Source organism: Nuphar pumila, chromosome 11 (assembly GCF_984573655.1).
Source record: "Nuphar pumila chromosome 11, dmNupPumi1.hap1.1, whole genome shotgun sequence".
NCBI classification, from domain to species: domain Eukaryota; kingdom Viridiplantae; phylum Streptophyta; class Magnoliopsida; order Nymphaeales; family Nymphaeaceae; genus Nuphar; species Nuphar pumila.
In genome coordinates, this window is record NC_143259.1 from 117,401,832 (window position 1) to 117,473,920 (window position 72,089).

The 72,089-nt window shown below is 37.1% G+C and overlaps 4 protein-coding genes and 2 pseudogenes across 5 annotated transcripts; all 6 read right to left on the reverse strand.

The window, feature by feature from the left end:
- Nucleotides 1–818: 818 nt before the first annotated feature.
- Nucleotides 819–5,300, reverse strand: LOC149823062 (cysteine-rich receptor-like protein kinase 10). The gene is made up of 6 exons (XM_089981399.1): nucleotides 5,198–5,300; nucleotides 4,256–4,425; nucleotides 3,893–4,103; nucleotides 3,491–3,728; nucleotides 2,826–2,976; nucleotides 819–1,343 (listed from the first exon to the last, which is right to left on the reverse strand). Exons 1-6 carry the CDS (start codon nucleotides 5,199–5,201, stop codon nucleotides 1,050–1,052), a joined length of 1,068 nt encoding a protein of 355 aa, XP_089837525.1. The 5' UTR covers nucleotides 5,202–5,300; the 3' UTR covers nucleotides 819–1,049.
- A 476-nt stretch (nucleotides 5,301–5,776) lies between these two features.
- On the reverse strand, nucleotides 5,777–7,974 carry LOC149823063 (uncharacterized). The gene is made up of 2 exons (XM_089980431.1): nucleotides 6,273–7,974; nucleotides 5,777–5,796 (listed from the first exon to the last, which is right to left on the reverse strand). Exons 1-2 carry the CDS (start codon nucleotides 7,972–7,974, stop codon nucleotides 5,777–5,779), a joined length of 1,722 nt encoding a protein of 573 aa, XP_089836557.1.
- Nucleotides 7,975–16,583: 8,609 nt separating this feature from the next.
- On the reverse strand, nucleotides 16,584–18,973 carry LOC149823064 (cysteine-rich receptor-like protein kinase 10). The gene is made up of 5 exons (XM_089981401.1): nucleotides 18,856–18,973; nucleotides 18,552–18,762; nucleotides 17,583–17,823; nucleotides 17,310–17,454; nucleotides 16,584–17,185 (listed from the first exon to the last, which is right to left on the reverse strand). Exons 1-5 carry the CDS (start codon nucleotides 18,964–18,966, stop codon nucleotides 16,847–16,849), a joined length of 1,047 nt encoding a protein of 348 aa, XP_089837527.1. The 5' UTR covers nucleotides 18,967–18,973; the 3' UTR covers nucleotides 16,584–16,846.
- Nucleotides 18,974–20,619: 1,646 nt separating this feature from the next.
- On the reverse strand, nucleotides 20,620–21,987 carry LOC149823065 (cysteine-rich repeat secretory protein 38 pseudogene; annotated as a pseudogene).
- Nucleotides 21,988–24,697: 2,710 nt separating this feature from the next.
- LOC149823066 (cysteine-rich repeat secretory protein 38 pseudogene) lies at nucleotides 24,698–26,208 on the reverse strand (annotated as a pseudogene).
- Nucleotides 26,209–29,057: 2,849 nt separating this feature from the next.
- LOC149823067 (uncharacterized) lies at nucleotides 29,058–54,318 on the reverse strand. Of its 2 annotated transcripts, none has more exons than XM_089980529.1 (4): nucleotides 53,469–54,318; nucleotides 46,143–46,682; nucleotides 45,800–45,987; nucleotides 29,058–29,269 (listed from the first exon to the last, which is right to left on the reverse strand). In XM_089980529.1, exons 1-3 carry the CDS (start codon nucleotides 54,255–54,257, stop codon nucleotides 45,880–45,882), a joined length of 1,437 nt encoding a protein of 478 aa, XP_089836655.1. In that variant the 5' UTR covers nucleotides 54,258–54,318; the 3' UTR covers nucleotides 29,058–29,269; nucleotides 45,800–45,879. The 2 variants fall into 2 exon arrangements, with proteins under 2 accessions (XP_089836655.1, XP_089836654.1); XM_089980528.1 differs by lacking the exon at nucleotides 29,058–29,269 and adding an exon at nucleotides 45,130–45,327.
- Between the last annotated feature and the right edge of the window lie 17,771 nt (nucleotides 54,319–72,089).

Genomic DNA, 72,089 nt, shown 5'->3' on the forward strand with positions numbered 1-72,089 from the left:
TCTTCAGGGAGAACACTTTGTCTCCCTTGATTTCTTCTCTAAAGAGATAGAGGGTTTTACAGTGTTTTACGGAGAAGGAAAAAGAAGAAAATGACGATGAAAAGTTCAAACGGATATTTTTGATGGCTCAGGTTTGTTTCGTCGGATGATCATCGGATCGCCGGCTCACCATCGTTTTGTCGGATCACCATCGGCGAAACGATTAAGGTTCGTTTCACTGTGTAGACTTTGAAGAGTCAACATCATCATCGACTTTCTGGATGGAGGACATATTTGTCCTTTTTTTGAACTGTTTGTTTTTTCTTTTTTGAATGAAGGGCATTTTTGTCATTTTTCTAAACAATCGCTTTATGAGAAGAATAGCAAGAAAGTGTACTTAAGTCTTTGCAACCACACCAGACTCCAATTCTAAGTGATGTGAGCATACACGGGAATACGAGCTTCATGTGCTTGTATACGTGGTGCTCATTCAGACCCCCGAACACAGACGTGGGATGCAGTGAATCATCGGGGGAGAACATACACCACCCCCAGTATTTCCCACCACCTAGCTAATTATATTTCATATGAGTATCCCTTTTATTTAGACCTCACACCATGTGAAAGGGCCTTAAAGGGAAAGCTGAGCTAGCAAGGAGATTTTTCAAAAATGGTTCCCTTTCCGAAGAAAAGGCCCTTATGTTCCATGAGAATGAAACCGACACGCCTTCTTCTTTCAAAAAAATAAACGAGCGGGCATTCCTTCTTTCACTTGTATCTTTATTACATCTTTTTTTTTTCTAGGAAAATGTAAAACCACTTGGCTGTTTGATCCAAATACAAGGTACTACATGACTTCTCCTCTTGTTGGGGCTACACCATATAGCCCTGCCCGCTTTGATTATCAAAGGCTTAGAAAATCAAAATGCTTCTTACAAATGATCATTACAAACACATAGTTTACTTCAATTAATCCATGTATAACATGACTAAATTTCCTATGTGGGTTCGATTAAATATGGGTAGAAATTCTTCAAAAATAATAGGCAGAGTCATGTCGAATGGCACCTCTACCTCGGTACAATTTCAGTGTTGGTAACCCCATTTACTGAAGATTGTGCCTTGCTTGATCCCAGGGCTCTTCTTCTGATAGTATATGCAGGTTCCGCGGGTACAGGAAGAGCCAAAGATTCACTCCCAAGCATGAGAACAACTGAGGACATGGTTGGTCTGTTTTCCGCATCTTCTTGAACACAGAGTAAACCAATATGTATGCATCTTAATATTTCACGAGTTGGGCTTGTCTCCCTCAGCAATGGGTCGATGAACTCCAATCCTTCCCCTTGACTCCACAAGCTCCATGCCTGTTTGTCAGTTTCATTTGATGTAATGAAAAGGTTTCTGTTAGTTGTAGTTTGAATAGGAGTGAATGTCGAAGCAAACAGCTAAAGTACTATATATGCAAAAAAACAAAAACTACCAGTGCAATATAGTTGTATTGCTGGAAGCCTAGAATGACATTTTCTGGCAAAATCATGATCACATTCATGGCAGCTGTGTGAGACCTCTCTCAAAGCATTGCTGGCATGTTTGTGCAGCACCATTGATTGGCCAAAATTTATTTTATTTCTGGCCCCCTGTGGTGATCTACGGCCAGAATACCGTAGCTGAAGACCTTATGAAACCAGTGTAATTTTTTCTAGTTTAGCATCTCAGGTGTTTCATATGAAAATTTGTCATAGTAAAATTCCATTTCTTTCTCAGGTAATTTTCATGTAGGCATCTAATCTATAGAAAAGTTTTGTTTAGCAGCTTCACGTTCCAAATGTTTTTAGATAAACGACCCACTTTCTCAAAAACAGATGACGACCACTTAATCACTTTTTAGTCAATCAACTCCAATTAACTTAGCCCTTTTTTTTTCTTAAATGATCCTACTCTAGTTTTTCTTTTCACGAAGAATGGGATACCACCCTCAGGATCAGAGACCCAGTTGTGCGGGCTAAGCTTACCGTACTTGTGGTTGCTTTCCCAACGGTGTAAACCCATGACACACCCTTGCCTCCTACGAGTTGCCGGGCTTTGGCTGAGCATAAGCAAATTTTTATTTCTTGCTCTCATTAATGCAAGGAGTTTGACACACATGGGAATGGAACCCTGTGGCCAAGGCCCCTTCTACTACATTATACCCATTTGGGCTATCCAATTTTACAGTTAAAATGAGACTGAGAGAGAGAGAGAATTTTACATAGGGATGTCAACAGGCCGCCCGATATCATACCTGAATCGGAATTGGATTGGTCGGATTCAGTAGCCAAATCCGGATCCGATTAAAAATGGTATTCAGATTCTGTATTATTTTTTTATTGATATTCGAATTCAAATCCAATTAAAACCCTAATCCGACTAGGATCCCAATCAGATTAAGTGTAAATATCAGGATTTAGATTAGTCCGATCTGGATTAGGTCCTATCTTTTTTCCATCGGACTCCTTCGAGTCTGAATCTGATTAGGTTAGATCCGATTAAATCGGATTCAATAATGCCTAGATGTCACCCGTTGACATCCCTGATTTTTTCATCTCAAATGGCTACTCGGATACTTGCACAGTAACCTTAACACCTAGGTGGCTAACCAATCAATTCCTGAAAAAGTGAGGCACTTTATGTAAATCGTTGGAACGTATCCAAGAAGGTTACACATTGAGTACATTGTTTTAATTATTTGCTACCCACTTCCAGGCCATGTCACATGGATAACACCCAAAAGGAGTTTATGTAAATTAACCAATGATTTGTTATTTATGGCTTAAAGTGATTGATAGCTAGGAAGTAATACAACTTACATATCCAACCAGACTCTGAGCTTGATGGGATAGATGAAATCCTTTGTTGAGTTGGCCGCTGATGATCTCCAGGAGTAAAATGCCAAAGCTATAGACATCTGATTTGATGGAAAATAACCCATCCATGGCATATTCTGGAGCCATATATCCACTGTGAAAACACACAAAAAAGACTAGTGTTGAACGATGAATTTCAAGTACTTCAGCAATGATGTAACTTCAAAGAAGTTGGCTTACAACTCATAGGTCAAAGGAAATAATACAGGGAGGGCAAAATGGTTGTTATTTATTTACACCACTTCGGTCCCAAATGAACCAATATTGGCTTGAACCAAAACAAGTACTTCATCCAATTAGGAAAAACTGTGATTTTCAAAGTTTTCTGTATGTCTATTTATAAAAACTTAAAATAAAGAATAAAAAAAGTGGACTTCGTTCAAACTTAAAATGATAGAGAAGAAGCGATGCATTTTAAAAAAAAAAAAAAAAAAAAAATTATTGTGCTATGGTCCTCTGTATTTAGTTTTGTCCGTCAAAAATAGGCTGACATAACACAAATAGATTATACTTGCCCGAGTTAAGAGGAGAGATTTCAATCAAAAAAAAAGAAGAAGAGAGAGATCAAAGGGACTGGCCCGAATTGCAAAGTAATACGGGAAGCTTACTATGTCCCAACAATGATTTTTGTATTTGCTTGACTCTGATTACCGCAGAAAATCCTTGCCATTCCAAAATCCGAAATTTTGGGGTTCATCTGCGCATCCAACAGAACGTTGGCAGCCTTGAGATCCCGGTGAATAATGCTGAGTCGGGAATCGTGATGAAGATAAAGCATCCCCCTTGCAGTTCCCATGATGATGTTGAATCTCTTTTCCCAGTCTAGCAGATCTCGCTTTTCTCTATCTGAATGTCATCATAATTATTTTACTCTCTCTCTCTCTCTCTCTCTCTCTCTCTCTCTCTCTCTCTCTCTCTCTCTCTCTCTCACACACACACTCACACACACACACATGCATGCAAATATATAAACAAATGTTGTACAAAAGAAAAAGAGAATGTAATAATACCATTAAGAAAGGCATCGAGGCTTTTGTTCTGCAAGTATTCATATATAAGCAGCATTTCCTCTTTCTCCAAGCAGCAACCCAAGAGCCTAACCAAGTTTTTGTGTTGAAGGTTTGCTATCAATTTTACTTCATTCTTGAACTCCCTTAAACCTTGTCCAGAACTTCGTGAAAGCCTTTTGACAGCTATTTCCTGTCCGTTGGGAAGCATACCCTAAAGAGAAGAAAATTTAAACCTTCGTAAAAATGTGTAAAACTCGTTGGCATATCATCAACAAATTAACTGGTAGAGACCTGTGTAAACTCATTTTGATGTTCGATAAAAAAACAAAAAAGTAAAAAGAGGAAACCATAGAGTTACTATACCTTGTAAACAGGGCCAAATCCACCTTGCCCGAGCTTGTTTGCTTCTGAAAAATTATGTGTTGCAGTTTGTACAGTCCTTAGGCCTATCTGTGGTAACTCGTGGTTTGTCTCGGGCTTGTTCGGGCTACCGATATTAAGTAAGGATATCTCAGTTATGTATCTTAGCTTTTCTGTCACATCATGGGGAAAATAAATTGGGTTTTTAAATATAAATTATATATATATATATATACACGTGTGTGCATGTGTATGTGAGTGCATATATATGTGCGTATTTGCTGGGGAGAGGGAAGGAGGAGGAGGGTTGTTGGAGAGGGAGCTCATGTGTGTGTGCGCGCGCGCGTGTGAACGTGTATAAGCCACGGTTGTATGCATAATCTAATTAGAAAAACATATCCACAAGTTGTAGTGGCGTGAGTACATAGTAAGTATTCGTCCCACTGGCCTGAGCCTTGCATTCAGAGGCCTGCCATCTTTGTGGGCCCCACGATGGGAGGCGTGGCGCACCACCATGGTACCAAGTACTGGATCTTCTCCCCAGGATGCACTGGGGATTAGGTTCTAGGGACCTTAGACGGAAAACTGTCCAAGGTATTTTGGATGCCGTCCATCATCAAGATGAACGGCACTCAAAAGCTGTTAAAAAGGATGGTCCCCACCTAGATTGGTCGCACAAAAAATTTGGATGCGGTTCATTTCTTAAGTGGACGGCTTCAATGGTTGAAGAAGGAATGAACGAAATTCAAGGTGGTGAACGGTTTGGATGCTGAGTTGTTTAAACCCTTCAAAAATCTGCTTTCTACTATTAAAAACATTATACGTCACGTTTACCTAAAAAAAATAAAGAAAATGTAAACAGGATGGCATATGGAGTGCGTGTGCGGGAAGCATATGGAGAGAGAGGGAGAGAGAGAGAGAGAGAGATTGTGGACCAGTGTATACCCATGTGTCTTCTTCTTGTTCGGAAGAGGCATAGAGCACAAGCGACCAGGAGCACACACCCAATTGAGCTGATAATTATAGCAATTCTCTGAGAATTTCTTCCATTGCCTTCTGGATTAGGAAATAATAGATCATGTTAGCTGGTCCACACCTATATAGTTTTTTGGATAAATCCCAGGAACCACCCTCCCTCCCCCGATCATTGACTGCACTTTGGTTGGTCTTCAGTTGGTAAAACCCATGAGCTCCCCATGCCCACCAAATAGTTCACTCATCTTCGACCTGGGTTTCGAACTTGTGACGTCTGACATTTTGAAGTCAGCTCTTGTGGGGTTTTTTTAATTGATGCCCCTGTCGCACTCTATGTCATCCCCCCATCTTCAATCTTATGATACAAGTTGATTTGATCAAATCTGTAGAGCTCTTGGGTCTTATTTTTTTATTGAAAAAATATGATTTTTTAAATCATAAAATTGTGTGTCCTGTCCAATGTTGATTTTTGAAATACCAAAAAAATCCTCCGCACAAGTTGGTTTTTGGCGATTTAAACGTGGATCTTCACTAAATGAATAACGTAGATCACATCGGTGGAGTTGGATCTGACCAAAACAACTTGCATCAGTGAAATTACAAGGAGGGGTTTGAAGATAGGGATGATGACATAGGGGATGAGTGGAAAAGTTAAAAAAAGTAAGCCACCAGTGAGTCATCTCCATCTACAAAGTAGAAATGGTTAATGGGGTCTAACAAAATAAGGTAAGTATTACAGTAATCCCTCGTTTTCAGGATATAAAGTAACTTTGAAAGAAAATGTCAAAAAATAAAAAACCCAAGAATAGGGAAGCAGATCAGGTCATGCTGAACATGAGCGTTTTTGCTCATGCAGAGATCGTGGCCATCTGTTTGCATGTTGGATGAATGCCACGTGGTTTTGTTGACTTTTGAGCTTTTTAAAATGCAAATCGGATGGCCACGATGTCAGCATGAGCAAAAACGCTCATGTACAGCGTGACCTGATCTGCTTCCCAAGAATAGAACAGGAGGGAAAGATGTGAAAGGGATGGGTTGGACTCACCGTTACCGTCACCGCTGAAAGTTGACGGTTTGGGTGATGGCGGAAGATCATCCAGAGGAATCTGGGGACGCAACGCAACTTGTTTGTCGAAGAGGAAGGGTTTCATTCCGTACCTCACGCTGCAGCTTCCCTTGAAAATTAGGGCGCCCTGAATCCGACTGCAGCAGTCAGGGATGTCATCCGTGGAATTCTTCAAGCAACTCCGGCAGTCGGCACCGGAGATGTCTCTCGTGCACTGAACCATCCCATAAAGCGTCTGAGATCTGTTGAATATGTCAGACCCGGAGGCAAACATGATGGGCGAGTCAGTACCGGTGGCGTTCATAGAAAGATTCTCGATGAATTTTCCCAAGCTAAAGGAAAACGTTTCGGGGTTTGGTGGAACCTCACGGTCGGTTTTATAGTAGACCTTGTCCACGGTATCCAACTTTCCGGTGAAATTCTTATTGGAGTAGCGTAGCTGACAGTAGTCGAACCAAACGATTGCCCATGCGCTACTGGGGCAGAGTTGAAGGATTTTATTGGACGCATCCGAGGTGCACCGACTGCACACATCTTTGGGCACGTCGCCTCGACAGAGGACTTGGCCGTAGACTAGTTCCGAACCGCTACCGGCGGCGTCCGAATGGAAACCATTGACGGACGCGTTGGCTTTTAGGGACTGAAGCAGGGACTTCAGGTTCTGTTGGAAGACAGCGTTGGTCGCTTGGATTGATGATACGGAGCAACTCTTATTAAAAAAACTGGCATTAGCCGGTGGTGTCGGCGTCCTCCGCAGAGCTGCCGTTAAGTTTCCGAAGAAAGGGTAGATCTCATACCTTATCACACAGCTCCCAGACAGAATTCTGGCGCCCTGTTTATCTGAACAACATTGGGAGACGGCATTTATGGAATTCTTTAAGCACGAATTGCAGAATGTCGTTGACAAGTCCCTTGTGCACTCCACCAAGCCATATAGAGTCACGTTATCTGTATACGGGACGTCATTAGTGGCGTACATGAGGCTAGACTCGGTGGTGGTAGCTGATACAGTAAGATCGTTGAGCAAGGATTGCATTACCGGTTTGAACTGTGAGGGGTTAGAGATGTCCATGGTGTTCACCAGAGCAAGTTTGGACTCATCTACGACTCCAAAGAAATTGAAGTTATTGTAGCGTAAGAGGCAGGTGTCGAACCATACGACAGCCGCTTTCTTGTTGGGGCACGCTTGGAGGATCTGTGAAGCAGCAGAGGCTGCACAGCTGCTGCAGTCTTCATTAGAGATGTCTCTGTGGCACTGCACCAGGCCGTGCACTTGGTCCGGGCTCCCGCCTACTGTGGTGTTGTAGAAACGGGTGGCGGAAGGGTTGGCTGTCAGAGAGGTTAACAGTCGGTTCAAGTTATTTTCGAAGGTGCTGTTGGTGGTGTAGTTGAGAGCAGAGCTGGGGCAGTTGTAGTAGGGACTCTGGGCATTGGTAACATGGAACAAAGGGAGGAGGAGGAGGAACATGAGGTTTGTCATCACGACGGCTTCACTCTTTCTAATGCTATAAACCAAAAGGTGAGGGGAGGTAACATGGAACAAAGGGAGGAGGAGGAGGAACATGAGGTTTGTCATCACGACGGCTTCACTCTTTCTAATGCTATAAACCAAAAGGTGAGGGGAGGTAACAGGAGGGAGTAGAGTTGGTTTCTCATCTCTGTTAGGACAAAGGACCTCCATTTTCATTGAAATTATCGGTAATTGTGTGGCACCAGTTTTCAAGGCTCCACTGGATTATTGAAGAACTCCCATTTTGCGGATTTTGTTTCGTATATTATGTGAAATAGTCTTTGTTTTGACCTTGACCCAACGTCCCATCAAGCTTTTCCTAATATTGAAGTTGCTGCCTTGTTTTCCACGTTCAAAGGTGAATGCTTTGAACGAACGGCTCATTAATTAGACAAGGGCCCTACTTAATGGCGACAGGACCTTCACAAAACAGGATGTTTTTTTTTTAACAACTACACCATTGGGTTTTGAACCTGCAACGTCCAAAGTGACGTGCACTAGCTCCTCCTACCAGACAAGCAGAGCCTCGGTTTGTAAAACAGGATGGGTTTTACAGAGCATGGTTGGGCTTCATGCTGACGTTTTTTTTTTAATGTTTACTCGTGTTCTTGTTGAGGTTGGGTGGGCTCTTCGTCGCCCACAATCCTACTTGTTTGTTCTTTCCTATATTCAATGTAATTATTTCTTTTTCCTTAAAAAACAAAATAAAAAGAAGGTTCTTGCATTCTGGTCATGTCATTTTCAATCCTTGAACGAAGCCCACGGATGTGACAGGCAAAGTCTTTTGGCTTAGAAGTTGTTACCCATGATAGTGTGTTTTACTGGGAAACAGAATATTCGACATGTGGGAGGGCCATAATTAGGGGTGTCAACGGGTTCAATTTGGTTCGGACTCAGGTGAAATCAAATTTGAACCAGATATTCGAGTATCGTATCGAGTTTAATAGCGTTTACTATAAGAAAAACCATATCTTGACCCAATAAAAACTACATGAGCTAAACTTGGATCATACTCGATAAAATAATATTTTATTTTATTTTTACATTGAAAATTTGTGGGTCTTAATTGGAACTCGGGTCGTGCCTCAGTCAAGTATAAAATTTCACAAACAATACCCAAGTGCATATATTAATCGTACACTCGAGTCCATACCCAGGTCTTAATCGGGTCTTCTTATTTGTCACCATACCCGGAGCATATAGGGTTTGGTAGGAGTAAACCCTTTCCCTTGACACCCCTAGCCCAAATGTCAAAAATCTCAGTTTCAAGAATGCCGTGGTGAGAGAAAAAATTTGTATCTATAAAAATGAAAAATAAAAATATTAAGAATATCAAATTATGTTTTATTATTTTTATGTAATTAAAAAAAAAGGGCATTGCTCAGTTTATTGGCACAGAATTCCTGATCCCCTTGACAACTAGGGAGTATACCTGTCTTGGGCCTTTCACGAAGGAATGTGCATCCATGGATTCCGAATTTGTGACGTTCTGGCAACTTACAGACCTACACGAGTTGCATCTATCACGAGTCAAAAAAACGTTTATTAAGTTATTATCATAATACTATAAAAATATCATCATTTGTTTCCAGATTGTGGAAAAATGTTGTGATTCGCCCAATATTGGTCGATGATTGATGAATACGTCCAAAAGTGAGGACATGCCCTTAGTGTCTAAGGCGGTAGTACCCAGCTATTAGGGTATACCGAACCCTCCAAATAACAAATTGTCAGGTTTGAGTTTTGTCAGATCAGGAAAACAGAATTACAACCTACATAATTTTAAACATTTATTTTTATTAAAATACTTGAGTCATGTCAGGTACCTGGTAAAAATCATGACCCAAATATTAGGGTCAGGTTGGGTAGAGCCAGCATATTGCTTGGTTCGACTTCAATTTGACCCGAATATTATTCGGGTAGCCACATTCCATGCCTAGGTGTGGACAACGAGTATTATTCCGGTCAATGAGTCATGTAAAACTATGCCCATGAATCCATCCTCAACCACGATGCACGGATGGTTTTAAATATTTGGATATGTTCAAGCCTGCTGATTCAACTTAGCAGCTAGCAACTAGCTGACTCAGTCTAAGCCATTTTCCAAACGATTTAATGACTTGGGTTAAACAACCTTTCCCCTCAACTCGGTTCATAACTCTACTCAAATCTGCACAATGACTCGGAATTAGCAACGGACGCTATCGGTTGTTAATCCATCGCTAACGTGTTTAGCGACAGATAGCGTTCGTCGCATAATCCTAATCGCTAAACTCCGACAGAATTTATTTGTCATCAATTCGTCGCTAATTAGCAACGGCTTAACGGTGAATCATGGTCATCATTAATTTGTCGCTAAATAAAGACTGATTTGGTTATGCGACGGAATTTAATCTGTCGCTAAGTTGTAACGAGGGATACGTATACGTCGTCAATTTGGCGACTGACATTAGCGATGACTTAAATTTCATCGCAAGCCATCGACTAATTTAAATTGGCGACAGATTAGCGACGGATAATATCTATCACTAATCCATCACTAATTTTGAAAAAAAATAAAATAAAATTGAAATATGAAATTCGAGAAAAAAAATTCGTTATACAATTCATATAACTTGCTTATAAAAAAAGGTACACATAAAAATACATATACAAATAAAACAAATTTAACACAAGTTCTAAGTTAAACAACTTTAATAACCAAATACAGTCATTGCCAATTTATAATTTGTTACAAGTACGTCAAACAAATTAAACACATGAATCTAATCCTCGCCAATATTCGGGGCATCATCCTCTTCATTTTTTCGATTTGCCCCTCCCTCCATGCCTCCATCAGCTCCTCTACGCTGATCATCTCCAACATACTACAAGAGAACCAAAATGTTAGTATTTATAAACAAAATATAATGAAATAAATTATATGCAATGCACTTAATCTAATGCAACAAAGTAAATGGTTGAATGACATATAGACTAGCAATAAACTGAAGGACATTAACAGAATTCAGATATGTGTTCTAAGAATGGAAAAAAATTTATAGTAATTCAATCATGCAGATATGTGCTCTAAGGTTGTCAAAGAATGTCACAGTGATTCAAGCATGCATATATGGTTTATAAGGATGTCAAATAAATGTGTTCTATATCACAATCATGCATATATGTGTTACAAGGCAGTTAAAAAACTTTCATAGTGATGAAATCATGCTTATATGTGTTCTAAGGTTGTTAAAAAACTTTCATAGTGATTTAAACATGTTCATATGTGTTCTAAGGCAGTCAAAAAACTTTCATATTGATTCAATCATGCATATATGTGTTCTAAAAAAAAATTTATAGTAATTCAATCATGCATATGTGTGTTCTAAGGCAGTAGAACAATTTCATAGTGATGAAAGCATGCATGTATGTGTTCTAAGGTTGTCAAAAAACTTTCATAGTGATTCAATCATGCATATATATGTTATAAGGTTGTCAAAAAACTTTCATAGTGATTCAATCATGCATATATATGTTATAAGGTTGTCAAAAAACTTTCATATTGATTTTAATCATGCATATATGTGTTCTAAGGTTATCCAAAAACTTTCATATTGATTCAATCACGCATATATGTGTTATAAAGCAGTCAAAAAACTTTTATATATGTTAATATCATGCTCATATGTGTTCTAAGGCAGTGTAGGTACTTTAGGGTTTTTCACTTTCAATATTTTTAGGGTTTTTCATGTTTTTTTCACTCAAATGTAATGTAGGTACTTTAGAGAAACTTTATTCTACACAAGTTATGGTAGAAGAACAAGTCTTGGTAAGATCCAACACCACTACAACAAAATAGGTAAATTAATCTTTCAACCATTGTATTTTGAATTTTAGTTTAAAGCTCTTCTCCTTTCTAATTCATATAAACATGTATTCTTGTAAGGCATACGGGTATGAATAAGGATTCTCGTGGATGAAACCATGAATATCTATACAATATGTCTTCTCTTATGTTAAGCACATTTTGATGTAAATACATGGATGATGTTGATGTGCACCAATATTAATGGTGTTTCATCATTTTGACTCATGATTCATGCTAGAAACATGATTCATATATGGTTCGTGTTGCTTTATCATTTTGAAAGGCTTGTTATTGCATTATATATAGTGTGTTAGCATTTTTTAAACACATTCATGGTTAAAAACCGTGTTATTGTATTATGTATGATGTGTTATCATTTTTGAAGCACATTCATTGTTGAAAACCTTGTATATACATTATGTATGGTGTGTTATCATACACTTCTCCAACCTTCTCAAACATTAATCATCTTCAACCCCCTCAAACATACATTCATTAAAATATAAGCATGCACTTCAAACATCAATTCAAATATAAACTAATGTTTATACATCTTAAAACATTTATTCAAATAAAAACATACACTTCTCCAACCTCCTTAAACATTCATCATCTTCAACTCCTTCAAATATTCAACTTCAAATATACATTCAAATATAAACATATACTTCAAAAAATAAATATGCATCATCTCCAACCCTCTCCTCTATATTCTCTTCAAACCCACAATAGACACACTTCAAGAAATGAGTACAATCAAATAATTTAAAAAATATAAAAAATATATAATAATTATGCCAATTTTAATATAGTAGTACGAGAATTAAGTCTCATAACTTATAGATATTTTAATCATATTATGATTGAATACTCGATACTGTTTTCGCCTTTTCTTGTACTTTCATAAAAATCTAAAAATTTAAGCATACAAATAACATTAACAAAATATAGGTTTGGTTTGAGTCAGGTCCAAGTAATCTCGACCCCTTGACACCTAAAGAATTCACGTGTTTGCATGCACCACAAATTCACGATCTGGGGACCCACATTTACTTTACCACGGTAAAGGGGCATTTTTCGTGGCACAAACGGGCTTGTATTGTCTTGCTTTCGTGGAGTTGGTAGCGTGGGTGGGCCCCAGATGGTTCCCAACGCAAAATAGACAGCGGGATGCGAGAAATCCAGATATTGGGCTGCTTAGTTTTGTGTGGGCCCCACATGCGTTCTTGAAGTCCACTCTGGCATGCTTAAAGTCTATTACACCAAGGCCCGCAAGTCAAAGTAGGAAGCTGATTCGATCGGAATGAATGCAGTGCCCTGTTGAACTGAAAGAAGTGAAATTATGACAAAGTCCTCTGTCTGGTGATCTCCTGTGTTGAGGTCCATATCCAAATCCTTATCCGGTTTTTGTTACATCCACTATTTACCTCATCAGAGTCCAAATCTGATTATGTTTATACCCATGTAGACCAGATATCAATCAGAAAGTTCAACCACAAATTTCAGATATTTGCATAAAAATTTGGGTTTTGTGGGGGTGTCCAGCCCGACCCAAACTATTCAAATATTTCGTATGTTTTTTTTTTATGTAAAAATACACACCGTCAACACCCTTTAGATAACGAGACGGTTTTTTTCTCACGTTTTCTTTACTCGATCTAACCTCAAGAAACCTAGATCCAAACTGAACCACATATTATTTTAGGTTGTTTCGGATCATGTATACCCAAATGGGTCGGATGCCACATGGACCAGGGTATAGTTTGTGAAATTTTATACCAGACCAGAGTTTCGATTAAGACCTGTAATTTTTCCTCATATATCTAGAGACCTCAAAAATTTCTAGAGACCTCAAAATGGTCTCTAAAGCAGGCTAAAGCCCTCAACCACGATTTACGCAAGTGCGAGAGCGTCAAACCTTGGGTTCCCAGACGAACCGGGATAAGAGTTGTTTCCCCATATTTAGCAAGAAGCAAACTAGCACAAGGGTTATCTGGTTGGTGGGCCAACCAACATTGCTTGGCGACAAGAACAATGATTCGCAGTCTGGGCGCAGGAATGCCTAAACCAGCCATACGCTGAGGTAAGACCACCAAACGCCAACCAATCAAGTGACGCTTACCCTTGAGTTGACATCCAGACCATAGAAACCCTGCCAGCAAGCGCGTCAGCTGCTTCTCTACTCTCACAGGCATCACAAACATAGACATGAAAAATTCTGGAATAGTTGAAAGAACATGTCTGACTAAGGTTAGACGGTCAGCGCTAGAGAGATAAGACGACTGCCACGAAAGCAATTTGCGCTTCACTTTTTGAAGTGTCGGAGCCCAAGCAGCTGAAGAGAGGTGCTTCACTTGTAACGGCAAGCCAAGGTACATAATAGGCAAGTCAGAAGTAGTGCAATTAAAAATTCTCTTTCTAGCTGCAAGCATATTGGCATTAACATTGAACATGGTAATAGAGCATTTGGTCTCATTTAGAGAAAGCCCGGATAGGGAGAGAAAGAACAGAATGATAAGCTTGAACCTAAGCATCTGTTGAACATTTGCATGACCAAAAATGATCATATCATCAGCATAAGTAAGAATATGACCCGAGAAGTCGGAAACCTGCAAAAGATCAATGAAACCCGATACAGCGGTTTGCTTAAGCAAGACCACAAGACCCTCAGCAACTGCATTGAACAACAAAGGCGATAGGGGGCACCCTTGCAGCAAACCCCGCCCCAACTTGAACCGGTCTCCTCTAATACCATTGATATTTAACATGGTCTGAGCATTTGAGACCAGCTCGCTCACCCAACCAGAAAAACGACGACCAATACCGAAATTTGCTAACATTTGAAATAAGAATGGCCAATGCACAGAGTCAAAAGCTTTATGAAAGTCTAATTTAAGGACAAAGTAAGGTTGACCGCTATGCTGCAAGGAATGGACAACCTCGGACGTCATGATGAACGAGTGTTGGACCCTCTTATTACGGATAAAGGCGAATTGAGAGTCTGAAAAAATTTGGTTAGCCACCGATTTCAGCCTATTTGCCAAAACCTTGGCAAACATCCGATAGAGAGCACTCATAACTGAGATTGGTCAGAATCGAGAAATATCAGTGGCCTCATCATCTTTCGGAATGAGCAAAATAATAGCAACATGCAAATGATAAGGCAGTCTGGAGTTACGATGGAACTCATCAAACATGTTCACCACGTCTGATTTAACACAGTCCTAAAAGATTCTAAAAAAATCAACATGAAACCCATCAATGTCAGGCGCTTTCCAACCCGACAGATCCTTAATGGCCGAAAAAATCTCATCGTCAGACAACCTTCTTTGCATAGATTTGGCTTGCTCAGGCTGAATTGAGCCAACTAGGATATTACCAAAGACACCCTCCGCAGTTAACGAAGCGGAATATAAGTCCTTAAAGTATAGCGAGACTGCCGGATTAACGTGTTGATTGAGATAAGAAACACCCTCAATGGAGATAGAAGGAACAACCTTCCTCCGATGATGATGGGAAGCATATGAGTGAAAAAATTTAGTGTTGTCATCACCAGCCGCAAGCCATTTCACCCTAGACCTTTGCTTCCAACGAATTTCCTCTTTGATCCTCCAGTTTTTCAAGAGCATGGTTAATTCTAAGGACCTGGCCTGAAGATTGAGAAGTTGCAAATCAGAAAGAGAGTCAGGAGAAAACATAGACTGATACAACTCAGAAATCTCTTGATCTCATGCGGCTATTTGCTGAAATTTCTCCACCTTACGACTATGAAGCCAAGCTTTGATATCCTTAGCTAGACGAGAAAGCTTATTTTGAACACGTAGCGCGGCCCAATGCACATCAACAGTTTTGTTCCAAGAATTAGTAACAACCGTGAGAAAATCTGGATCCTGAAGCCACCATTCTTCAAACGCAAAGCTCCTAGTGGGTTGAAAGTCATCCCCCCAATGAGTGATGATCTGCCCATGATCCGAGATAGAGAGAGCAAACAACACACACTTAATGTTGGGAATGAGGTCCAATAAATTAGGGGTGACAAAGACCCTATCAAGGACCCTACAGCACGGACAAGACCGCATATTCAACCAAGAGAAGCGCTCCCCGGTTAAAGGAATAGGGTAGAGAAAATGACGGTGAACAAAGTCTTGAAAACCTCGCATAGAGGTATTAGGAATTACGAGGTTATTAGAGTCATGGATAGATAACAAACAATTGAAATCCCCTATAAGGTGACAATCCGCGCTGGAAACGACAACCCTATCCAAATCATCCCAAAAAGCGGGCCTCATGGCGGCGAGATTAGGTCCATAAACAACAGAAACCACTACTCTTCTATCAACTGCCTGCAAATTGAAAGCAACAGACAGAGAGAAAAGACCCACATCCAGCTGAGATTAATTTAAAGAGTGCTTTCCTAAGATAAGGATACCTCCTACATGATTTACCGCTGGCTTAAAAAAATAGTCAGCTCCCTGTCAGATGCTAAAAACGACCACGAGCGAGATGACCTCAATTTTAGTTTCACATAAAGCAAGAAGGTCAGGCTTTTGCTCCCTAACCCAATTAGCCAGAAACAGACGTTTAGTAGGACAATTTAAGCCCCTAACATTTCAACAAACAGTCTTCATGAAACAAAATCTGGAAAAACAGGAGAGAGAGAGAGAAATGGGAGCCTGCTCAATGGAAAACAAGAAAACCTGATAAATAGTTCTTCGCCGTCCGATCTTATAACCCCATATAACTTTTGCTTTTTCCTTTCCCGCCCCCTCCCACGCAGCCTCTCTCTCTCTCTCTCTCTCTCTCTCTCTCTCTCTCTCTCTCTCTCTCTCTCTCTCTCTCTCTCTCTCTCTCTCTCTCTCTGACGAGACCATTGCCGGAGCTAATCATGTAAAAAGGATGATATTACATTATTCAAATTGAAAACTCAAACCCTGCTCAGTAGCTAATGAAACTTGCTCACCAACGAGGCCTTTACACAACATTTTTTATGAATGATATGGTTACACATCTTGATCCATAAGTAGAGGGTGCATAAGATCGTATGGACAAGGCAAAAAATGAACAAGGATAAGCTTACTACAGCATGTGTCTAATCCTCTTGTGCTTACCGGTAAATCAAACTTAACCAGCTGTTTCTCATCCCCTCAAAAATATTTGGATCACATTTTGATGCAGCAGCATGAAGCAGTGACTCTATCGAACATCTAGTTCAGAAATCGTCACATCATTTACAGACCACGGTACTGTGCTAGTTTTGGAAGCACCTGAGGAGACAGTGACATCTGACTCACTTTCTGACTGAACTTTGCTTCTGCCCCCCAAAAAGGCAGGAGGGGAAGGAGTTGCAAGTGTCATTGATGTATTGCCAAGCATGAGAAGCACTTGAGACATTATTGGTCTGTCTGATGCGCTTTCCTGAACACACAGTAAGCCTACATGAATGCATCTTACTATTTCACTTCTTAGGAGTGGTCCTCGCATCATTTTATCCACCAATTCTAGGGCACTGTTTTCCCTCCAGAGTCTCCATGCCTGCATGATAAGAATCCAAAAATTCAGTATGTGAAGATTCAAGTAAAATTTCAAACACCAGTGCATGGAAATGGGGCTTCAAGTAAAAGTTATAGTGCTTGAAGTAACAATACTTCATACTTACATAGCCTACAAGGTCTTCAGCACAATCTAATTGATAGTTATTTCTTTCACCCCTAACAATCTCCAACAATATGACCCCAAAGCTAAATACATCTGATTTAACAGAGAATTGGCCTTGCATTGCATACTCAGGTGACATATATCCGCTGCAGAGGCAGAAACTGAATAAGCAACATGAACTTGGTAGTTCTTGAAAAGTTCACCTAATTGAATTGGGCATGACGAAAATATAACACAAATAAAAGACTGTTAATGAAACAAGAAGCACACTTACTATGTCCCAGCAATTCTGCTAGTATTGCCTTGTGTTTGGTCCAAACCAAAAAGTCTTGCCATTCCAAAGTCTGATATTTTAGCATTCATATCTCCATCTAACAATATGTTGCTTGCTTTCAAATCCCTATGTATAATCTTCAACCGAGAGTCCTCATGAAGATACATAATGCCCCTTGCTATTCCTAGAATGATCTTAAAACGTGTCACCCAGTCCAGCTGCTCACGTTTCGATGTATCCCCTGTCCATAACATGCACAAGTATCCCAAATCATCATCGAATGTAACAGTATAATCTTAGAAAAAACATGAGTCCCTTGTTTTGACAGAATTACAGATGATCCTTATATAACCGTGTTGATTATGAGCAACTTGTGAGGGGAATCCATGGCAAACTGAAAAAATATTTTATGAGGCAGACCATTCTGATCATGGATGTTCAAATAAAATAAGATCATGAAGGTAGTGTTTAATGATGGGAAACTATCTAGTACTAATTTGGTGTAGTAAGAGCAAGGTTGTCAAACTAAGAGGCGAAAACGGGAAACAATACGGGAAGTGGAAGCGAGAAGTGATGCATTTTAAAATGTATAGGAAGCGGGAAGCAAGGAATAAAAAATGATATAAGAATTAAATGGGAATCAAAATGGAAATTTCATGATTTTTTAGTGTAAAAAATAAATTTTCAACAAATTCTAAAAATGATGACTGCCAATTAAGAAAAAGCACATGGAAGTGAATGAGAAGCATGAGAGAAAACACAAAAAACATGAAAAGATGAAGCATGTAGAAAGCATAGGAGAAGCGCGGGAGAATCGAGATTCTTATCAAGTTTTGAAAGCAAGGAGTATCGCGCTTCCGAAATGAGTTTTCGGAAGGCAGTCTTCCCACCTATCTAAGAAGCTTCCGACAACTCTGAGTAAAAGTAAGAGAAGAAAAAGGCAGTCACAAAAGAAATGAACCAACATACCAAACAAAAAATTGTCGAGGCTTTTGTTAGGCATGTATTCATAGATAAGTATCTTTTCTTCTCCTTCAAAGCAACAACCAAGAATCCTGACCAAGTTCCTGTGTTGAAGTTTTGCAACCAATTGTACCTCATTTTTGAATTCAGTAACTCCTTGTCCAGAATTTTTAGAAAGTCTTTTCACGGCAATTTCCTGACCATCTGATAGCTTGCCCTGTTCAATAACCAGAAAAAATTTCAGTGCAAGTCTTAAGTAATAGTAATGTTAAGAGAAACAGAACATGACTCGGGATAGTTGGGGAATTACCTTGTACACAGGTCCATAGCCACCTTCTCCGAGTTTATTCGCTTCGGAGAAGTTGTCGGTCGCAGCTCTCACAGTCCCCAAGTCAAAAATTAGAGATTCAATGCTTCCCATTTCACCAGTAGCTGCACATAAATTTCACATGATCTGTGTCAAATACTTAATACAATAATGATGCACTTGTGCTTTTGTTCTCCATAACTTGTTTATAAATTTAGTATGCAAATTGTGTTGGCTCCAAACGCATCCATGATTTTAAACGCACCTTTGCTCTTCTCCTGAACAATGCTCAAAATGCTTAACTTGGAGCTGGTGGTAGTGGGACAAGGTGGTGATCATGATGGCAGTGGTTGTGAATCTTAATAGTGATGATGCAGATTTTCCTCATATATCCAAGTGATGATGATACAAGGTGATGGAAGATATTGAATAAGATAGCATGATTACAAACAAGCCTCCATTGTCCCTAAACTACCAAAATGTAGTATTTTTCATGTCCTGCCAATTAGCTTAAAAAAGTTCTTAACAGCTTAAGGACTAGACAATGGTAGGTCATTAGATAAGTGAGAATAATTTTGATTCCCCATCATAACCCAAGAACAGGGATTATATGCCTGCAAGAAAAGGGGGTTTATACCATTCCTTGAGAAAAGTGGAAACAATTTCTCCACCTTTTCCCAGCCATGTAACTTCTCATAGGGTAATTACTAATTCTACACTCCCCAATACCCACAGCCATGTGCATTTATGGTAGGATTTCAGTATTTTGTATGTATCTCAAAGTAAAAAAATAACATTTTAAACAGTTCATTTTCTCAGCCTGACACAGATCAATCCTAATTTCAGGTCGAATAAGGTAGCTGGATGATAAAGGAGAACAGATCAAGTGATATACCACAACACATTTCCTGCCTGCTTTTGGCATAACCACCATCCATCCATCCTGGCGATCAACAGAAACCACTGTTGATGACGTCTTATGCTGGGCTCCACGCATTTTGCACAATGAACGGAGGAGATGAATGCCACAGTGGGTGGAGATGCCAAAATAAAAGCGGAGAGTGTTTTGGCATATCACCAGATCTTTTCTCATGATAAAGTTTCACTATCATAATTGAGGGGTTTCAGGCAGGATATAGCCCTAGCTTGACTATCAAAAAGATAATTAAAAAGCCTAATCTAAGTCTCAACTACATGTTATGGGCAGGTTTGAGTGCATAACAGGTCGGCATTGTGGTAAGATTTTGGAATCTAGAATTCCTTGTTTCACCTTGTCAAACAAGGCATGGGATGCCCAGCAAGTTATTCAACAATATCTTCTGTTTCTCCGCACACCGCTGCCATAAATGGGGGTAGATCAGGTCATATTGTACAAACCAAAATCATCGCTTGAGGACTGTGCATTTCAGGCAGAAACAGTGAGATCTGGTGGGGATTGATTATAACCTATGAATTGGTCATGTACAATAAGATCTAACCTCACAAGAATTCAACCCATTGATGTTCAACACTTAACCTAACCAGGACAGAACATTGAAATGGGGAGTGGGCCATGACACCGTAAACTTTGCAACGAGAACACCGTGTCTTTAGGAAGGTTCCTCATCAGAAAAAGAAGAAGAAAGAAAGAAATAAAGAAAATTTATGAAAAGGGAAACGATGTTTAGCGTTTCGTTTGCTAACAAGGGCTACTCTCCTGCAAGATTGCGATGGGAGTTCACATGCCTGGAACTTGCGTGCACCACCAAATGTAAAAATAAAACAATACTATTCTAACATAGAATGAGACACAGGTTGCCCTGTGTCATACGCTGCTATGCAAATAAGGTCGCCCACAATCAATATTGAAAAGAACATAAGGTCGTCCACAATCAATACTGAACAGAAAAGGATGGCTACAGAAAATCACAGAGCATCTTGTTTAAACCAAAATGGCAATAGTTTATCAACTAAAATTGTAATAATTTATCTCTAACCAACCAAATAATAGTTGAAAATTAAATTAATTGCTGTTAGCGGTTACCTTTTGGTGTATCCTCTGCTCTCTTCCTCACAAACAAGCTCACCAACAGAACGCACAGCAACAACACCGGTACAGCGACTGATACAGCGATGACAATAGTTTTTTTTGAGGACTTCCCACCAGACCCTTCATAGAGAAAACAAAAATGCACATAACTAAGATAACCATACGTGATAACAGGAAATTATGTTCTCTGTTTCTCAAAATGGAACACAGGAAACAGAAAACAGACATGAAGTAGAGGATAATGGCTCACCGTTATCACCAGAAGAATTACTCGGAGTTGCAGCCGTTGGGGGCAGCGGCGGCGGCGATGTAGATCTATTAGCCGGTGGTGTCGACGCAGGTGGTGTCGACGCAGGTGGCGTCATCGGCGGCGCTGCCGTTACGTTTCCGAAGAAAGGGTAGATCTCATACCTTATCACACAGCTCCCAGACAGAATTCTGGCGCCCTGTTTATCTGAACAACATTGGGAGACGGCACTTATGGAATTCTTTAAGCACGAATTGCATAATTTCATTGACAAGTCCCTTGTGCACTCCACCAAGCCATATAGAGTCACGTTATCTGTATACGGGATGTCATTAGTGGAGTACATGAGGGTAGACTCGTTGGTGGTAGCTGATACAGTAAGATTGTTGAGCAAGGATTGCATGACCGGTTTGAACTGTGAGGGGTTGGAGATACCCATGGTGTTCATTAGAGCAAGTTTGGACTCATCTACGACTCCAAAGAAATTGAAGCTATTGTAGCGTAAGAGGCAGGTGTCGAACCATACGACAGCCGCTTTCTTGTTGGGGCACGCTTGGAGGATCTGTGAGGCAGCAGAGGTTGCACAGCTGCTGCAGTCGTCGCGAGAGATGTCTCTGTGGCACTGCACCAGGCCGTGCACTTGGTCCGGGCTCCCGCCTACTGTGGTGTTGTAGAAACCGGTGGCGGAAGCGTTGGCTGTCAGAGAGGCTAACAGGCGGTTCAAGTTATTTTCAAAGGTGCTGTTGGTGGTGTAGCTAGGAGCAGAGCTGGGGCAGTTGTAGTAGGGACTCTGGGCCATGGTAACCTGGAACAAAGGGAGGAAAAGGAAGAGGAACTGGAGATACTGAATACCGGCCATCACCGTGGAGTGAAGATGGGCTCAAGGTTGTCTGTAAAATGGGGAGGCCAAAAGGGAACGGCAGGCAGGGTGGTAGTGAGTCTAATGACGACAGAGGAAAGTGGGTAGGCTGGTGCTTGCAGATTCAATAGCCGTCCATGATTTTTTTTATTTTTTTATTCGCCTGTTGGACGGCAGGGTGAGTCTTTATAGGGTTCTGGCTTCGTCAAGACTTTAGTTGAGAGTAAACCAATAAAGTTTTTGAATCACTATAAATCGTTTCAAATTACATTAAATTAATGTAATGGTGTTCTTACAAATGCCACCTCGGTCACCTTCTTTTTTTTTAATAGTTATTATTTTTTAAATAGAAAAGAGAAACCTCAGTTACTTCAGAACCCTCATTTTGTTCACAGGTGAAATGATAACCGTATCTCTACGATGGAAATTAATAGTTAGTGGCAGTTTTCTTTTAAGGAACGACATCTGGAATTGAAGACCTAAAACTCTGAAGCTAAGACCCTTACTCCAAGGCCTATTTATGCAGGGGGAGGTGACACCTGCAGGGTTGAAACCCTGACCTCCCATCTGAAAGCACTACACCAACGCCCTTCAAATTTCGCAGTTATAAAAAGTGAAGATAAAACTGAGTAAATTACAATTTACAAATGCCCAGTCAACTTCATTTGGTAAAGGGGAAATGGTGATCATGCTCCATGAAAGTCATTGGTTGAGGCGTTAAATGGCAATTTTGTTTTTTTTTTTAAATTGAAAGATAAAAAGCTTACCAGGCTTCCCTTCATTTAGTAGGAGCCACTTGTGGATGTCACCAAGTTGACAAAACAGAGTTTGAAATGCACTGAGGGTATCACCTATGGAAAGTCGAACCTTGGATCGACCTCAAGGGTTTTACCAACTGGAAGACTGCAATGTGCAGTCAGTGATTGAGAGGGTTTTCCTTCAACTAGTAAACCGAAAAAAAAAAAAAGATAAAGCATGCTAAATTATATAAAAAGTCATTCAACTTATGAGATTATTGCAATTAACCACCATACTTGATACTAAAAATGATTCAGTTGAACAGTATTGTTTAATCAAAAAAGTGATTAAGATATCTTTAGTATATTTCGCAAAAAATATAAGATGAGTAATTTTATCACTGCAATACAAAAAACAAAGAAAAAGAAGAAATAACTTCTTAAATGATTATCTGAAATGCATTAAGAAAAAATAAACAGTTGAACTTGATAACCAGAAAAGTTGTGCAATTCTTTTTAAAGATTTGATGAGTTGGGCAGCTTTTCATAATTGTATTTAATAGAGCATTTAAAAGTAAAACCATGGTTATTTGGTAGAACGCTAGCCGTAGATGGAGAAATTGTGGAAAAATTTTAAGGATCATGGAAAAACTTAAGGAGGTGTTTGGCATTATCTCAAAAGGCACAAGGTCCATATTCTTTACATGGATGCCGGTGACTCCAGACTTTTTTGTAAGAAAATTAGCTTTTCTTCGTGGTAAAAAAATGGGTCGCACTTCATATGACGCAACCTTTTGTTCCTCTGAAATTTTGTTTCCAAAATGATGGGGCCCATGGGACAAAAAAAATCGTCTCCAAGGACACTCCGTTTCTTCTTGTTCCTTCAAATACACTCTCAAAGTAAAATCTCTCTCCTTAATATATTTATACAAAGAAACCACCCCCAATGAACAGAGATCTAGGCTAGCCGTACTGGCTTTTCCTTCTGTACTATTTTTTTTTTTTTGAAACGCAAGCCGGGGTTAGGATGATTACAGAAATATTCTAATCTAATTACATATAAAACGAAAAAAAAAAAACAAATTTGGCACGATTATTTCACCATCCGAACCTAAAGGGTTTGCATCCCTGCTAATTATGGATCATCATATCTAAAAGCATCGCTGCTTGATTTCATTTTCCAGAATCATTCATGTATTTCAAAATGTTAGGATAAACACATTCTTTGGTGTTGTGACATTGCAACTCTAGCTACCTTAAGAATGGTTTTGCTATGGTTTGTGGAAAAGGAGGAGGAATGATATTGAAAAATAGGATAAGAAAAGGCTGGTTTTGGGTTTGTTTTGGAAGGTAAGGATGATTACGAAAAAAAACTAAAAAAAAAAGAAAGGAAAATATTATTTTCACATTCTCATGTTATGTAAAGATGGCCTTTTCAACTTTTCTCAGTCAAAGTCAAGCCCCGTGAACATCACGGTCTTTTTGCTTCCTCTAACTTTGTCGCTTTTGTATCACCTTAATGTTTTGGTGTCGTATTTATAATAATACTGAGTGAAAACCATCGGACACTGACACGCACTGTTTATATTTTAATATTTTTTAATGATTTCAATTATTATTTTAATAAAAATAAATTTTTAATATAAAATATTATAAATAGTTTTTGTTGATCAAAAAAGTTTAAAATTTTCTGTGTTCTATTTTCATGGAAAATTTTTGAACTTGCAAGTCAGACGCGCGTCAAGTGTCCTTGTCGACATGTCGTTGTGACAGGATTATCCATACAATATCGTACACAAAATACAAAAAAGATACTTCTTTTTAACATAGATGGGGACAAGACAACAACTTGCCGCCTGTCTTACAGTACCACGCAGGTTAGGTTCCCCAGTACAATAAATTATTGAAAGAAAAAGATGGCAACACGCGTTTTCCCATATGACCATAAAGCACCGTTTGTCAAACGCTAGCAGTTAGTTGTTTTCGTTCCGTTCATCTCTAGTAACCAAGTAATTCTTGGAATTACTTGATTGTTGCAGTAACCTTCGGTTGCCTTGTGCTCCATCTTCAGTAGTCCTCCTCTTCCTTGTCAGCAAGAGGACGCAGAGCACACTTACCACCAACGCCGTTGATGCAGAGACCGATACGGTTATGACATAAAGATTTCTAGATGAGCACATGCACCCTTCATCCACATAAACAATGCACACATAAAAAATAATAACGGTAAATCAATCCTACTAGCAACTATCCTGCGAACTAGCATACGATCTAAGCTTTTTGGGAAAAGTGGGGGGACTTTTTTTGTCTCGAAATATGATTCTACGTGCTTGATTTTGTAAGAATCAACTTTAAATCGTCAGATTGCGACGAGTGAGCACGTTTATCTTAAAGCTTCGAAACCAATGGTTTAAAAAATTTATAAATATTTAAGTTGAGAAAAAAAACATATTTATTTATCAAGAAAAACACAATCCAAGTGTGATTCTTTGCAAATGAATCATGTCAAACACATCTGCAGGATCAGACTTGCTATAGTTTGTTTGCAGTTATAGGTGGTTTGTGTGTTCCCATTTCCTACAAGTGAACACATTATATGCAGCGTCCCCACAATATCAATACTAGAGTCTTATTTCTGCATCTCTGATATAATACACAGAAACAAAGATAAACGAGGAGACGGAGACTCACCATTAGCACCAGAATAATTCGTCGGAGCTCCTGCCCCCAGAGGCGGCGGCAATCTCATCCACGGTATCAACAAGTTTCCAAAAAAGGGGTAGATTTCATACCTTATAACACAACTCCCAGACAGAATTCTCGCGCCCTGTTTGTCTGAGCAACACTGGAAGATTTGAATTGTGGAACTCTTCAGACACGAATTGCAGAAATTCAATGGCAAGTCCCTTGTGCACTCCACCAGGCAGTATATAGTCACGTTATCTGTGTAACGTAAACTACCAGTGGCGTACAAGAGGCTGGAGTTGTTGATGGTAGCTGATACAGCTAGATTGCTGAACAAGGATGCCACAATCGGTTTGAATTTCAAGGGGTCAGAGATGCCCACGGTGTTCACCAGAGCAAGTTTGGACTCATCTACGACTCCAAAGAAATTGAAGTTATTGTAGCGCAAGAGGCAGTTATCGAACCATATGACAGCCATTCTCTTGTTGGGGCACACTTGAAGGATCTGAGAAGCAGCAGAGGCTGCACAGCTGCTGCAGTCTTCATTAGAGATATCTCTGTGGCACTGCACCAGGCCGTGCACTTGGTCCGGGCTCCCGCCTACTGTGGTGTTGTAGAAACCGGTGAGTGGAGCTTTGGCTGCAGTCAGAGAGGTTAAGAGAGTGATCAGGTTGTGTTCAAAGGTGCTGTTGGTGGTGTAGTTGAGAGCAGAGCTGGGGCAGTTGTAGTAGGGACTCTGGGAGTTGGTAAATTGTAACAAAGTAAAGAGAAGGAAATTGAGGTACCAAAGACTGGACATCATGATAAGAGTGATGATGGGCTCAACCCAACCAAGAGGGAGTGGCAACAGCAGGCAAGGAGGTGATGAGAAGAGAGTAAAGTTGGTTTATTGGTTGGTATTCCCACAGGTGAAAGGAAGAGAGTGTAGACTAAGAGAGTGGAGACTGTTAAATGTAATAATAAAAAATGTTGTGAGTGTTATACAAATATATGATACGTTTGCCGTGTTGTGTAAATACATGATAACTTAGGTGGCTTTTCTAATTTTGGGATTTTCGCTTTCGGGACAAGGGTGGTAATTTTGTGAGATTACTAAATTCCATTTACTTTTTTGAGTCAAGCCACCTGACGAATGAGAGTCATCGGAATAGTTGGACACGTGGCATATGCGTCTGATGAACACGGCTTTCATGAACCAATTTGTTTCAGACGTGAGAAAGAGAAAATAAAGTCTCGGGTGATCTGTGTCATTAATTAGGGTTGTCAACGGGTCGGGTTTGGTTCGGACTTAGGTGGTACCAGACTTGAACCCAGTTTTTGAGTATCATATAGGTTCGGACCCAAGTCTAATCTAGTTCACTATAAAAAAAATTTATACCCAGACCCAATAAGAATTACATGAACCAGACTCGACTCGGACTATACCCGGTTACCCAGGTCCATGTATTAATCAGGTCTGGACTCAGGTCTTAATCGAGTCTTATTATTTATCACAATACCCAGACCGTATAAGGTTTGGTTCGATTCAGATCCAAGTAAACCAGGCCCGTTAACACTCCTACCTGTCATCACATGAATTATTCTTCGTAGGAAAATCATTCTGTTTTGGGTGTTATTAAAGAGGCATAACGTCCTTGCATTTGGGGTCACCGCATTTTGTTTGTCACTGAAAGTGGGGCTTTTCTCGAAAACACATCGACAGGTGTGCATTTCCTCGGGCTCCGCCATGACAAAACAAACAGCGGACACTTTTAAAAGAGCCCAAAATACACGGTACCCACTTTCAGCAGAAATGGTAACCGTGAGAGGTGGCCCAATTCGGTTTCCACGAAAAGGAAAGGGCGGACTTCCGTGAAACGCGTAAACAGACCCTGAATAAAGCGGGTCTCTGCTGTGAGGGAACGTAGTGGGAAAGGAAGATGACGCGATCTCACTTTCTTACGAACGTCGTCAAAGAAAATGACATCTTCACGGAGACCCCACTTAATTTTCAGCAGCTCGTTTCACCACAAGAAAAGGGGTCATTTTCGTGCAGATAAAATAAGCAAGACTTTCGAGGGCGTTAGTTTCCTAGAAATTACAGGTTTCCTTTGGGATTCTTTTCTGTTTTTTTTTTTTTTCTATCTTCACATGTTGCCAAAGTTGATTGAGTCAGTCTCTTGAATAGCTTTGGTGAAAGTCAAGTCCTAGTTTCATATCATGAGCTAACCCATTAATCAACTTGGTAGGACCCAAGGGGTTTGGCTTAGTGGGATGGGGGCCTAGACGGTTTGACAAGCAATCTAAGTTCAAATCCCATGGGTGTCACCCCTACGTAAGCCGAAGCTTGGCGATTCCCTCGGGTCGAGGGGTAAGCCCTCGGAGTTTTATGCAGACATGAGCAGCGATCATTAGTACGGCAGGCTAAGCCAGCGCGGCTAGGTCTATGCACCTGGGGCGATTTCTTCAAGTAAAAATAAAATAAAATAAACTTTGTAGAGCCATTAACTATAAATGCATTACGCCATGATTTGTGAAATCTAAGCAGGTTTGTTCATTACTTTCCCAAATGAAAATCCAATGTGGTCCAATTGATATGGATCCTTCGATGTGAATGGGTTCCAAATGAAGGAGGCATACGAGTCACTAGAATATGTTGGTTGGAAATATGTCTATCAGAGTATGAATCAAGATTTATGTGGGTTTTTTGTTTTGTTTTTTCTTAAATCTCACCATACGGATGCGATCTTTTAAGGCTTGAAAATCAAAAGCTCAAAATTATTATAAATATTCATGAATCCAAAAATCGCACTTTACATCGAAAATACACTCGCCTACATTTGATTCCTTGCAAATGAACGTGTGGAATGCATCTGCAGGGCCAGATTCGTGAAAAAAACATTGAAAATATCCAATTCATACTTTAGCAAACATATTTTCAGTAAACACATATATACTGATGGTGTATTATGCGTATGCCATTTTCCAATACTTCTCATCTAAATTAAATGGATAATGATGGGTAGAATAAGATAGCTGGATCTAGGGGTGTCAACGGGTTGGACCTGATTAGAAACAAAGGGGCTTTGTACCCAGATCTGACTTTGAGGCACTGGTACCAGGTCCATACTTGGCTCCAATCCGACCCACCGCAAGAAAAACCGTACTAGGGTTCTATAAGAGCAACACTTGAATCACAGCAGTAATTTATTTCGGTTGATCTTTTTTAAAATTTAAATAGCAAAGAAATTGTAAATATGAGCGATAAATTTCCCATTTTTTTATTTTTGAAAGGCAAGCTGGAGTTAGGCAGATGCCTACCACATATCTCTTAAGCCCCATGTGGCAAGAGATTCGAACCTCAGCCTTCAGGTTGGCACATGACCCCGCTTACGGCATGGGATACCACCTCGGTGGTTAAATTTCCTACGATGCATTGTTGCAAAAGTTCAAAATGGCCAAATAGCAGCAGCTAAATTCTCGTAAAAATTTTAAACTTTTATTTACACAATCTCGAGTAAAAACAAATTAATTAAAAATGTATATTTGTACGGTATAAAAATATCTATAAATTAAATAACAGCATTTTTCCCATTAAATAGCCAATAAAATGGTAAATATTATGATAAATTCATGTTATTTTGAAGCAATTAATAATATCATGATATCTTGAACATATTACTACATTTTTATTATCACTATGTGTGAGTGAAACAAGTAACCTGCATTGCAAGATCAATCAGTTGGTCAAAGCTGCGTTTATGGAATGTATGATGCATCATCTACGCCAAGATTACCAAAGGCCATCACGTATTTACTTGGCAATTGACTGTTCACAGCAAAGTGCCCTGGAACTGGTGCGTTCTCGCGAAACCGATCACCTGCACAGAAATAGGAAATATCACATTCTCGGTCCACCACCCCAAATCTAGTATATGTTGAAAAAATATTTTACTCATGAGTAAGGCAATTGAGCTTGAATCAGGTTTGCTCGGAGGTACACCTTATACGCGCTATCTTTCAAGCAATAGTTGCCCCCTTAGGATCAAGTCCTTGGTGCTACAGGCATTTGTGCAACCATGCTCTCAAGATACAAACAACCTTTCTCTTTTTCGCAAAGATCAAACCACGCCCTACACTAGGTGAAACAGAGTAACTTGATACCGATCACCTTGAAAAGTCTTTTGAATAGGTAACAGTTGACCTAGTCTCGACTATAGGCTAAACCCTAAGCTCAACTTGGATAGGGATCTTAAAATTGACTTAGGCAAAGTCTTGACTAAGTCAAGGACCACGCTCAATAGAAAAAATATTAGAGAGAGAGAGAGAGAGCTAGCTAGCTCACGGGAGAGGGAGAGGGAGGAGAGATGAGAAGAGAGTTGTGAGTGATGAGAATGGAAGAAGGTTGGGGTTTATATAGACTTCAACCAAACAGCTATCAATAAAGGCCCATAAAAAGCATTAGGAAGGCTCAAACAGCCCGCATTTAAGGGTCTGAGCGGGCCAAAAGACCAACCTTAATGGTTAAGATAGCGAGCAAGGGTGGCTTGTGGTCAATGGACAAAAAAGGTATAACCCTAGTCCAAAATTACCCTTCTGAGGTCAAGACTATCCAAAATAAAGATCAAAGCCAACGGCTGGCAAAGGCAGCAGCTAAGGGACCGTTTGACCATTAATGCCCTATGCAAAAGATGTTGGGCAGGTCTGATCAAGGTTTAAAATGGTTCAATTGTGAATAAAGTCCGGGTTAACTAAATGATAAAAAAATTTGTCAAAGACCAAACCAAACTGAACCAATCTAAAACCAAAACCTGAACCCAAATTCAAGTCAAAAGTCCAAGGTCTATGGTCTAAATCCAAGTTCAAGTTCAAAGTTTAAGGTTCAAGATCCAAAGTTCAAAGTTTAAGGTTCAAGGTTCATGGTTTGAATTGATATGCCTCCAATGGACCTTGCCCATAAAAGCAACGCCTCACTATATAAAGCCAAATGAAGTTCAAGCACTCTTCAATGTGAGACTAAAATTATAAAACTAAATAAGCTCTCACTAACTTAAGTAAATATAGAATAATAGATAGAAAACTTAGATAGTCTTGATCTAAACTATGAAAATGACTCAAAAGGCTATTCGCGAAGATCCAGTATATAAATGAATGTATTTTTTAGGTTTGAACCTTCACATTAGTGTTAGTCTTAGTCAGTGTAGGACCCCAATAACGTTAGCTTTGAATTGAGAATACTAATTAACTTTTCAGGCAGCGTAACACATGCTTTCACTTTAGGTAGTCATAGTATGTCTACCATTATAGAGAAGATGCACATAATGGTTTTGTATTGTATCCCAATGTAATACCCATAATTTTTTTATAATTATTTTGATAAAAAATATAATTTTTATGTCTCATTTAATGATTTTTATTCATTCAATTATACATTGGGATTAGAATTAATTGAGTATATTAATTTAAAGGTTTATCTTACTTGAATGAGAATTTTAACTAGAGTTATATTGAGATTCAAATTTAACTCAGGGTTAAATTCATGCAAATTAGAATTTAAATAGAATTTGAATTTGGATTTAATTACAAATGAATTTGGATTTAGTATGTAGGATTCAAATTAGGTTTGAAAACCAATTGGATTTGGACTAGGTGTGAAATCCAAGATTTAAAGTAAAACTAAAATCCAAATTGGAAATTAAAGAATTTAGTAAATTCACTAAAACCTAATTAATTAACTAATTAAATAAGCTAATCCAAGAGGGTGGGATGCCTCCTAAGTGAGCCCACACTCCCTTGGCCAGATATTTCATCTAAAACTTTAAATTCTTTTGAAATCTCATAAATAAAAAAAGAAAGAAAATAATTTTTAAAACTTACCAAAAAAACATAGAAAGTAGGAAAGCAAGAAAGTCAAAAAAGCAATTTAAAAAAAAATAAGATTTTCGAAGAGAGTTTTGGAAACTCAAGAAAGAGGAAACAAGGGGGGATGTCCCACCCTCTTGCCTTCTCTCTTTCTTATTTCCAAATCTCTTCTCTCTCTCTCTTTCTTATGCTCCCAATCTCTCTTTCTTCTCAAATCTTCTTCTTCTTCTTCTTCTTCTTCTTCTTCTTCTTCTTCTTCTTCTTTTCTTTCTTTCTTCTTCTTCTTTTTGTCTCCTTCCTTCTCTAATGGTCCAGCAACCATTGAGGATGCACCGTGAAGGAGAACACTTGAAGTTTGGAGGTAGTCTTTCGAGTCCAAGACAGGAAACGAAGGGTTTCACCGATTCAAAAATACGTACAAGGTAGGCGCATCAAACGCGTAGACATGGTCGATCTAAATGCATGGGATATGCATAGGAGTTATTCTAAGATCTAAACCAAGAGTGGATGCCTTAGAACAACCAAAATAAATTTAATTTTGGTTTTAAAATCAATTTTGGTGAAACCATGTCACCATATTCGATTTTTGAAAATCAGTTTGACAAAAAAATAGGTTTCGAAACTTTTAAGCAAAAATTGGTTTTGGATGAGATTAAATCTATGATTGAGTGTTGGCTATCAAGTATTTACAGCATATCTAATGTACAAATGAAGGGTTTATATGATGCAAGCATAATTTATAAGTTCTAAAATTTATTCGGGTTTGAATCTTGATTTAAATCAAGTAAAATATTTATAAAGGGATTTAGGTAAAGTCGATGCAAGGTTTTATATCTTATGGTTAGATTAGATTCAAATTAGCATGTTAATGAGTTAGATTTATGTTAGTAATGTAAATTAACATGTTAATATATTAGTAAAAAAATGATGCTCATACTTTGATTGAACTTTAAATTGTTTGTTGGTTAAGTCTAAGCTTTCGGAATGAATTCATGAAAGAATCATTATTTCAAAATGATGCATGTGATTATTTTGATTTTTGTTTACCTAATAAAGCTTTAATAATTATTGTGATGTATTATCAATGTGATTAAATATCTAAAATTATAGTTAAACATGTATTTATGGTTTCTTAATCTTAGTTATTGGGTGGATCATGAATATTGCAAATCACATTTATGTTGGTCTCATTTTTAATCTGACCAGTTTTGAAAAAAAATGTTTCTCATAGATTATGAATTCAAAAAATAAAAATATTGAGATGATCTACATATCTGGGGCTTGATTTTAGAATCTTATTTGGTCCTGTTTGAGTCAGTATTGAGAGATAAATGATTGTTGTAATAGAGCACAGTTTTTCTATCCTGCTTGCAGCACCATTTTGATCTGTCATTTTGAAAAATATAAAAACCTATTCAAAACGACTTCAAACAAATTATAAAAAAACTTAGTGGAAGCCAATACATAGAAGAAGATTTTGTAAACTGGATTTTATCAAAAGAGTTTACAGTAAATCCCAAAAAAAATCCCAAGTTGAGAAAAAAATTTGCAGTTTACAGAATTTGTCCTACAATTTTCTAGAATAGGGTTTGGTTACATAATTTTTATAATTTTGTTATAAATGATTTTGAAGTTCTGTTTCTTGGGTTGTGTTTTTGATATTAGGAAAACTCCAGTTAAATTTTAAAGGTCAAAACTACTCTTTGTGATTTTTGGTGATTTTTCCAAAATTAGATAAATAGGGATACAAATTTTCTGAATTACATGTGTTAATCCCTAGTTGTTTCCTACATTACTAAACATGATGAGTGATACTTAAAACATGATTTGTGATATGATAGGCATGTTACCTGAATGTTCTTTATATTTAATCATGAATGTTAAGAGTTCATATGTCATATATGATAATGTGCATTATGCATTATAAGGCATAATCATTGAGAAAGAAATGAATGCACATATGATTTTGTTGAATTAGCATAGTCATGAATGAATAATGAATGCAACCTATAAGTAAGCATGAGAGCATATAATATGGTGTATGCATGATGATAATGAATATGTAGTATGAGCATGAACATGGCTCATGAGTGAGCCTGGGTTCGGTGGGACTCATGGGTGCTTGTAGAGTACCAAGAAATGAAAAGACTTAAAAAGACATGCACATAATCACATAATTGTCTCAAGGACGTCATTCTCAAAGTTACCCAGAGATGGGGTTTTAACTGTAAACAGTTTGAATGGGTTAAAAACAATATTGCATTATGGAGTCTCCTAAGAGTGGAGCTTGGGTTAATGAACCTGTGTGCTAAGATCACTTGAAATTAATTTCTGAGCCTAAACTTAAATAACACATAGTAACTCATTCAAACCCAAGACGACCTTAGAGAGGGTGGCGGTACACTCGACTGGTGGATCATTATTTCTTTTTTGAGAGCTAGGCATCTCTATTGGTCCCTAGTCGTAGGGGGGTGGACTACTGTATGACCTAGGTGGTATGTCTTGAATCTCTATAGAGTAGGAATCAATTCTATAAAAATCACTGGAAGATCTCTCGGTTTTCAAATATAGTATTCTATTGTGTTTGCATTTAAAAAAAAATCTTCACAATTTTTGATAAAATTTTGAGGCGTTACACTTAGTTTCATGAGTGCTCTAGAGACAAAGTTCAAGTCTCATAGAAGGCGACCTTCACCTTCACACTCACATAGGTAAGTCCATCTAGGGTGTAAACATGTTTGAAACACCCTAGTCATAAAGCTTATGAATCTTATTAAGAGTTCAGTTTGAACTCAACTTCCGTATATAGGTTTTGAGCACTTGATATTAGGAATAAGAAAAATTAAATGTTTAATTCAATCACTCAATGACTTGTTCTTCTCATTGAAGCACTAGTCTTGGTTTGACCTTTATCATGCTGGATTTTCATCAACAATGATTATTTTTATAGACTTTAACAGTATTCCCCTCGATATCTTAAAGATAATTTTTCAAGAAAGTCTCATTATCAATGAATCTGCTACATTTTGACAAGATCTCACATACTCAATAGATATTACTTCTTGCTTGACTAAATTGTTCACATAATTGTACTTTAGACTAACATGTATAGATTTTCTATTATAAATATTATTTTTTGCTTTGTATATAGTTGTTTGACTATCGCAATGAATAGTAATGATATATGAAATGCATATCATATTTCAAGGTAATTGGATCAGTTTTCAAGATGATTTAGATCCAGATCCAACCCAAAGCCTTCAACTTGGATCTTGGACCAGACCCAAGCTCAAATCAATCCTAGATCCAAGTACCCAAGGTGAGAAATTTCAAAAAAATCCCCCAATAGGTGGCGCCAACCTTGTTTTTAGAAAGTAGTTGGTTTTAGGTAGTTTTTATAAATAATTGCTAACCTAGGTGTATTTTAAGAATTTTCAACAAATTGTGTAATATAAAAACTATTTTTTCATTGTGAAGGGCATCCAGCCTAGGAGATCACGCCTCTATCTTCTTCCCTCTTCTTCTTCTCCAATGTCCTCTCCTTCTTCCACTTCTTTTTCACCTTCTTTCTTCCTTCTCTTCTTCTTTCTTCTTTCTCCTTCTCCATTGTTTTCCTTTATTTTTTCTCTATGGTTTGCTATGTTTTTATTTTTATTTTCTTGCAAGTACAGGTGGTTGGAACTTCTCCTTCAGATTTGGTGTGAGAGCACCATCTACCTCCATAGTCGGCGACCGAGAATCTCCTTCATTTGCAACCGCCAACCCTCTACTCTTCTCCATTGATCTCCCTCCTCAACGATTCAGGTCCAGCAAGAGAACACATGTAGCAGCAAGCCTAGGACATGTGTGGAGTGGTCTTTAAAGCTTTGAATTGCTCTATTCTTCCCCAAACTCCTTGGGCAGCCCTTAAGGTGTGCCTTCTCACCCATTGCTTGTAGTTAAGATCAAGTCTAATTAGGATTTTGCATTCATATTTATTTTGTTGCATCATAGCTTACAAATTTAGGATTATATCTTCTTTTTTCACGTTTTTATCTGGTTTAGGTGTCATTAGTGAAGGAGGATTAGCCTTCTTTGTAAGTAATAGGGTGATTAGAGAGATTTCTGAACTATTTGCAAAAATTGATTTGAGTTTTATTCTTGGGTGGTTAATTTTTGTTTTAATTTTTTTCTAGCAGTTTAATTTGTCTAGTTTGTAGAAAAAAAAAGTTTTGGGTCGTGTCTTTGGCTGGATTATTGGTATTCAATTCAAGAACCAGATCTGTCTAGAACCTATCAGGCGACAGGCCTGAAACAGAATAGTGAATTATTTTGATCCTCCACACCAATACCGAAGCTATTTCGAGCTGAAATTTTGGGAGTAGTTTGTTGTATTTGTCTAGAGTTTACAGTCCAAATTTGGAGTCAATTGGATCAGTAGTTTGAGAGATATTGACATTTTATCAGGGTTCTGTCCCAATTCTGCAAAACCAATTTCTGCAGAATCTAGGTTCGACCCGACCTTGATCTTGGATTTTTCCAAGACAGACTACTTTGAGTTTCCTTGTGATTTTTTGTTCCTATGTTTTATTAGAATCTAAGAGAGTCGTGTATATATTTTTTCTGATTTATTGAGTTGTTTTTAGGGTATGTTTTCTCTTTTCTCTCACCCTTCATAAAACCAGTTTTTACAAGTTCAAAGTTTTGTCTTTGCAAAATTGTGTTATAGCCTTGTTTACTCTAGAATAATTTTACTGTATTAGCTACTTTTATTTATTGTTTTAATAGGTAATTTAGTTTATCTTTGAGTAATGTTAATTAGTTAGCATTAGACCAATTAGCTTTCAATTAGGAGTTAGTTAGGAGCCTTCCTAGTTGCCGCCAACCTCTTAGTGGGTTTCTATTTGTTAGTTTTTTTTTTATGTCAGTTTAGTTAATTATTTAGTAAGTTTTTTTAGTCTAATTAGAGTTGGGATAGTTTTCTTTTAATTAATGAGTAAGTTGTTGTAGCTTTCTTTTGTTTGTTTTTTTCTTCCAAGTTTAGTTTTAGGAAAGTGTCCTTAGTTGTCGCCCCTTAGGTGTTTTGGTTATTTAGATAATTTTCTTTTTCCTTAGTTGATTTGATTATTTAGCAAGTTCCTAATTGTTAGTTGAAATAGATTCTTTACTTTGTATTTAATTAGTAACTCATAGTCGTAGTTTCCTTCGTACCTAAGTCTATAGATTAGGAAAGTTAGTTAGCCTAGAATTAGGAAGGTTAGTTTTAGATAGTCTAGATAGTTTTCTTTTTGTTTGAAGCATTATCCTTTTATTTCCTAATTAGAGTAGATCCCCTATTGCCTAATTACATTAGAGTTAGTAATTAGTGATTTAGAAGGTTAGTTAGGTGGGATCCAAGAAAAGACACCATTTGACCTAGGTGTCATCTCTAGGTGGGCCCGGTTTAGATAGTTACTTTCCCATTTGTGTTAATTACTATTTTAGATAGAATTTAAGTTAGTTATTTAAAGCTTTAAGTTAAGGTTAAATTAAAAGTTAAGTTGCCTCTCAGTAAGTTAGAGTTAATTTAGTTTTAATTAATTAAATTAGTTTAGTTAGTTAGTTGTCCTATAGAGTAGTTAGTTTATACTTAAGTTAAGATAGTTAGTAGTTAGTTTATTGCTTGAATTTTTAGATTTAGTTTAGTAAGTTAGTTTATTTGGCTGGCACCAAGTTAGCATAGTTTGATTCTTGTCTTGCATTAGTTTAAGTTTAGTTAGTTTTAATTATCGTTTAGTCTAGTTAGTTTCAATTTAGTTAACGTTGCATAGTTAATTCATAGTTAAATTGGTTAAGTAAGTGAGAGTTAATTTAAGTGCTTTAGTGTTAGTTTTTGTTAAATTCCAGTAGGTCAAGCTAAGTTAATTTAAAGTTAGTTGGATAGCTTTAGTGAATCTTAAGATCTTAAGCTAGTTGTAAATAGTTTTTGAGTTAGATAGTGTCAGCCACTAGGTTAGCCGTTGGTTCTTAATTAGACAGTTTGATTAAGTTAGATTGATTAAGTTGGATAGTTTGCTTTATTCCCTTTGTTTTCATTGTTTTATTTCCTTGCTTTAATTAATTGCTTAGTTAGTTAATTGTTAATTGCTTTAAGAAGTTTAGTTGATACTTTTCAATTGTTAGTTAAGTTACTTTGCTTAATTGTAGTTAGATTAGTTTTACTTGATTTAAGTAGAATAATTGTTTTTCTTTAATTATTTTGTGTGCTAAAATAGATTATCAGTAGTTAAGCGTCTGTTATTGTCAGTAATTTAGTTTAATTTAGTTGTGTTTAGTCGGTTTGATTATAATTAAGTTGTAGTTAATTAGTGATAGTTACAGAAAATTGACAAAATTTTGTCAGACTTTGGGTTGTCATTTTATGTGGTTTTCTGTAAGATTTGATCCGGGGTAAGTTTTGTTAGCTTCGTCAGAGCATCGACGTAAACTCTGGAAAATTTTATCTTATTTGAAGTCAATTTGACTGTCTTCTCTCTGTTTTCAAAAATCGGTTTTCTGTCAAACTGCAGTCTTTATTTCATAATGGTAGGGGTATTTTCATCTTTTCTGTTGCTGTTTGACTTAGTTTTTTAAAAAGTTTAATCCAGGGGTAAGTTGGGCACGTAAGTTTAAGGTTTAAGCAAGGTGTCAGCCGAGTTTGGTGTCAATCCATTCTATTTTGACTTTGCCCATAGTTTGTCCAACCTAAACAGTCTGTGTCTTTGATGTAGTTAGCTAGTTTTACATAGTTTAGGTTAATTTAGTCATTTTCTTTATTTTTCATGTTTTCTTTAAAGTTGTTTCATGTATTTAAGTATTGTAGGATAGTTCTTTAGTTGTTTTAGCTATCTTAGTTGTCTTAATTGCTTTAGAAGTAACTTGATTAGTTTATTGGTTTGATTAGCTCTATTATTTTCTGTTAGTTTTAGTTTAGATAGTATAAGTTAATTGACTAACTTTTAATTTGATTAGTTATTGCATTTAGTTGGTAGAATAGATTTACTTTTTTTTGTTTTACAGGTGGTTCTCTACGGTGTTTTTGAACCAGAGGTGGGTGGGCTGAGGCAGATATATATATTTTTGAGCTTCTTGGTCATGCACGTGTGGACTCAAGTTTAGGATAGATTTTACTTTTCTTTTGTGTGTTTAATTTTATTTGCATTAAAATTCAAAGGATAGTGTAATTTTTTTTCTTTTGGAGGTATTAATAAAGTGAGTTTTTAAGTGAAATTGTGTGCCTTAATCATGTTCCCTGAGGAGACGATTCGACTTGCCACTCTACACGAGTGCAAGAACTAGTTTGAAAATTATTATTTGGTGCGTGGTTATTAGTTTAAAATTATTGTTTTCAAAATTGCATCAAATAGTTATCGAGGGTACCGACTTATCTCATAATGGTATCTCCATTATGAGATTCTTTAGGCATTTGAATTTAATACTAGTTGAAGCTAATGATATTAACTTTGTTTTTATTTTTAAATGGGTTATCACAGTTTGCTTCTTAGATCTCAAAGCCACTGCTCTAGATCCAAGGATAAATATTCAACTACTTGTAGATAATAACTCATTAGAATCGTAATTCTAGTTTACATCATTGTACCCTTCAAGTATAGCATATTCATTCTCATAGAATATCTTATAATCTACAATTTCTCTCAAGCATTTCAAGACTCGATAGATAGCATAGCAATGATCTTATCCTAGATAATTAGTATATTAGCTCAACTTGATCGTGCAAAAGGCTATGTCTGGTCTAGTTTCATTTATAACATAGATGAGACTGCCAATAAAACTCTCATACTCTAATTGAGATATATTTCTTCCAGTGTTAATCAATACCTTAACACTAAGAACAAACGGAGTGACAATAGATTTACAACCACAATGATTATATTTTCTTAAAATTTTCTCATTGTTGCGGGAATGGGTATACCTTAACACTAAGAATAAACGGAGTGATAATAAGTTTACAACCATAATTATTATATTTTCTTAAAATTTTCTCAATGTTGCAGAAATGCGTTAATGCATATACATTTTCATGTTTAATCAACTTAATACCAAGTATAACATCAGTTAAGTCTGTATCTTTCATGTCAAATTTAGATGAAAGAAAGTGTTTTACGTTATTTATGCATTCTATATTATTGTTCATTAATAACATGATTATACTTTACTTTAATATATATGCATTTATCAAAGTCATGAATCTTAAACCCGTATGAAATGATCACCTCATCAAATTTCTCATGACGTTGTTTTGGTGATTCTTTCAAACCATATAAAGACCTTAGTAGTTTACAAACTTTCTTTTCTTGACCTTGTACAACATAGCCTTTATGTTGTTCTATATAAATCTTTTCTTCTGTAACATTATTTAAAAATACAATTTTAGCATTCATTTGGTGAATTTCAAGTTTAAAAATTGATGCCAAAGCAACCATTATTTTAATGGATACAATCCTACTTACAAGAGCATAGGTGTCAAAATAATTAAATCCAGATTTTTATTTAAAACCTTTAGCTATAAATTTGGTTTTGAATTTTTCTATAGGACCATCAGTTCAAAGTTTTCTCTTGAAAATCTTTTAGCATCCCAAAGGTTTAAAATCGAAGGATAAATCAACCAAAATTCAAAGTTTTTTTCGAGGATAAAATCTAATTCACTCACTATTGTCTTTTTTCAAGAAGGGGCATTTGGAGAGGTCATAGCTTCCGAAAAGGAAACCGGGTCTCTATTTATCATATAGAGACAAAAGTCAATATCAAAATCTTTTGGTTTTTCTAATTTTTTACTTTTTTGAATTTCAGAATTTTTTGGCTCATAAATTTGTTTTCTTGACTTATTTTCTACGTCTTTTGGATATTCCAGTAATTTTAAAGTTAAATCTTTTCTAAATTTGGCCTTGATAGATTCTAAAATCATTTTGGTTGCAATATCCATAAATATATATGTTTTGTTATTTTTTGAATATCCAATGAAAACACATTTTTGGGTTTTTGAACCAAGTTTGGTTAATTTTGGTTTAGTAAATTTTATATAAGCAATGCAACCCTAAAGTTTTAAATAACTTAAATTTAGTTTTCTACCTTTTCAAAATTTATAAGGTATAGCATTTGAACTAGAATATAAAATTATATTTAATATATAACATGAACTAAGCAAATCATTACCCCATAGATTATATTCTATTCCAGAACTTATAAACATTGAGTTAACCATATCTACCAAAGTCTTATTCTTACACTTTGCTACACCATCATGTTGTCAAGTGTATCGACTAGCATTTTGTTCGTGTATCCCATCAATTTTATAAAATTCAATGAACTTGTTTGAAATATATTCACCACCTCTATTGGATCTAATAGACTTTATTTTGCAATGATAAAAATGTTCAACCTCTACTTCAAAAATCCTAAATTTTTCAAAGGATTCATCTTTCCTTTTCATGAAAAAGACATAAATATATTTTGAAAAATCATCAATAAAAGTTAAAAAATAGTTGTTTTCCCCATGAGTTGGAGTATTTTTTAAATCACATACATCATTGTGTATTAAACTAAGTAATTTTAATTTTTTTTTAACACTCAAAAAAGGGGTTTTTTCAAACTTTGCTTGAATACAAACATCACATTTTTTAACATGCTTAATGTTACACTTAAGAATAAGTCTTAGGTTACACATACTTCTCAAAGACTTATAATTAACATGTCCTAATCTAACATGCTATAAATCATATGAGTCAAGCATATAAACAAAAAATGAATAAGTTTTATTAACAATATAATAATTTAGATTTCATCATAACTTTGAAACCATTTATTGTGAGCAAGTAAGTAGATACAATATTATTCATAATTGTAGGTACTAGATTCACATTTTTGAGGGTTAAGCACTTGTTAGAGATTAAGCAAAGCTCCACAGTCCATTTTCCATAAACCTTAATTTTATGTGAATCTTCCATGTATAACTTATAGCATTTCCTTATGATTTTGTATGTTTTGAGCAAACTTCTATTATTAAATGAATAGATCGGCGATCTTAATCTATGTACCACCATTTATCCAAATTGATCATAAACATCTCACTTACTACAATCATCAAGTTATCTTCAAGTTTACTAGCCTTATTGCCTTATAATTTTTTTATGTCGGCACTCTCTCGCATAGTGGTTTACCACAAGTATATTAGGTGATAGAATCTTTTTTCTTATCAATGGTCTTGAATTTCTTATTTTTAGTCTTGAGTCTAAATTTGAACCTTGGTTTGTATTCAACCATGTTTACCTTAACACAAACTTCTTTTACTTCATCTTTCTTATCTTGAGATCGAGTTTTCTCTTCAATTCTAAGATATTGAAGAAGTTGTTCTAAAGTAAACTCTTTATTCTTATGTTTAAATTTATTTATATAATTTTTTCAAGATAAAGGTAATTTACTAATGATTGTAGTCACTTAAAATGATTCATTAAGGTGCATTCCCTCATACCTGATCTAATTAGCCAAAATTTGTATCTCATGGACCTGCGGTAGCCATGGATTTTCATCAAAGAATTTGAAATTTATAAACTTATTCACCAAAAACTTATGATTTCTTATTTTCTTTGTCTTGTATTTGTTTCAAGAGCTTTTCACAATTTCTTAACCATACTAACTTTCGAGTAGAGGTCGAACATGATGTTTGAGAGTGTACTCAATATGTGATTGTGACACACGAAGTCATTATGCATTCACTTTTATCTCTTTTAGTTTTCAACAATAGTCGTATCCTCTCATTCTTCTACGCATTCCTCCATGAGCACGTACACCCCATTTGCAATTATTGAGGAAAATAAGAACATTGTGTCGCTATCTTTGAAAATTTATGCAATTGAATAGGGACAGCATCTCCAAATTTCCAACATTCATAGATGTCATTTTGCATAACTATTGCTTGAAATTGTTGAAAAATTATTTCACTCAATGGGTAAGGCAACTGAGCATGAACCAGGTGCGCTTAAAGGCACATGTTATACACATTATCTTTCAAGCGATAATTGCCTCACTTATGATCAAGTCCTTGGTGTGATGGGTGTTTGTGCAACTACACTCCCAAGATACAACTGATCATTCACTTTCTCACGAAGATCATACCACACCCTGTACTAGGTGAGGCTAAGTAACTTGACACAGAGCACCTTAAAAAGCCTCTTGAATAGGTAAGGTTGACCTAGGCTCGACTTGGGTAGGGACCCTAGGCTCGACTTAGGCAAAGTCTTGACTAAGTCAAGGACTTAACTCACTAAAGAAAGCACTAGGAAAAGAGAGAGCTAGAGTGAGCTAGGGACCTAGAGAGAGAGAGCAAGCAAGCTCGTGAGAGAGAGGAGAGAGCAGGCTAGCTCATGGGAGAGAAACAAGAGAGAGAAGAAGATAGTTGTGAATGAGTAATGAGAAGGGTTGAGGTTATATAGACCACAACCCATCATCTACCACTAAAGGCCCATAAAGGGCATTAAGAAGACCCAAATGACCAGCAATAAATGGTCAGGGCTAGCTAAACGACTGGCAAGGGTGGCTCATGGTCAATGAAAAAAAGGGTATAACCCTAGTCCAAAATGACCCTCCCAAGGTCAAGACTATCTAGAATGAGGGTCGAGGTCAATGATCAACATTAAGGGGCGGCTAAGGGGCCGTTTGACCATTAATGGCTCATCACAAGGACGTTGGGCAGGTTTAGTCAAGGTTCAAAATGGTTCCATTGTGAATAAAGTATGGGTATTCATAAATGGGTCAGTTAAGGATCGGTCTTAGATTTGAGGATTAAAATTATCCTGAGTGTTAAAAGGAATGGTCAAAAACCAAATGAAACTTAACCAAGTTGGGCAGAGCCAAACCGAAACCTAAGTCTAAATCCAAGTTTAATGTTCATGATCGAAAGTTCAAAGTTTAAGGTTCAAGGTTCAAATTGATATGCTCCCAATGGGCCTTGCCCTTAAAAGCAACACCCTACTATATAAAGTCAAGTGAAGTTAGAGCACTCTTCAATGTGAAACTAAACTTGTAGGAATAAATGATCTCCCACTAACTTAGGTAAAAGTAAGATAACTTAGATAGTTTCAAGCCCAACCCCCAACATCACATACAGATCGCATGTGAAGCAATGTTGTTAAAATCGATATGAATCGGGAGCTTTAGATCGAATCAGCCCAAAAATGATCAAAATTAGTCGATTCAATTCACTTTGTTAATATTTTTAAGTGAGTAAAAAATAACATTTTTTATTTTTTAATGATGTGTCATCTGATGGCAAAAAAAAGGCTGATTCAATTCGATTTTTTCTTTTTCTTTTTTTAAGAAACCGATTCAACTAATGAACGGATTTTAACAACATTGATGTGAAGCTTCACACGGCATCCTTCCCACCTTTTCACCTAAAATCAATATCAAAATAAAATCATATTGGCCTGAATTGCTCAATTCGGATCGAATCAGCCCCCTTTCGATTTGAAGCAGGGGCTAATTCAGATCCCCTATAAAATAGGGCCGACTCTGCCGAATTCAGCCTGAACATTTGATTTTGAATGTGTGTATGTATATTTGAATTTTTATGTTTTTAGTTCTTTTAATAAATGTTTTCTAATAGACCAATTCAAACCGATTTGATTCATTTTTTATTCAGACTGATTCAGTATTTTTTTTCTGAAAATCGATTCAATTCATAAACTGATTCTAACAACATTGCCTACATCTACTCTTAAAAATAAAATAATGATATCATTTTATCAATTGAAAAACCTAATGTCAACTCTCTGAATCTCCAAGTTGTAATTAAAAGTGTACCACCTATGTGCTCACCACAAACAAATCCTTCATGGGAGTGGGATGGGGCCTAGGCCGCTAGGCAGGTGGTCTAGGCTCAAATCCCATGATCATCACCCCTGCGCAAGCCTAAGTGTGGTGACTCCCTAGGGGTGAAGAGTAAGCCCTTGAATTTTACAGCAAGCAGAGCCAGAGCGACTAGGTCTATAATCTTGGGGTGGTTTCTCTGAGAAAAAAAAATCAAAGATGAAAATAACTATAGATACTATCCCCTCCACACATCGACAAACTTCCAATTGATAAAACCTTTGAGATCCTCCTGCTCACGAGAGAGTAAACCCAGCTTCAACCTTGCAGTAAGCTACACCCGTCATAGATTTCCAACAGGTGTCAAACTACAGCCACCCGTAACCATAAAAGTTTATCTGAATTTTTGAAAAGTGAAAACAATGAAATTTTTTATGCAAGCTTTGAGAACCACACAATATTCAAAGTTCAATCTAAATTATAATTATTCATATAATTGCTGTCATTTGTCAAAGATAAACACCTTTAGAACCCACCTAGTCACTCTACTTCCCAATAATAACCATACACAAATCTGAACAAATCGATGAAGGAACCTTAGACTTTAGTCTGGCAGGATCAAGAAGCACGCTCAACAAATTCATACTTTCAGCATTTTTCTTAAAGCAACATCAATGTTTTCATCATAGAAAAAAGGGTAGATGCGGACAGCTTAGGTGTGCATGTCTCCAGTGCATTGCTAAAAGCCATAGTTTTTAGGCAATACAACCACACAGCTGCATCCAGCATTGTCCATTTCTTGAAAAAATATATTGAAATTCTAAAACTTGTGAAACTGTTAATTTCAAACATAGAAAACTCTGGTTACGTGTTGAAATCCGACAATCCAAAGGCCGAATCCCACTAAATCGACCATGTTGAACACATACACTACCTTAATAGGCACAATATTTACAAAAGAAATAAAAAATATCTGTCTAACGGGGTAGATTCTCTTTCAGATATTTGTATGCTTCTCTCGCCTCTGTTTGAGGTATGTACCCCTGCCTATTTCTCATTTTTGTATCCACCCACCAAACTTTTTTAATAAAACTCTATTTGGCTTTCCTCAAGGAGAAAGGAAACAAAAACAAAGGAAATGAAGGGAATCTGCGCTTGATGAATCTGACCACCCAGACGGCATAAACTTCACCTTGCCAACATCTCCAGATATAAAGCAAAACGAGTTCAAGGAGCACCAACGTGTGATATTTAACTGCCACAGAGACAAATCAATGATCAGAATTAATAGTTTCCAGATCCCCGGAGATGCTACGCTTATATTAGATCATGAGAGGGAGAGAATGGTGGTAGCTGCCTACCACTTTTTTGGCCTACTAGCCTTTGAAGGCTCTTTTTCATGTTTTCCTTAAATCTGACCGTATGTGTTTTACATGCTTGATTTTAGAGGAATCCACTCTTGGAACGTCCAATTCCAACACACAGGTTTTTATAAGGTTTCAAAATCAACATTCTAAGATTTTCATAAATATTTAAAGCTTAAAAAACCATTTTTTTATCAAAAAAATATGATCCAAGTATAGTTTCCTAGCAAATCAACTATGCCAAACACATGCAAGGTTAGATTTGTGAAAACTGAAAAACAACCCGAAAACACCCATTCGCTTGTGTGTGTGTGTGTGTGTGTGTGTGTGTGTGTGAGAGAGAGAGAGAGAGAGAGAGATTACCTTAACAGTTCCAGGCAGCTCCTCTTGCTAATCAGCAACTTTTGCAAGAAAAGACTTACTCTGCCCACAGACGTTTGCAGTCATGATTCCGCAAAGACTACTTCATCCTCACACTTTCTAATCATAATTTTCATTGCTTTATCAGCGAGTGGTAAAATATCACAGCAATGTCTTCTAGGCGCCTGTAACTGGAAAGGCATGAAAAAAACATAAGACATCTCATGAAAACAGCAATCAGGTTGTAAGAAAAAGGCCTGAACCAAATGATACGCCTGACAACGAAGTCTATGCTACTTAGTAACAGCAACTGCAATAGCTCGAGTAAACATTTAAATCAATCTACCTGTTTAAGGTCTAAATCCAGTTTTGGAGACAGCACATTGATGTGTTCCAAATCCCAAGGTGAGAACTTATTTGAATGACAATTCACTACTGATTCTCTGATGTAATTGCCCTCTGTCCCAGTGATATCAGCTCGTACACTCTTGAGAAAGAAAATGGCAGGTCTCTTACATGGATTTCTTGGTAATTCCCTTGTATTAAACATATACTGAACTGAAGAAGCATTCTTTTGTCCTCTGCGCCATGGCATAAATGTCCGCCACAAGGGAAGAAGGTCTGGAATTAGTTGTATGCTATCATAGACCTGAACACTGTAACCCCATGAAATCGAAACAGTCCAGGCCCTTGATTTTTCATAGCAAACAGTTTGTTGCAGAATCCTCCCTGGGTCAGCTTTAACAGCTTCAAACAAGTGTTCTAAAGCCTGGAGTCTGCTCAAATTGGGAAAGATTGGTGCCAAATTATCTAGATGATGAAGTGTTACTAAGGGTGCCAAAGGATGTGCAGCTAGCATTCCAAATGCATCTCCACGAAAGTCAATCTGGTTCATTGAACTTATTAACAGAAATAAGGAAATAGAAGGGGGGGAAATAAGAAACACATCTTATAGAGAGAAGAAATGTGTGACAATCAACACACCACACTCATCTTTCATTGCATTTTTATTTTCATATTAATGCCTATGGAGGTTCATCTGTGTGCTCAAATGGAATTCTCAAAAACATATTTGACTTAAGACTCATTGTAGGTTGGAAATTATAACAAGTGTTCTATTACAGAGTCCTTTTCCCTCTTTTACCAGTTTGAGGAAAGGCCAACTATGCAATAGCATCCAGACAGTTTCTAAATGGAAACCCCTGTATAAGAATTATACATGAGTGATACGAATAATCATTTTGGGAGAATACACCCATCTGCTTAAAACAAGCATCAATTAGCCAAGCATATCAGGCTACAATGTGGCATTCATATCCTAGAATGAGACATGGAATCTAAAAAGAAATCAAGGCACTAAGTTCATCACTGGCAATGATTAACTTGGATTGTATGACTAACTTTGACACCTTTCATTTATGTATATAAGCCTGCATTTCTAATAGGTTTTCTTTTGTTCCTTCTCTGAACCCAGGTGATAATAGATACTGTTAAAAATACAAAACTTGAAATTCGTGTTATCATGCATAGTTATGCAGATACTTTTCTTCTACTAGGATAAACTTCATTAGGCTGCATATAGCTATAACTTAGTATAGATTTATTCTTGTTGCTGAAGATCCTACAGAAACATAAAATGCATTTCTCCCTTAAGTTATACTTCTGTCAAATGGTTTTCTCATACATGCAAAGACCAAAATGACATGGAAGGATCTATGGACGTCCTAATTCTTAAAAGAAGTTGAAACATAATCAATTGTCATTAAGAAGCATTCTTTATGCCCAATTCATTATGAATAAAATTATCAAGTGTGAAGAGTCTCTAAACAATTTATACAAGTTCTGAATAATTTGAAAAACTTCTTGATCTTTTTCTTGACATTAAGAAAAGTAACTATAATCCACAAAACATGCAGAAAAGATAACATACTTCCTGAAAAACAACAGCTCATATCGCTAGCAAAAATAGCATAATATGTGTCCCAGCTTAACCTACTCTTCCAGATTGGTGGGTACATCATCCAAATACTAATAGGAGATTTACTGTCACCTGGGTAGGGGTACGCATGCAGGTACGGGTATGGAGGGTACGACACGGCAATTCCAAAAATTGTGGGTACGGGGATACGGCTAAATATATAATATATATCTAAACATATACTGAAAATATATATTATATATTGAAAATATATATTATATATTGAAAATATATAATATAATATAATATACAACACGGCATTTGCCGTGCCCAGGTACCAGTACCCGTGTCAACACATGTCGACCCGGGTACGGCACCCTAAGTGCCGTGTCCCAGTTACATAGGAGATTTATACTCTCATCACTGAAGAATTTCAAATGTGGCATTAAATATCACAAAGTGATATAAACAATGAGATTTACAAAAATCCGAGAAAATGTTCCCATGGAAAGTGGAAATTCACCGGTTATAGTCATACTGTTTAATTTTGTGAACAATCTTATGAAATCACATTAAGGTTTAGCAGACCATGAATAACACTTGTATGAGTCATTCAAGACATGAACTTTTTCCAAAAAGACGACGTGAGTGTTTAAGTTTTTATTGTCATTTACTCAATTCTTTTGGTATGTATGTCTTTTAATATATCATGTTTGCTATTTTTTTTCCTTAATATTGTTATTAAGCATGTCATGGTTAGTCCTCTCTCTCGCGCTATATATATATATATATATATATATATATATATATATATATATATATATATATATATATATATAACACAAACTTTTCTAATAGGGAACGGTACCCGCGTCGCACCCGCACCCATGCGGGTGTGACACTTGGACACGGCTTCCTTTGTGTCAGGTGAAGTCAACTACACTGAGGTCCATTTCTATCCAAAAGTAGATTCAGTTAACCCTAACCAAGTCCAATTTTATCTATATTATATATATAAATACATAAATTCACACACATACACGTAGTATTAACTTAAAACTGTTAAAAATTATATATATATACCCTCCCTGCACCCCCACACCAAAGTTTTTTTGAAGTGCTGTATCGCCGCATCCACACCCACACCTATGTGACATAGTATATATATATATATATGCCGCAAGAGGCCATCTCACAATTTTTTTTTTCATTTTTCTCTGGTGATTCTGCTCCCTAGCGTTCGAATTAGAAGATAATTGCCTTTCTCTTGTTCTTTGGCTTTATTCCTCTCTTCAAAATGCAGATGTCTAGGCAAAATGGCTCCATGTAAGGGTTTGTCAGCTGATTCTAAGACTGTTTCCTAAGTTTCTTCACCACCATTTCTTCTAATGGTGTCTTATCTTGATTTTCCAACTTGGGTTTTTCAAATTCCACTCTTCTTTCTCTGATTTTGGGATCAACCATCTTCTACTTTCTCTTCCTCCCTTTACTTCTGCAGCTAGAAATCCAAACTATACTCTTCAAACTCACAAGAATCACGACCAAGCTTGTAGAAAAGGCTACCATGAAGGTGCATGTCTTCAATCTCATTGAAATCATGATCTTTCCTCTCCACTAGATGAGAAATCCCATCAATTTCTACCATTTCCCGATCAAGAGCATCTCTAGAGAACACGCTAATACCATAGAAGATGCCCCAAAGATCAGGGTCGACTACCTTTGACATTGAGTCCTACGTAGTCTAATTCGCTGTTGGGGAGCAAGGGAGGCCCATCTTTGACGGATTTCGAGTCGAAGAAGGGTGTCCGAGACAACAATTGAGTGTTCTTCAGGTTAAGAAGTGTGGTAGCTCTGCCAAGGAAGCATGCCACCATGGTGGCTGGCCTTCTTTTGGAGTATAACAGCTTGATTCTAAGCATAATCCATTCACAATAGAGTTCTATCGAGGAGGAGACGAATGGATCATGAAAAATATCATTTTTTTTCTTTTTAAAATCCTACGATTTCATCATGAAATTTCCAATAATCAATATAATCCATAAAAGGCAACATTTTCCCGATCTTGCCTATTTTGAAACTATCATCTTTTTATCGTGATACTATCATGTTATTAACACAGTATTTGTAATTTTATATATTTTTTTAATGCTTTTTATATATTTATAGATTTTATTATAGATTTTTAAAATTTAATATATTGATATTGACGTTTTCTAGATTTTCATGAGAAAAATGAAATTTCCTTTGCCCAGCAAAATCCCAATAGCTATATTTGTGATTATGGAGAGAGAGAGAGAGACGACGTGAGTGAGAACCAAGTTGGTCGGGATTTGGGTCTGGTCATGTTAGCTTTAACCTTCAAGAATGCAAATGGAATAGGATATAAACTGGATCATGATTGATTTGAATATAAGTCCGAATTTTGTGCTGGATCTGAATAATATCTAATGATGTACAGTTAAATTTGGATATGAAGTATACATGATAAATCTAGAGCGCATAAAAGAAAACCAAAATCAAAGTATTCACATCTTAAACGCACAAATGAAATGGATTAGAACTGAATGTGAACATAAATCTGACTTAAAACACTGTTCCTATTTCAATCCAAATCCTAGAAAAGACCAAACATGTGAATCTGGAACTGATCTAGACACACTTTTAGATCTTGTTGTAACACTCTATATCCACACATAAAGTGATGGAATTAGATTGGATGTCCAACCAAACCTGTCTGTTTGTGCCCCCTGTCTTTAGGTAGGTCTTGATACAAATCCTAATCAATTGAGTGTCAACTATAGTAAAATAAGAAATGGGTGCAAAAATCAATATGTGAAGCATGAAGCAAGACGTCAGTATTTAAGAAATGCCTAGATGTGTAAGGCGTAAAGAATTTAGAAAGAATATGGGAGAAGACAGTAAGTAAGGTGTCATAAAGGAAAATTTAAATTTAAGTAACTTTCTCTCTAATTAGGTCAGGTTTGCACATGGGAGAAGACCTATGTCACCTGGGTGTGGGTGCGGGTGCGGGTGCGGGGGGTACGACATGGCAATTCTAAAAAATATGGGTACGGGAACACGGGATATATATATATATATATATATATATATATATATATATATATATATATATATATATATATATATATATATATATATATATATAATAACTGAATATAAACTAAATATATATGACATATCTAAAACATATATTATATACTGAAAATATATTTATAAATTATAAATTATAAATTAAATACAAACTTGTATGGACAGAGGGTAAAATGGCATGTCTGAGTGTCGGCAAGTGTCAACATGGGGATACGCGTGTCAACACGGGTACATAGGGAAAAATGGAGTGTCCGGGTACCATAGGAGAAGACAGTAAGTATGGTTTTATCAAAATCAGGTCAATTCATGTCTAATCAGTTCAGTTCGGGCTTACCCAACCCAATTACACTCCTAATGGAGACATTAAATATTATTAACTCTCTCTCTCTCTCTCGCCTACCTAAAAATATATTATTTTTTTATAAAAGTTATTTAAATTACAGATAATTTTTCAAATTGCCAAATTGAAAGTTGGAAATAGCATTATTATTTGATGCTAAGGTTTACTCATCATGTTTGATTAGCATATATGTGTTTCCGCATCATGTTGATTTGTGTGTGTAGGTGACCCGTTCATAAGGACGAGCCACTATGTTACAGCGACACGGCAATTTGATTGTCATACCTGTGTCGACACAGGTACGCTTGGTATCCGAACCTCAAGAACTCTCTCTCTCTCTCTCTCTCTCTCTCTCTCTCTCTCTCTCTCTCTCTATTTTCCTCACCGTCTCCCTCTCTTTCTCTCGCTCTCTCGATTTACCCCTCTCTTAATCTCTTGTCTTCCCCCTCTCTGTCTCCCTCGAGAGAGAGGGAGATAGAGAGGAGGAAGACGAGAGCGACACCAAGGAAAGATAGAAGGGGGAAGACGAGTGCGCGCGAGAGAGAGAGAGAGGGAAACAACGAGGGGAATCGAGAGAGAGAGAGAGAAGGGGAAGACGAGAGCCAGAGAGCGGGGGAAGAGCGAGACCAGAGAGAGTACCTCCTTCTCTCCTCTTCTCGCTGCAATAAACAAAGAGAGCTAGAGAAAAGGGAAACCGGCGAGAGAGAGAGAGAGAAGGGGAAAGGTCACACCCTTCCCCTTTTTATAACTCGAAGAGAGCGACGATAAGGGTGAGAAAATATTCCACTTGGTTCATTGTATCAAGAACACCACATCCACGCAGTCAAAATTATTTCTTGACATCAATCGAATTTTAAAAATAAACTCTTGGATACATCTCTACGAAGTGTCATGCTGTCGACGAATAGTATATGACTTGAGTTATGGGTAACAACAAGGTTGTCGAGTCACAAGTATTTCTTAGGATATAACTAGCAAATTAATAATGTTGGGAAGGACTCAAAGGAGATTAAAAAATAAAAAGTTGGTGAGGATTGAGGAATACAAGGAACAAGCAGATGAAGAAGTTGGGGCCTTGAAGGCCTAACTGCTCATTTTAATTGTTTTTTTTCGTTTACCATAATGACCCTATTTCTTTAACTAAAAAAAAATGACCATTAAAACACCTCTCTCTCTCTCTCTCTCTCTCTCTCTCTCTCTCTCTCTCTCTCTCTCTCTCTCTCTTGTTGAGTGAACCCTAACCCAATTTTAGGGTTAGGGTTTGCTAAATCCGATTTTTTTATATGCTTTAGATTTGAGGGGTTTTGTATTTTAATCCATATTTTTGTAATTTATTGAGTGAAAGATGCTAAATCTCGATTTCTTTTGGATATGCTTTAGATTCTAGGGGTTTTTGTATTTTAATCCCTATTTTTGCAATTTATTGAGTGAATAATGCTAAATCCGATTTTTTTTATCGAATATGCTTTAGATTTTAAGAGTAGTGTATTTTAATCGCTATTTTTGCAACTTATTGAAGGAATGACCTAAATCTGATTTTTTTTACATGCTTTAGATTTTTTAATTGCATGCTAAATCTAAATTTTTTATGATTAGAATATGATTTTTTTATTAAAGGATACAATTTTTAAACATTTGTGTTCAAGTTGTCCATGATGATGAAAAATGTGGGACACATGGACAAAAGTGTACTAAAGTGGTTGACGCAAATGCTAGACAAAGACACCTGGTAACTGCCCTGGACAGGGTCAGAACATAGTGCCTTTGTCCAGTGTTGTCCGCGAATCAAACTCCCCTTAACAGTATGGTTACACTGTAAACATGTTCTTTGTGTTTGGTTCAGGATAGACCGCACTTCCGTGCATCACAGAAATCACAGTAGTGTCATCCACATCCACATACCCAAATTAAAACTTAACACAAATCCATCCGAAACCAACAAAATTGAAAGTGGAGAACTACCAAATATGAAAAGAGTTACTAATACTGCATCAAACACTACTTCAAACCTTATTCTGTATTGCGATCATCACCACCATAACAACAACAACAATATGAACTCAAATTAAATTGATATAGGTGGATAATAAGCTAAGAGAAAAAGGAATTCCCAAAATAAATAGAAAGCACAATTAAGTATCTTCTGTATCAAACAGAATCTATTTGAGATCATGCCTATCATCATCATGAGATTCATGACATAAAGCCAAACATCTGAAATTATCAGAAAGAAAAAAAACAAAAAGAGGAAATTTCAGGAAAATGCAAAAAAGGGAAGAAGAGGTCGCAGACACCTCACCGACCTGATGGAACCCGCGCTCGTGGGTCAGGCCGACGCCGAGCTCGGCGAGGCATGCAAACACCCTGGCGTCGCTTCCGTAGAGATGCGCGTATCGCACTAGGCAGGGGTCAAGGGCTTGAGCCAAGGCCCTCGCGAGCGGGTAGCTGAGCGCGAACCCACCACCGCCGAACCCCATCTCGAACGAGTTCACCCGGTTCTGGTCGACGTTCTCGGACGCCTCCCCGACGTAGAACCACAGCCTGTGGTCGTACCGCCGGAGCACCCTCACCAGGTTGTCCACGAAGAAGACTGTGTCGTCGTCGCCGAAGACGAACCACCGGACGTCCGGCAGCCCGAGCCGCACCGTCTCGGCGACGATCCGGGCTACCCGGACCGCGGAGGGAAGCCCCTTGCGGAAGGTGTAGGGAAAGCGGGAAGCGTCTTCGGAAACGCGGAGGAGGGAGGGATCCGAGCGGGAGGAAGCGTTGGGGAAGCGGTCGAGCCAGACATAGCCCCTGGTCTCGCCAGGCCGCCACCAGGAGCGGACGTAGTCCGCCCGTCTGTCCCAGCCGCGGGCAGAGGAGGCGATACCGAAGACGACATGCCGGAGCTCCGTCTGCGGTCCGGCGGGTTCGGGCGGGCGGCGGAGGCGGAGGCGGAGGAGGTCGGAGAAGCAGGTAGGGGAGAGCGCGCAAGGGTGGGTGGAGATGAGGAGGAGGGCGACGTAGGCGAGCCAGGCGGAGCACGAGAGGACGGCGAGTCTCTTTCCGAGACGGTACGTTAGGGCTCTGCTGCTGTACGTCGTCGTCATCTTCGGCGCGTTTTGGGTTCGGTGGCGAAAATTTTGGAGATCGAGGTCGAAGGAGAGTGAACGTGACGATGTCACGCAGGAGTCAAGTTAGCGTGTGATGTCGGTCAGAAAAAATCTCTGGTGTTAGATTTTTTTTTTTCCTTTTCGTTGCTTTTTTAAAGAAGATTGTTTTGTTCAAAGCAAGTTCTTTTGTTTGAAGCCGCCAGACGAGGACCTGCATTTATTATTGTCTCTTAAGTTTTAACTAAAGTTAGATCCACAGAACAAAATTACAATTTCGGCCTTCATCACTAAGAGTTCTAACTGTTCTACTTTTCCTTTTATTTTTATGTGGATTATTGTGTACATTCCAATTTTAGAAGACTTTTAAGTCTCTTTTTTGTTTTTCAAGAAAAATGTGCCTATTTTTGAAATCATAAGCAAAAGGTGGGCCCTTAAATGAAATTTTCTTTTACTTTAAGATTCTGACGCGTGATGGGTGCTACGCTGGTTCAGTCCATGAGAGAGAATTATGTAAGGGACACGCCATTTTGGGCGGGTGTTCCTGGTGACATGAGCAGACACATGCAAACACGTTGAAAAACACATGTACACATGTATGGCTATTATTATTTTTTGATGATTTTTAATAAAAAAGCATTTTTACTATTAAAATATAAAAAATTTATTAAAAATACATTGTCCACTTGTCCTAATTTACTAAAAAAATTCAAAGTTACAATTAGGTCCCATTCCCAATCACACATTGGCCTCGAGTTGGTAAAACCCTTGAGGTATTATTTGGGGTTTGAAATTTGTGTGTCACAGTACGATGACAAATAAGATAAGAAGACTCGATTAAGACCTGGGTCCGGACCCAAAAGTCCGATTAGTACATGGATTCGGGTATAGTTTATGAAATTTTAAATCAGACCCGGGCCTGACCCAAGTTCCTATGAAAACCCATAATTTTCATGTGAAAATGATAAAATTATTATTTTATTAGATATGGTTTGAGTGGTTAATGTAGTTCTTATCAGGTTTGATAATGGTTTCTCTTATAATAGACCCAATTAGACCTAGGTCCAGACTCAATACTATACCCAAAAATCTGATCCAAGTCTGATTTCACCTGGATCCAAACCAAACACGAACCGTTGACAACCCAAGTTATTAGTAATCTCCATTTTTTAATTAAGCCCCTACGTGTCTAGGTCCACGATCCACTTTCGTCGTGACTGTTTGGAAAATGAACTGTGGCTCCATTTCTTCTTGTGATTATCAAGACCTCAGCCTTTCGCTGCGATGTTGAACGATCAGGCAGCACACATTTCACGGGATGGCCAAGTTTCTTCCATCTGTTATACACACCGTACAATTGGGTTTTGAACTTGCAACGTCCCCAACATAAGGTGACAAGCAAACTGCTCCTACCACGCAAGCGGAGCCCCTGTTTATAGGATGGTCAAGTTTGTTGAATAAGCTTTGTTTCCAATTTCAGATGTACTATATTGACACCATGGCATACACACATGAACCTAGTCTAAAGTGAGCTAAGACGGCAAGGCCCTAGTGCATTTGTGTATTGGCTCGGCTTGGTTGCCACGCAACTTCGGACAAAGACCGCTTAGGGGGTGTTTGCGTCGGGCATGACACCTTTATCAAAACACAAGTTGAAGGAAGGGACACGACACTTTTTTATCTCATTTTAGGTGAGACACACACGTTTCTGTGTGAACATGGGGACCACCATTACGGTATGCAATGGTCCCCCGACCCCGATGTCCCACAATTCAAACGCCCTTTGAGGGGATGTTTGATGGCTCGTCCTACACATCGCACTAGACGAAAAAGTTGAGAATGCATATTTTAATAGATGTGGCAGATGCCAGAAATATACATACGTTATTTTCATTCCACCCCTTCCCCTACAAAGAGAATAGGGACAGGGAGAATGAAGTTGCAGTGATGGGTGTGCCACTCTCTTTGTCCCCATGAGGGACCTTCTCTCCTCTTACTCAACCCCTTCGGCTAGTCATCCTTCGGGTGTCCACTCGCCAGAAACCCATGGCATTCGTTGCCTTATTCCAACCTCCAACCATCAGGTGGCATATGTGCTTTTGTCAAACTTATCTAATACTCAACAATGCATGTGTTTCCTTGTGACTTACATTGTAAAGTTGCGTTTAAAGTCTGTTTTGCTTTTGTTGAGTCTGATGTAAGCTGCCCGATTCAGGTGAATCAATACCCTGAAGGGGCAACCCGTATACTTGAACTGTAATACCTTGTAGGCAAAATTGTGAATGAATCATATATGTTGAGTTTTCTTTTGTTCACCCTTGTTGTGCTTGCTTCTTGTGATTGCAATTCTTCTCCCTCTATTCTCTTTTACTCTCTTGCACTCTGATTACAAGCTTTCGTGAATGGCAAGCAAGCTGACAAGTAGGCTTGCGGCGGTAAGAAATGATCGTCACGCCGCGCTGGCCTATTGAAGGAAATAGGCCTGTGACAAGTGGTACCAGAGCTCGTTCTCGTGCTAGAGAAGGAACTCTGGAGTCGGTGTCGACAGATGCGTAGACAAGCTACGATTTGTGAGCAAGACATCACGACGCCTTATCAAAACTTGCGCAACACCAAAGGCAAGGCAGTTGCCGGAGCTGAGAAGATGGGTTCACCTCAGGGCCAAGAGCAGATGGCTCCTTCGCCACAAGGTCAACTAATTGGGCAAAGCGAAGAAATGTTTAGTGCAGTGGGAGGAAACAATAGAACCTACATGAGAGCCAATTTTTCGGATGAACAATTGTTGCCCAGTTGAAGTCAGGGCTTACCATGAAACAGATGGCGTTGAGGACGACGCTTGATTTGAAGGGGGGAGCATGTTCCCTTGTGACTTACATTATAAAGTTGCGTTTAGAGTCTGTTTTGCTTTTGTTGAGTCTGATGTAAGCTGCCCAGTTCAGGTGAATCAATACCCCGAAGGGGCAGCCCGTATACTTGAACTATAATACCCTACAGGCAAAATTATGAATGAATCAAATGCATTGAACTTTCTTTTGTTCACCCTCATTGTGATTGCTTCTTGTGATTGTAATTCTTCTCTCTCTATTCTTTCTTGCTCTCTTGCACTCTGATTACAAGCTTTCGTGACTAGCAATCGAGCTGACAAGTAGGCTTGCGGTAGTAAGGAAGAACCGTCGTGCCACGCTGGCCTATTGAAGGAAATAGGCCTGTGACAACATTACTCATTTGAATTATCCTCAAATAACAACATCATGAGTTATTGTTATTTTTAATTATCTTCAACAAACAAAGATATTGAGTTGTTACCCAACTGTTATCTTCAACAAACAAAGATCGTGAGTTGTTACCCACCATTTGTGTTATCATCAACAACAACATCGTAAAAGGTTGATTTATCTTGTATTTTAAAATTTGGTTGTATCTCTCCTAATTTGTAGGCAGTTATTTTATTATTTATGACTGATGTACAAATAAAGAAAATGAGTCAATGCATCATATGCAACAAATTCTATTAAATGAAAAGAAGATAACTTGCTCTTCTTCACATGGTATCAAAGGAGAGGATATTGTGAGACTTATTCTCTCAAAACCAACGTCAACTAGGCTCAGTTGATGGGATCTTTTGTGTTTTTTGTGCAATCAATTTTCACTGCAGTAGACATACCGTCATCATTTTTTGTTGTTGTGAAACCTTGTTCAGAGCATCTTGCACTCCACAGATTTTTTTTCTTTCTCTCTGATTCGGTCTTGCTCTCCAATGGGATAATTTTAGTTTCAAGCACTCTTTCCAATATGGCAGATGAAGGTGCTAGGTCGATTCAGAGTAGCAGATCTGATGGCTATAGATCAGACTCAACTATTGGTCAGTCGAATGATAATCTATTTTTTTACATTATTCAGATAATTCAAGACAAATATTGGTTACTAGCCCTCTCACGGGTGATAACTATGCATCATGAAGTCATGCCATGACTGTGGCTCTATAAGCAAAAAACAAAAAGGGTTTTATTGATGGTTCAGTTGTCAAACTGGACACTTCTTCACCCACTTTTGCTATCTGGACCGGATATAACAATACGGTCCTTTCATGGGTCTTGAACTCATTATCAAAGGATTTGACAAAAAGCGTAATTTATGAAGAAACGGCAGCCAACATATGAAAGAAACTTCATGAATGTTTCTCTCAAACTAATGGACCACAAAATTTTCAGATTTGTCGCTCCATTGTAACCCTACATCAAGAAAATCTCTCTATTTCAACCTATTATACAAAGAAAAAAAATTTATGGGACAAGTTGTCAATACAACTTACTATCCCAGCATGTCTCTATGGGGCTTCCAAGTCTCTCTTGGATTTACACTCACAAGAAAGGCTCATAGATTTTTTAATGGGTCCCAATAAATCCTATGCTTTCGTGAGGAGTCAGATTTTGATATGGACCTATTATCGAAAATTAATAAAGTTGTGAACACCCCAAATTTTCCAAAAAAATCCAAAAAATTCCTTTTTTTTGCCTCTAGCCCCATCCTCTAAATAAATTGGGTCAATTTTCGATCAAAATTCTATTTATTTCTCGAATTCTCTAAAATCCAAACCCAATTTTCATATCTGACCCCATCTTGGATCCAAATCGGATATCTGAATCCAATTCTGACCCCGGATCTTCTATTTTTCAAAAATTCAAAAAAAAAAACTAATTCTTTGTATTTTACTTGGATCCAATCTGAACTCGAGCTTTGAACTCAATATTTTCTCAAAATATCGGATCCAAACCCATTCTAAAACCCAATTTCCAAAATTAACCTTGTACTTTTTCAAAAACCTCATTTCAGAAAATCTTTAAATTTTAAAACGGGTATTTTACAAAAACATTTCAAAAACCTCATATGGATTCCATCTTTTAAAAATCCTTGGGTTTCCCTCGTATTTCCCTCATGTTTTTAGAATTTCTCTCAAAAACATAAAAAGATTTCAGAAAAAAATAGCTTTTATACCATTTTGAGGAAAAACTTATAAATGAGCCCTCTTTTCGAAATTTTCTAAAACTTGGAGAATTCAAATTGAAAATGCCTCTAACGGCATTCAGTTATAAAACAGAGTCGTGGGGTCGACTCTTCCCCATCGCTTCTTCACCCCAGCACCCTTCTCTTTCTCAACGATCGCCTTCATCCCTCCACCCTTCTATCATTCGATCTTCTTCTCTTTTTCCCCTTTCCCCTTCTTATTCTCCTCCTTCTTTCTGCACTTCTCTGGATTCATTCCCTATCAACTGAAGGAAGTCGACCTCACAAAGCCAAGGTAAGAGTTGTTCCCTCTCCCTTTGATTCTCTATAAAACTTTCATTTCGAATACATTTTCATTTCAAATTTTGCATTGCTTATTTCTTCTTTTTCTTTTTCTTTTTGTTGTTTTCTATCTCTAGTTCATTAAGTGCATAATTTGCAGAGTCGATCTGCATATAGCAGAATCGACCTACATGTTGCAAAAATCATAGGAATAAGTATATTCCTACATTTTCTTTCATACGCATTTGTCAATTCGATTTTAGTATTATTTCTCTCATTTCCCTGCTGATTTCTTGTTTAATCTCTGGTATACTATTTGAATGCTTTTTTTTAACGCATTTCTTTTCATTTCCTGTTGCAATCTATATTTTCCATCTTTTCCAGCGTTTTGATTTATTTCATTTTTGTTCTTCATCGATTAGCGTACATCCATTCCCCCCTTTTATACCCGTTACATTTCGCCAATGCATTCTAATTTGCTTACATGATTGACTCCCTGCTTTTGCTCAACCCCACCATGATTGCTTGATCCCTGTTGCATTGCGGGAAGACCCTTAGTCATCATATCCCTTGTTTGTTCTACATCTTATTTTACATCATTCGTCATCTCATACTTGCTTCCAGTAGGTTTTTGATTTGCATCTATATTGCTTACGGTACGTCTGCTTACCATTCGTATGGGTCATATCCCCCCCATACAGTATCATCAACTGCCTGTTATTAGCATCTCGCCTCGACCCACTATTAGCGTCTGCATTTTTTTTTCTTTTGATATCCCCTTTGCTGCTCTACAAAAGATTGCAATAAAGCAATGGTCCTAGACGATCGACTGAAGGTGTGGGATGATAAAGATCAACTACGAGTTCATGTTGTCACTGCATACCTGTGCTTTTCACTCTCTCAATCCCTACTACATGTTATTTACTTGTAATTGCTGTGTAAAATATACTCAGTATCTTTTCTTTTCACCTATGCATTCATCCATTTTCATATGTTGAATCCATCCATCCAAAATGGTCATCCATTTAATGCGTATGCTTCAATATAATTTGTATCTCCACCATCTCTATTTTGCTGGATTAGATTATAGTTTCGGTTAACAAAGTAGTTTGTTGGGTTGCTTGTAAGGGAATGGGATAACTTCAGTAGGGAGCAAGATCTTGAGTCTAAGGACCAAGATTGTTGCTGTTGGCAGAAACTATACGCCTCATGTCCTAGAGCTCGGTGCTACCTCATCAGAGAGCCAATGTTCCTGAAACCTACTTCAATCTTATGTACAAAACAAAGGCTCTTTCAGTGATTGGAGAGGAGTTTATTTTGGTGCAATTGATAGCTCTAAGGAATCAAGTGGCACAACTTGGCGAAAATGGAATATAAATAAGGAAAAAAATGGTAGTGATGATCCATTACCAGAAAAAGTTCTTTTACTGTGTGGTATATCAGGTCTTGGCAAAACCACACTTGCACACATGCTTGCTAAACATTGTGGTTATCGTATTGAAGAGATAAATGCAAGTGATGACCTATCAACACCAACCATTGAAGGGAAGATTCTGGATGTGGTACAGATGAATTCTGTCATCAGCGATCCTAAGCCAAAATGTTGGGTGATCGATGAAATTGATGGAGCTCTTGGAAAAGAAAAGGTATTGTTGAGGTGGTTCTGAAGAGGGTTTTCTTGTAGAGCATGTGAGGACTCTATTGGAAAGAGTCGAACGAGAAGTCCTTTCTTAAGGTTTGCCATGTTAATGTTGAAACAGTCAATGACATGGCCTACCCTTCAGCAGGAACAATAGGTGAATAACTTCGGATGGGTAAATATGCTCTCAGATTCTTCACTGATCTTTTAAGTGATGAAAAGACAAATCATGAGGTTCTTTGTTGGTTGAATGAATGGGATCCTTGTGTGTTTGGATCAAAAAGTCAAGGTCACCACAGATGGTGTTCTGTCTAATTAATATGTCATGCTACAATCTCACACTCATATACCATCTTTAACCCCAACACACCACCTATACATAACACCTGTCTGTGCACTCACTTCCCCACTCCCACACACTCTGCACCTACAACAAAAATGCATCACCTGGTGCTTGCATTCAGCACCTTTCATATGTCAACTCCATGCTTTCATTCACTTCCCTATAGCACATTAGCACCTGCACCTACTTATTTCCTGTAAGCTCATTAGCACCTCCACAAAACACTTCACTCGATGTATTCATAGCATATTAGCACCCTGCTAGCCATCCATTTCATTCCACTGCTGCCACTTACAACACCACTTTGCATAGCCTATACATATCATCTTCTTCCCCTGTTCACTGCTGCTACAAGTGCAACACACTTGGCACCTAGTACATTGTTGCCCAACTTTTCAACCACTTGTTACATAACACACATCACCTGCTGCACTCATTATCACACTGTCCACACCAGATATTAGTTGTTACGATTTCTGGTGCCTTCATAGCATAGCAGCTACTGTGGTTTCCTGTGTTTTTCATAGTACAGTAGCTCCATGGCTGTTGTAACCTCCTGCACATTCATGGCATAGCAGCTAAGGAATTGCTGCAACCTCCTGTATTTGTATACCTACATTCACCCCTTAGCACTCCAACACTAACACACCACCTGCAGTGCACCCACTAGCATCACACCTACTTCCATCCCCATCTCCATTATACATCTTCACTAGCTACACGACAGCACCTTGTTGTGTCTCATCTCACAACATCCCAGCATCACCTTTTCACTCACCTAACACCACCTTCACCTTCATAACACTTCCATATTACTCACTTCATTATACCCCCTCAGCAGCACTCACCTGTCACAACCACTTGCACTTCACAGCCAAAATTTCTTAGTTATTGTGGCTCTCACACGCCTACAACAGTGCCCAACACTGTTGTGGCTTTTGTTTTGGGTACTTACAGCAGTGCTAGGCACTGTTGTAGCTCTCATAAGCTCACAGCAGTGCCAACCACTGTCGTGGCTTCCTATACTTCCAATTAACCCCAGCAACTTCATTCACTCATACCCCATACTGCCATCAACACTTGTGCACCTGCTATCAGCCACATCCTTCATTCACTTCAACCCGTTTTCCTGCACCATCTTTATCCCAGCTCACTCCCTGCATTACCAATGCCCCTCTTTATTAGCAATAAGCATTATATGAGCATTGTCATATATGTTTCCTTCATTTGCATAGATATAATATATTAGGCAAATACCTATAGATTCTCGTTCAGCCCAAGGCACTGAACATGCCTTCTCACATGTGGGTTTTCATTAACCTAATATATCATATACATTCATTTTCCCATGAGCATAAACCTTTCATCATTTGCATCCTAAATGCAATATGAGATTTCCTTTCACATGTATTTTTGTTATGTGCTAACCATGTTTTGCAGGGAATACATGGAAAATGCTACTTTCCACCCTAAATTGAGGATTTTTGTAATTTTAATTTCAATTTCAATGTTGTAATAGCTAGATATCAATGAGAATTTTATATTTCTAGCTTAAAATAGAATGCATGAGCACGTAGATATCACAAATTGCCTGTTTCATATTATTTTTCTTTTATTTTCAAAAATCCACAATGGTGAAACACGAATGGCGCGTGCACCATTCTAATAAAAGGTAATTAATCCTAAGTAAACGATTCTCATTTATGACCATAGTCAAAATGTGAACAATACTTAGAATTTTTATCTTTTATGGAATAACATTTGACCTTCACTTAGGTTTATTTTGAAAATCATCATATTTCTCTGAAATTTTCTTCCTTTATCAGAATTTGATGTGTGGATTAACTTAAAATATATTCATGATCATAGTCAGGATATATTGAAGGTTAATTTCATTTCAAATCCTATAAAGGCACCAAAATCTATTTTATTCTTTATTAGAGTTTAAATATAGATTGTATTATAATATATTTGTGACCATAGTCATGAGTGTATTATAATTCCATTAAAGAATGAAATATGCTTTTAAATTCCAACCTTTAAATTCTTTTAAAACATTCATCATTTAGGATAGAATTGCATTTCAAATCATTTTTTCCAAATTCCAAGTGATTTTGAGATAGATTTTCAAATATACTTCTCATTTCTAAAATCATTTTTAACTCTTATTTACAAATTCAAATTCATCTTTTATTCTCAATTCTATCTTATTTCAAAATTCAAACTTTGAAATTCCAAATTCATTTCCAAGTCCAAAATTCAATTTCAAATCAATTCAATATTCTAATTTCAAAGTTCAATTCGACTTTGAAATTCCAAATTCATTTCCAAGTCCAAAATTCAATTTCAAAATCAATTCAATATTCCAATTTTAAAGTTCAATTCAACTTTGAAATTCCAAATTGGTTTCCAAGTTCAAAATTCAATTTCAAAATCAATTCAATATTCCAATTTCAAAGTTCAATTCAACTTTGAAATTCTCTTCTGATTTCAAATTTCAAGTTTGAATTCAAGTTTTATTTTCCATTTCCATTTCAAACTCCAAAACCTCTAAGTTCTATCTAAATTCAATTCACTTTGAAATTCAAAATCAAGTTTTGAAAATTGACTCTGAGTCTCAAAATCGATTTTTTCTAATTCAGTCCTAATTTTAAAACTTTTTTCAAAATCACTTGGAAAGATCCAAAAATTTCTGAAACGTCTTCTCAAAAGCATACATCTTTGCATTTTCATTGCACAAGCATGATTCAATGTGCATTTTAGGATTTCAGAATAATTATTTAGACAAAATTTAGGCAAAGTAAATGGCATGAATTCGATCCTTGGTTCAATTACCTCTGGTAACGGCGCTAGGAACGGTCGAACCTCGTATCGACGAGCGAATCCTATCTCTCCATTTTTTCAACAATATTTCAAAAATGGAGGCGAGTAATTTCAAAATCTTTTTCAAATTAAGGTCAAGTGAGACCTTGCAAAAAAGTTCATTTCTTTTCTTTTCTTTCTTTTATCCCCTTCAAAAAGGGAAAAGAGGCATAAAGAAAAGAGAAGGAAGAGGAAAAGGAAAAGAGAAATTTTTTTGCAATGATCACAAAAGCCTACAACTTATTGTTGCAAGAAGAAAGGCATAAAAAACTTCGAGTTATGACAATTATTGAAAATAATGTGCCTATTGTTGTGGATTATAGTAGGCGATTGAATCGGTTTCCGCCAAGCAATTCTTGTTTTAAAGGCAAAAAATAAAGAGAGTGACCAAAATGTGATCATTTTAGAAATTTAGGTCACACTAAAGATTGATGCTATTATATTCATGGGTTCTCAACAAAGAATGCCAACTTTCATAATCAGTATGTTGGGGCCCAAAATGCAGCAAATCATCAATGTCCAAATTTTGCAGTGCAGATTCAACCTGAATCAGTACCTTCGACCAACAATCTTGCCCCTGAGCTCATCATGGATCAATACAACAAATTCTTATCTCTTATATCAGTAGGTAAAGAACCAATGGTGAACATGACAAGTAATCACTTTGCCAACTTAATTCATTTTTTTCTAGTGTGTAGATCCTCGACTCTTGAGCAAGCAATCATATGTGTTGCTCATTACCCACGCTATCTTCAATCCAACCCCATTGTTTAAAACCTGTTAGATTTTCAAACGATACACTTTCTTATGTGACTCATGTTGAAAAAACCATCCCTTTTTCAGACATTATGTTGGACTATGTTCTTTATGTGCCGTCATTTAAATTCAATTTAATATTTGTTAATAAACTCATTGAATCTTTGAATTTTGACGTTCATTTTTTTTCTACCCATTATGAAATCCATGACCATCAATCAAAGAGGATGATTAGTGTGGGTAAGGTGCATGCAGGACTATACTACCTAGAGACGAAGCCAAGTCACACTGTTGCCATCTCCACCGACCAAATATCTCCTTTCGGCCTATAGCATTGGCGATTAGGACATCCATCTTCTCAGCGTCTAAGGCATTTATCCCAAAATACTGAGTTGATTCTCTTTAATAGTTGTTGATGTGATATTTTCCCGTTAGCAAAACAAACTCGTTTACCTTTCTCTGATAGTGACTTATGCTCTTTTTGTGTTTTTTATTTAATTCATGTTGATTTGTGAAGGATATCCTATTCCATCCATTACTGACGTACATTACTTTCTTACTATTGTGGATGATTTCTCACGTGCCACTTGGTTATTTTTTATGTGTTTCAAATCTCAAACTAAGGAATTACTTTAGACCTTCATCAATATGATTAAAGTGCAATTTAACTCACAAGTTAAATGCATTAGGTCTGATAATGGTTCTGGATTTTTTTTTCATGATATGCGAAATTTTCTCTCCACTAATAAAATTTTACAACAACATTTTTGTGTTTCAACACCTCAACAAAATAAAGTAGTTGAACGCAAGCACAAGCACCTACTAGAAATTGTTAGAGCCCTAGGATTTTAAGCAAATTTACCCATCAAATTTTGGAGTGAATGTGTTCTCATTGCAACCTATTTAATAAACAGATTACCCACCTTAGGATTGAATAAATTTTTTGATAAAACCCCATATGCGGTGTTACACAAAACTAAACCAAAATATTATCATTTAAGAGTTTTTTGTTGCTTATGTTTTGCCCACAATATCAATTATAAACACAATTTTGATGCTCGTGCGCACAAGTATATTTTTGTCGAATATTCTCATGGACAAAAGGGATATAAAGTATTTGATCTTGAAAAATAAGTTATTTTTTGAGTCATGATGTCATATTTTATGAGAAGGTATTTTTCTTTCTTTCACATGTTGAAAAAGCCCTTAGTGACCATATTTTACCCATTCCCATTTTAGATGACCACAACTAAGATCCAAAACACATTTTATCCAATCCAGTAAATCAGACACACATCGAACCCAATGAAATTTATCTGAAAGTGAATTCATTCCAATCCCTATGGAAACATCGGCTCTATGCAGAAGATCTACCATAACCAAAACCAGACCTATGTACCTAAATGATTATCAATGTTCGTATGCCGCACTCTACACGCACACATCAAACTCTAAGGTAAAGAAGTTTTTTTTTCCACTTTCATTGTTTTTTTTTCAATTTTCTAAGAAACATGTAGCTTTTTTGTTTCCATTTCTTCTCATGATGAACCAGCGGATTATCGCACTGCTATAAAAGATGAGAAATGATGTGAGGCCATGAAAACTGAGAGCAAGGCGTTGGAAGAAAACAATAGTTAGACTGTTACTAACTTTTCCACAGGAAAGAAAGCAATTGAAAATAAGTGGGTTTTCAAAATCAAATATAACTTCGACAGATCCATTGAAAGGTACAAGGCATGCTTGGTGGCAAAGGGGTACACACAACAAAAATGACTGAACTATCATGATACTTTCACTCCAGTTGCCAAACTTGTCATAATGAGGTGCTTATTATCGATAGGAGTCATTTTTAATTGGCCTTTATATCAATTAGATGTTAATAATACATTTTTATATGAGGATCTGAATTAAGAAATATACATGAAAATGCCACCCGAATATACCACAAAGGGGGGGAACTAGTTTGTCACCTAAAGCTTGGGTCTATTAAAAACCTATAAGAGGAGCGAGGGCGTACCCTACTACATGCATATGTTCACACCTTGAATGGTTGCACTCGCGCCTTCATCAACGAATTGCTCATATGAGCTAAAGGCGACAGAGCAACGTGAATGGGTTGGGTACATGATAGCATCAAGTTATAGCTATTGCCCTAAGAGGGTACTTGGGCTACTGAGTCATGGATTGAGGTACATGGAATGTTAAATGCATTAATTAAGAAAACCCTATAACCTATTCACACTTGTAATCTACTTTAGAAAATGTATGCTGTAATACCCCAAATTTATATCGAAAAATTGAGAGTTTTTTTTTTTAAACCAATGAAAGGGCTATATAAGCCATTTGCAAACCTGAATAAATTTGGGTGGGCTACAATCAAACCACAACAGTCACACATGATTAAATTAGAGTTTTAAATAAACCATTCATTAATTTAACGTTCAAGCATAATAAAATTAGAGTCTTAATACATTATTAAAATGTCTAAAATGCCCAAGAGCCAAAACATAAGCCAAGTATTCACGAAGAGAGTGATAATGTCCATCTTGGCACCACCACGAGCATACCGTATCATCAGCTTACATATTGCCTAAAACTGGTAAAAGTAAGGGGTCAAACTATTCCACATTAGGTAACACTATCATATAAATAGTGAAATAAATTTTAAATACACAAAGTATACAATGCACATATCAATCAAGCATATATCACAAATCCAACTTACCTACACACACATTTGAGCATATAGGTAAATAAACAACATTAACTTACTCTTTAGTGCAATACTTACATTCAAACTTGTTAGTAATCAAGATCATGCACTATTGTATACAATTATTTCATATTTTCAACATGTGAAATATGTGAAACATGTGAAGTAGGTGAACCACATCTTTAATGCATTGTTTCTCTTTTCTTGCTCTGTAAGGGTATACTCTCAAAGACTCAACTTCGATCTAACCAATCCGATGACGGGTTAATTATGACATATATTTTATTAACCCCATGGACTCAAAAAGATCTATAAATACCCACTAAATCGGTCAACAGTTGAGAGACACTCAAGTGGTCCAGAGAATCGATTTCTACTATGTAAAGTTGTGAACCTACCAACCTAGGTCATATCAAGTAGTCCTGGTTTCCTACATCGAGGATGGAGAATCGAGGAAACGCCTTGCTCTCTAAATTAATCATTTTTTTCTCGGTCGTGTGTACCACCAACCCTCTCTAAAGTAGACACTAGTTTAAATAGGTACTTAGTGTTGATTAATTAAACTCACAAGTCAACTCAAGTACCTCAGCATCAAGGGCATCTAACCCAAGCCTCCCTCAGGATGTTCTCACAACAATACAAGAAAAACATCAACTCATTCAAACAAAGCCCTCGATAGCATATCTATCTTCTGAGATACCCTTGAGCCAAACTCGCAGTAACATACTTCTTTTGGGAGTATGCTTGAGTCAGACCTTTCTTGAGGTTTAAGAGTGTATGTACATGTATTATAATTATTCATTATTGGGTATACACAAACACTGTAATGGTTCCACTGAACCCAAGCTCACTCTCGAGCCATGTGCTCATAGGGTCCCTCATGACCCATGTCCTATCCCATATGCTTTACATATATTTTTCAACACAATGCATGATGTTCATGCCTATATATAAAACATTTATGCATTAATTATGCAATTTATCATCATATGGCTTATCTCATCATAATTCATCGCATCAAGTAACATGGTATTTACCATAATCATCATGCATACAGTTATCATGTTGTTATATATCAATTGTATATATTTCATAAAATGTACATGAATTCATACATTGACTATGTTTATGTGAGCATGATAGGCGTTGAATCACATAGGTTCACAAGCATTATTTAAAAACATTAATTAGCAAAAATCATGTTGTTATTTCAGGTGTTGCCACTGCTCATATAGAACTTTGACAGTCACTCAAAAATTTTGGGTAACACTTACAAGTGTCCCCTAACAACTTCAATTTACAAATCCAAAAAACCGCTTATATTTATACTGTAGAAATTCTCAAATTGGAATTGGTTTTCCTATCAATAGACATAGGTACAAAAATTTTCTCTCTAAAGAAATAGTGATTCAACACTTTATCTAAATTCCTATAATCTTCTTAATTTTTTTTGCTAATATCCATGTTTGTTACTTTGAATCAAATCTATTATTTTTAAATTTATTCTGGACCGAACCCTTGTCACGGAATTTCACATGTCCTAATTTTCTGTAAGTAACAAATTCTCAGCAACTTGGATAAAATTCTAGTACTTACGGGCAAGAGTTATACTTTTTTTTCTTATTTTTTGCGAGATATGAAAGATGTCTAACAACACATAAAAAAATCAGTTAAATTTTTTATAAAACAAATTTATTGGATTTTTTGTGGTAGGACATACTAGATTTTTTAGTTCGTATCATAGAAACTATAACCCTCAAAAGATGAAACTTTTGGGCAAACCCTATTTACTGAGACTTTGTGTACATGTCTACACGACCCACGTGAAAGGATTTCATCATAATCTAATTTGTTTGAGCGTTATGATTTTCCTACCAACATTGTTCAGTTAGAAAATACAAACATTATATAGTTATTTGTTGAATTCACTCATCAACATGAAAACACATATGCAACTATATAGAATCATTGATTTCTAAGCATGATACACACATAATCAAATAATCATAATGTTGTAACATAGAATAGAAATCAATTTATGCATTAACACATAACCAAAATTATGTTTTTACCAAGGTCTAAAGCACATTTTTAGAAAAATATTCTTTTCATAATCCGTTATGGAATTTAATAAAACAAGTTTTATCTCAAATCTAACAAAACCCTATACACATCAAATTTAACATCTTAACTCATTGAATCATTCATACAGATCAATAAATAGGCATATTAAAAATCGATTTGCATTTAACTACCCAACTACATGATTTTTTCCAAAACTCATTTTGGTAAAACCCTGAATCAAATCTTGTTTTCAAAGAAATTGATATTTTTAAAGCATATCAGCATGAGGTATGCCAAGTTTAGACATTTAAAACCTCTCTAATATAAGATCTATGGTTGATCTATCATGGAATGCCATTGATCTTGATTTTTCATTCTCTACATACCCACAATCCATTTTAAAGCCTATACGATAGATGTACCAACCTCGAATGCAAGTTTTAGTGAATTGAATGTCTTCTCTACTTAATGCAGCCTCTAATTGCAGCTCTAGTGACTACTAGAATCTCCTCAAAGTTTGAAGAAAAGAGAAACAGAATGAGAGAGAGAAAGAGGTGGGGATGCCCCCCCTTGTTCTCTTCTTTTTAAAGAGTGAAGACAAGTCATTGACTTGCCTTAGCAACCCACAATAAAAAAAGAGAGAGGGCTGGTCGACCCCCCTTCTTTTTCTCTTTTTGAAATCCAACATAAGTTGCATTTCAAAACTTTCCGTTTTGCAATTTTTTTAACCGAATCCATTCTTGCTGCAAAACTCCTTACTAATATTTTTAAATTTATTCTATACCGAACCCCTATGAGAAAATTTCACACATTCTGATTTCTTGTAAGTAACAGATTCTCACCAACTTGGATAAAGTTTTGGTATTGACCGAAAAGAGTTATAATTTCTCTTCTTTTTCGTGGGATGTTCAAGATGTCTAACAAGACATATCCAAAAATAAGCTGAAAATTCTATAAAATAGATTTATTAGATTTTTGATGGTAGGATATACCATATCTGGTTTTGTACATAGACCAGATTTCCCGGTTCATATCACAGAAACTATAACCCTCAAACGATGGACCTTCTGGCCAAATACTATTTATTGGGACTTTGAGTACATGTCTACACGACCCACGTAAAAGGATTTCGTAAGAATCTAATTGGTTTGAGTGTTATGATCTTCCTAGCAACATTGCTAAGTTAAGAAATACAAAAACAAATATGCAACTACATCTAATCATGAATTTCTAAGTATGGTACACACATAATCAAATAATTATGATGTTGTAACATAGAATAGAAATCAATTCATGCATTAACACAACCAAAATTATGTTTTTACCAAGATCTAAAGTACATCGTTGGAAGAACACTCTTTTTATAATCCATCATGAAATTTAATAAAAGAAGATTTATTTCAAATTTAACAAAACCCTATACACATCAAATTTAACATTTTAACTCATTGAATCATGCATACAAATTAATAAACAAGCATATTAAAAATCAATTTTCATTTAACTACCCAACTACATGATTTTCCCCAAAACCGATTTTGGTAAAACCCTGATTGAGATCTTGTTTTCAAAGAAATAGATATTTTTGAAATATATCAACATGAGGTATGTCAATTTTAGGCATTTAAAACCTCTTTAATACAAGATCTATAGCTAATCCATCATAGATCGCCATTGATCTTGATTTTGCATTCCATACGTACTCGAAATTCATTTTCGAGCCTATATGATAGAGGTACCTACCTCGAGTGCAAATTTCAATGGATTAAGTACCTTCTTCACTTGATGTAACCTCTAATTGCAGCTCAAATGGTTGCTGGAATCTCCTTCAAAGTTTGAAGAAGAAGAGAGAGAGAGAGAGAGAGGAGTGGGGACGCCCCATTTGTTCTCTTCTTTTTAAAGAGAGAAGGCAAGGCTATAAGGCAAGTCATTGACTTGCCTTAGCAACACACAATAAGTGGAGAGAGAGGGTTGGTCGACCTCCCCTTCCTTTCCTCTTTTTGAATTTCAAAATTCAACACAAGTTGGATTTCAAAACTTTCTTTTTTGCATTTTTTTTTTCTTCTTCTTTCTTTCTTTCTTTCTTTTAGTAACTAAGGTCCAACCATGAGGGTGTGGGCCCACCTAGGGGGCATCCCACCCTCTTTGGTAATTTAGTTAATTAATTTT

What these genes read in the sequence shown, in the direction of transcription:
- LOC149823062 (XM_089981399.1), bottom strand. An exon ending in GATTTGGCCCTGTTTACAAG is followed by an intron (nt 4,104 to 4,255) that starts GTATAGTAACTC and finishes TCTTCTCTTTAG; the next exon opens with GGTATGCTTCCCAACGGACA. An exon ending in CCTCGATGCCTTTCTTAATG is followed by an intron (nt 3,729 to 3,892) that starts GTATTATTACAT and finishes GATGACATTCAG; the next exon opens with ATAGAGAAAAGCGAGATCTG.
- LOC149823063 (XM_089980431.1), bottom strand. Translation starts at nt 7,974, where the DNA reads ATGGAGGTCCTTTGTCCTAACAGAGATGAGAAACCAACTCTACTCCCT. An exon ending in TTTCAGCGGTGACGGTAACG is followed by an intron (nt 5,797 to 6,272) that starts GTGAGTCCAACC and finishes TGTTTTGGTCAG; the next exon opens with ATCCAACTCCACCGATGTGA.
- LOC149823067 (XM_089980529.1), bottom strand. Translation starts at nt 54,257, where the DNA reads ATGACGACGACGTACAGCAGCAGAGCCCTAACGTACCGTCTCGGAAAG. An exon ending in ACGAGCGCGGGTTCCATCAG is followed by an intron (nt 46,683 to 53,468) that starts GTCGGTGAGGTG and finishes TCAATGAACCAG; the next exon opens with ATTGACTTTCGTGGAGATGC. An exon ending in TGGATTTAGACCTTAAACAG is followed by an intron (nt 45,988 to 46,142) that starts GTAGATTGATTT and finishes ATGCCTTTCCAG; the next exon opens with TTACAGGCGCCTAGAAGACA.
- LOC149823064 (XM_089981401.1), bottom strand. Translation starts at nt 18,966, where the DNA reads ATGGGAAGCATTGAATCTCTAATTTTTGACTTGGGGACTGTGAGAGCT. An exon ending in GCTATGGACCTGTGTACAAG is followed by an intron (nt 18,763 to 18,855) that starts GTAATTCCCCAA and finishes GTTATTGAACAG; the next exon opens with GGCAAGCTATCAGATGGTCA. An exon ending in AGCAGAATTGCTGGGACATA is followed by an intron (nt 17,455 to 17,582) that starts GTAAGTGTGCTT and finishes CTGCCTCTGCAG; the next exon opens with CGGATATATGTCACCTGAGT.